The 54,837-nt window shown below is 34.6% G+C and overlaps 1 pseudogene; it reads right to left on the reverse strand.

Annotated features, from left to right (window-relative positions):
- Positions 1-41,818: 41,818 nt before the first annotated feature.
- On the reverse strand, positions 41,819-41,936 carry LOC112475276 (annotated as a pseudogene).
- Between the last annotated feature and the right edge of the window lie 12,901 nt (positions 41,937-54,837).

A 54,837-nucleotide genomic window follows, 5' to 3' on the forward strand; every position in this document is an offset into this window, starting at 1 on the left:
TATATATATATATAGCAGCATGGGTCCTATGCCATCATCATCTATGTGATTGATCATTTGGAGATACTGAGACAATGGTTTAAGGACAAGCGATTTATTTGAGAGGTGACCCCAGTGGGCACTGATAGACAAGGAAAGAAGTGAGACAGAGAAGGGAAGACACATTCTCATGTCAACTAACTGGATCACAGTCCCCACTAGGATGAAGTTGGGGGGTCAGTGTGGCACACATGTCTCAGGGTCATCCCACTGAGGGATCACTGGCTGAATGTTAACTCTCTGGCCCTTCAAGTCTGCAGGGGCCTGGGGAGAGCACATTAGGGCTGCCAGAGAATCCTCATGGAGTAGGAAGTCAGGGCATGACAGTGGTAATGCCTGAGAGGATATGGACCGGAAGCTTAGGTATCTTTCAAATATCTTGACATGTGCTTAAAGGAATGGTTTACTCAAGCATACCTTCTTGTGGTCCAAAGTTTCAAGTCAGTCCTCTCTCTCTACTGCCCTAATTTGGCCACTCTTGAGTGGTGGGGAGCTAGTGAGGACTTCCAGACAGGGCTTGTCTTAAAGGGAAATAAGACCAACTGAAGAGCAGATGAACCTCAGGTACACCATGGGTGTAGTTTTCACTTGTATTTGTCTCTGCAGAAGGTATTGTGCTTCCAGAAATATCCTTAGTTTTTGTTTGGGGATGTTCCTCCCCCATGGACACACTTTTGGTTCACGTGAATCAGGATCATTTAAATAAGGTCAGGTTAGATGGTAGGATCTTTGCTAAGAATACCAGAAAAGACATCACTTCCTTGGTCTGGAGCTGAAGGTGGAAACCTTTTGCCCCTGGTGCCTCTGTCTACCATTATGGGACCACAGGGGGAGACTCTCTGGGAATGGATCAGCACTGCGAAAGCGAGCTATGAGATCAAGATAGAGAGATAGTAAGTTCCGAGCCATCATCAGAAATGCAGCCTCTTTTCTAGCCATGCCTCAAAATTTACCCCGGGTTACTGGAAACTCCTGAATTAAATCAATCGGATAAGATTTTTCGATTTTGAATCCAGAAGGTTCCTAAATGTAACATTAGATTATCAGATTATTATAATATAGAAAGTAATATTAACACCCTATTTACAGGCCTTTATTAACAGGCCTTTTCAGCAATAGGCAAATCTTTAATAATCAGAAACTAGTGTTTGGCTGAGTTTTTAAAATTTTTAATGCCTCAGTACTCAGTAGTAGACTGAAGTAAATCACTGTATTGATGTTATAGAGGAATTGTGAGGGCTAAATTAGCTAGTAAATGTAAAGTGCTTTGTGCAGTTCTAGGCATATTGTATTGTAATTTCCATGAGCACTAGGACCGTGTATAGTACCTACATTTTTTAACTACCATAAATTTAGCACCAATTATACTGCCTGCACATAGTAAACTATCGACAAATAAGTGTTGTACTAATGCATGGATGGAAGAAAGTAGAAGTGATGTTCAAACTATTCAGTAACCATTATGACAACAGCACCATCAACAAAAACTGGACAGCCACAGACAACCAGAACTGCCCTCCCAGTATGGGTGACTACTGAATATGAGCTAGAATAAATGAGAACACAAATATTAAAATGAAAATTATATGTAAATATTTCCTTATATACAGTATAGAGTCCTTCACACTGTTCAAAAGCTTTGTATATATTTTGGTTTAACCGTAAAAAACCATATATGGGGTGATGTTGCCCACTAGTTATTATTTTATGAAAAAAATTTACCAGAATACATTTCCTCGATGACATAATTCTTTTAAATAGACTTCTTTATTCTTGAGAAAAGAATCACAATTCTATATTCCACCAATGTCTTCCCTTACAAGCAGTGCCTGGGTGGTGCTATATTGTGTTGTCAGAAAGGATAGTTTGAGATGACATGCTGAGTACATGCATGTCACTCCCCTAGAATTAATTTCTTAAAAGTCTCCCAGTGTGAGTTGGGGCTGGTTTTACTATTCTTTTTAAGTCATGACCCCTTTGATAAATACCATTTTTAATGTCTCCCTGCATCCATCAGGCCTACAAAAGCATATTACTGAGAATCAGAGAGTTAAAGGTCTGGCCTTGTCACACAGAAAGGTCAGAGTAGAGCCTGAATGAAAATCCAGCACTTCTGACCCTTAGTTCTCTAAAATATATTAAAGGCCTAGGTCTGCCCTAGAATTGAATTCACTAGTAAAATTGAAAACCATGTTTTGATTATGTAATCGATTCAAGAATTCAAGAATATAACCATCAAGCTGCATATTATTTTTTACCTTCCAGTATACCAATGTTACTTTTCCACATTCTCATCTACTCAAGGGGTATCTTTTCCTTCTACCTCTAGCTCTTCTTGATTCATCCTCAGGAAACAGGGACTAATCTTAATAACATTCATTCGTTAATTAAACACATATTTATTTAGAGCCTAAAAGCACCAGCCACTGGGCTAACATTGATTAAAGTAAAACCTAATGAAGATCATAAATCCCTAGCAACAAGAACACCTATAATAAAATGGTTGTAGTCAACTTTCCTATTTGCCAAAATCAATCAACTGGCGACTCAGACTACCAGTCAACTGGTGACTCAGATTATTTATTCCCAGAATAAACATTTGTTTCTATCCACGGTAGGCCCTTGATGGAGCAGAACCGAATAATATTAGATATTCATTGGACTTGGCAACTGCCAGCACTGTTTAATCAGTTCCTCATAAGCATTTTTCATTTGTTCACATTATTTCTAGATTATGCACAAGTCAAATATTAACTATCATTTGATACTTTAGGCTTCAATCAAAATAAACCCAAATGGAGTATATCAATCCCATCCCATCCCCAAATCTTCCATTTTATTGTACTCTCAATGATAATTGCTCCAACATAGCAGATGAGTACCTCTGAGATAATTTTCCATTCTTATTTATCAAAAATTACAAAGACCACATTTCACTGAATATAAACCCTCCATCTTCAATTCGTGATTTTTTCCCCTTCATGTATGAAGGATTTGAGAAGGAATCAGAAAATAAAAGGTAAGCATTCCAGATCAAAGAACAATTACTCTATTAATTTCCTATTTAATCTTATAAAATGCCTTTCTTTTCTAGAACTTCCCTCCTTTTCTTTCAAATATCAACAAGAAGATGACCTCTGCATGATTTCAAATTAAATTACACATTGTGATATTACACTATTGATTTTAAAAGGTCATATAAGCATTTCCAATGTAAAGATTACTGGTCCAGAAGTCAACGTAAATTTTTTAAGTTATACTGTTTAAAATCAATGAATGCTTATATGAATATATATGTTTTACATTATATGTATGTAATTTGTATATGTGTGTATATGTGTGTATGTACACATTTCATATGTTCATACGCAAGATGTTCTTTCTTGCTGAACTATCACCTGCTGTGACTTTGAAATAAGTAAAAAACACTTAACTTCCTTAAGGTATTGTCTGAGTCTTTTATTTTTGTATTCTTTCCAGAGCATATATGTTGGAGACAAGGATTACAAGAGATTATGATTAAAAGTATTATTCAATAATTATTTACTAACTACATATGAAAGAAAATTTAAAAGATTTATTGTCCACAGAACACAAACTACTTAATAGTGACAATACTTACAAGCTTATACTATAATGTTAATTTAAAATAGTGTAATATAATTATACTAAGTAATACTATAAATAAAATAAATATTTATATATAGTATATTATAAAAACTGATACTATGTATGATATAATGTAATATAAAATACAAAGTTCTGAATACTAGGATAATTATATTTTTGTTCATCTATATTAAAATAGTAATATAATTATACTAAGTAATACTATAAATAAAATAAATATTTATATATAGTATATTATAAAAACTGATACTATGTATGATATAATGTAATATAAAATACAAAGTTCTGAATACTAGGATAATTATATTTTTGTTCATCTATATATACAATTCCTTTGTAAATAGTTTAAAAAGCTGTTAAAGATGTAGATACAATTAATTTATTTCTCAGTCAAATCCATAAAATGTCTATTTTCTTAACTAGAGATTATAGAAGGAAGAGCAAAGCATTATTACATCATGATCTTTTAGGGAAATGAAAATATTTCTTAAAGATTCCATGCTAAAAATTCCCTACTACCTACATTAGCCTTTTCAGTAAATAAATTCTTTGAGGTGCAAAAGTAAGTGCTTTGGATCAAACATCTGGGCTTTCCTGGAAAAGACAGGTATGTGAAATACAGCATAGCTGATGGGAGGTCATTCCAACAATTAGAGCATAAGGAATCTATGTGTGTGAGAGATACATTTTAAAATAGTAAAAGTACCTGATTTAGTGTATCAGCTAAGATATGTTTACTGGCAAGCAATAGATACCAACTCCGGCAGTTGCGAGGAAATAGATGGATATTTATTTGAACAATACTATGAGTTCATAGAGCTGATGGGAGTTTGGAGACCCAGGCTTAGAAAACAAAGACACATGTTAGTTAGGGTGGACAGATACTGAAAACACAGAATTTTTCTTTTTAAGAGGAAAAGTGTGGGTACCACTTTTACAGCTGATGCAGTAAATGACTCCTAAAAGTATCCTGCCACATTTTTGCATCATTCGATCAAGATTAAAAATTCTGGATAGGCATATCCAACTAGCAGCTAATTTGCCTTCCTGTGCCCTGGCTCTCTTGGGTTGGAATGAGGGAGGATCTGTTCACTCTAGCTTAAGTTCTAGAACATGTAGTAGTACCACCTCTCATTAAAAGATACTTGAAAAGCAGAATTCCTCCTCTATAGGAAGAAGGGAGTGAATATTATACTGATATTTTTTAAAGGCAATATTCACTATACTTAGACATGGCAATAAGAAAATCTTTCCTCCATTCTAAACATAGATCATTTTATAATTATCTTCTGAAGTTACACTGTTTATTTACTCAACTTGCTTATTGTCATTTTCAATGGCTAAAAAATAGGCCCCATAAGAACCAGAGTTTGCCTCTCTTGTTCAATGCTTTATCTCCACCACCTAGACCACGTACTCACCATCAACACATAGATGATCAATAAATATTTGCTGAATGAATTGATGAATAAGTAAAAGAATACTGTAATGTGTGGAAAATACTATTTTCCCAATTTCTTTGCCCAATTCATTCCTATTGAGCCACTTATGACTCAACTTTATGGCCTATTTGTAACCTGAAATATTTGTTTTCACATAGAAGCCTTGGCTAAAGGAAAGATAGAGAGCTTCCCACTGTGTTTTACAGATTTAGCAGTTTTATCTCTACATCCCCTTGCGGAAAGTGAATCTTCGACCTATTTTCTCTGATGAGCAATGTGTTGGAGTTAACCATGAATTTGTGATAGGATGAATCAAGTGTGAAGCAGCTGCTTCTTCTTGGTTCCTCTGAAATTGTTCCAAGCTTCAAAAAGGCATTTTATAATTACCAGTGGAATATGGAAGATACATGTAAATGGAACTTCTTGGGGAGCTTTTACATTGAGAAGCTCCTAACATCTAATTGAGAAGTGAGATTCAAAGAAAATATTAATAAAGATTTGAAAAGAGTGATGATAATTTTATGACAAAAAAATGTCAGAAAGGTATCTAATGTTTGTTTATTTTTCTGTGGGTGGATGTGGGGGAAGATAACTAGATGTTAAGACTTCGGATCAGGGTCCAACAATTCTGAATGATGCTTCTGAAATACTCTTGTCCTTTCACACCCAGTCCCAGGTTCATGTATAAGAACGCTTCAAGTTGGTGTCCCTACCATGCTTCCATTACACTCTATTTAAAAATTTTCCACATTTTTTAATGTTTAGTTTATTTATCTATATTTCCCTACTCCCATGTTATCATTCTAAATGGAGAAACCCAATTGAATTGATCCTTGTGCCCCTAGAACCTAGCTCAGCATTGTTTAGCACATAGGCAGAGTTTGATATATTTTTCTTGAAATTAATTTTTCTAGGGTGAATGTGATCATGTAAACTTGCTGAAAATCAATGATAATCCTCATTTCTTGGTTATATATGAAAGGCAGTATGTTAAAATAAAACCCTTTCTATCCTTGAATCTGGAATGAAATCTCCTTTTATTTATTAAATAGTACATATTCTGAAGTTTAAAAATAAATCGGTAATATATAATTAACCAGCAAGAACTATTTCCTAAATGTGAGAATAAAATTTAGAGACAATAATATAATTATTACTTCTCTCGTAAAGAGTTAATGGAGCAGGAGAGCCAACATGTAGTCAGGCAACAGAAAATAAAAAAAAGAGACACAGAGAGAGGGAGAGAGGGAGAGTGGGAGGGTGGGAAGGAGAGAGAGAGGGAACTCTAGCTAGCTAGTGGGCAGAGGAAATCAAAAGTACAGAACAAAATAAAGTTTCTTATCTTTCCAGTCTGCCTGGGACAACATAGAAAAAAATGGATAAAGACAGAAAATCCCAGTGGCACCTTGTTTATACTATGGTATTTTTAGGACCATTTTAATGGAGCTTTCACAGTTCCCCAAAAAGTAAACTCTGTCCCTCTCAAAGTTCCTGTGTTTTCCAGATGCCTCTGGACATCTAATAATTTCTGCAAAGACTTGGCCTTCAGTAACTTCCAGACATCATAGCCTTTACTAATAAGAAAGACTGAAAAATAATTCCTTTCATCTTTATGGATATTAGCTTTAGACTTGCTAGGGCCCTATTGCTGATGAGGTGGAGTAGAGGAAAAGTTTTCTAGATGTAACAACAATAAAAATAAGTAGTTTTAAGTTTTAATTTCTTTTTAAGAGACACTTGCTTAAAAACTAAAGCAAGCAATCTTCTTTCCCAAAGACTCAATAAGAGGGCAAAACTCTTATAAAGAAAAAAAAAATAGGCTTCGTAAACTAATCCAATGTACCAAAAACTGTCAGCATAATGCGAAAGCATTAAATGATCCTCTGAAATATTTATTAATTTTAATTGAGAAAATAAATGCAAAGAAAAAAATATTCATAAAATTTAAAATCTTTTCATATGACTTTTATATTTTATCTTTGCTGAATGTTTGGATAAGTAGATATTTTTTAATTACAAAGCAGTTCCTAATCATTGTATGTATACCTTGTCATGTGTCATTAACCTTAACCCTGGCTCCCAATGCTCTGGCTCCTGTAGCGAGGACCACATGATGCAGAGTTAGTTCCCTTTCACTCTTTGATGGACGTGAGGCATGAGGCATTGTTGTTTTAATCTATTGAAATTTTGAGGTTGTTGAGTTTCATAGCATAAGCTAGCCAACTTTTTAGATATAGGAGTTATTTTTTTTTAATTTACATTATTCACAATTATGCTATAAAACTCTAAACTAGCTTCTGTTAGCAATTGAAGATGCATTGAGATGTTTTCTCTCTCGAATCTGCCAATTATTTCAAACCACATGCAAGGAGCTTGTGCATTCTTGTTGAACGAGCTCAGGGTCTAAGACATTTGACCCCACAGGGCAGTTTGTCTATTCTGTCAGCTTTAGACATAACATCAATTCTGTTGCTCACTCTTTGCTTTAGGTATTTTCTAATTAACAAGTTATTTTGTGAGAAAAAATAACTTCTATGTAATTTGAAATTTCAATCCAAACAAATTAGAGAGGATTTTATCATATCATACATTTTAGGAAATAATAATGAGTAACTTTTTTCTTGATCTAGTTGCAAGAAATTTAAATTATTTAAACAGCAATAGATTATCATTATGGAGAAGATTCTTTCATAATAACTATTTGTAATGATTCCATGTTTCATATGTATTTATTAGGTTAAATAATTATTAAAGAATATGTTCACAGCATAACTTCACAGAACCCTGATGAATGCCCAGTGGTTAGTATAACTAACTCTAGAGTAATAGCAACCTAGGTTCAATTCTCAGTTCAGACTCTTCATAGTTGTGTGACCTTGAATAAGGTCTTTGAAATATTCAAATTTTCAAACTAGATGACTTCCCAGTTACATTGAAGCACAATTCTTCTGGATTGAGTTGACCTCAGAATAACAATAATTTTAGTGGTTAATATTTTTTTAACACATGCTATGGGCCCAAAACTCTGCTAAGCACTTTACCTATATTATCGCATTTAATCAACACACATTACTTATAAGGTTGATGTTCTTTGTATCTCTCTTTATAGGTAAGGAAAATAAAGAGTTTTGTGGTTTGCCTATGTCTTAGTCTATTGTGTGTGTGAAATACTCATCAGTAAAGTAGATAAAAGCAGAATTTCTATTATTTAACAAGAAGGAAAGGGGAGCCCCTAATCACAACTCTCTTAGGCTCCTTGTTCCTGTGTGGTGGACCCTGCTTGGCCCAAGAGGAATCTGAAGGACAGATTAAAAGTCTTCATTTAAGCCAACCCTTATCTATTTAAAGCACCCATCTCTAGCCAAATGTGCTATTTAAATTTAATTAAAATTTAAAATAATAAAACATCCAGTTCCTCAGTCACACTGGCCCTATTTCGAGTGTCTAGTGGCCACATATGTCTAGTGATTACTATATCATATAGCACAGATGCAAAACATTTTCATCAACACAGAAATGTCTATTGAATAACAGTGATCTTCCTTACCAGGACATAATCTGGACCTTGCCCACTTCTTTGAATTTATTTCATACCAATCTTTGTCGTCCACTACGTTCCAGACACACTGGCCTTCTTTGTGGTTCTCCCGTTACCAAGCTTTGCTGGGGGCTTTGCTTTTGTTGTTTCCCCTACATGTTAGATTCTTCCTCCAGCTTAACACATGGCTGCCTTTCACTCATCCTTCAGGGATTAGCCACAAAATCACCTTCCCAAAGATCATTTTTCTTATTATTCCATCCAAACTAGCCCTTCCATCCTAAATCTTTTTCTGTTCCATAACTCTATTTTAGTTTCTTACAGTACTTGCCACTTTTGGAGTTTTTGTTTACTTATGTCTATTGCTTTCACTCTTGAATGTAAACTCTAGAGAGTCACAGACCTTGGATGTCTTATTCACAGATTCATACCCAGCTCTAAGCTCAATCACTGCCCATAGTAGTTACTCAATAACTAGCTGAATAAATAAATGAAATAAATTTATAGATGAGAAAATTAAACTCCAGAGACATTAACCTGCCCAATGTAACACAGATAAGTGGCAAAAATACGGGATTTTAATCCAAATAGTTTCTCAGTCTGGAACCGAACTACAATAAAGTAAAGAAGTATTACTAAGAGGAAAAATGAGGAGAAAGACGATGCTCAGGAAACACTTCAGAACCTAGTTGCAAAATGCTAGGAGTTAGCCTGTCCCATGGAGAATGACGGGATCACTGATGCAGCTCATTAGACACAGAGTCAGCAACACCTGGTCTTGAAATTTGGAGGAAGCTGTGAAGTGAGCATTTGAACCTTGCACTAAAATGTTATTACTTGACAAATGTAGCCACCCAGGTAACCCTAGCCTAATGAAAAGGTGCCCGCTACAAGATACCAGAATGGTTCAATTAACAGCAAGAGGATCACATAGGAGACAGAAAGGGAAGATGTCAGCAGGCTGATCAGAGGACCATGGTAGAGGGAGACAACAGTAGATCAGGGAGTTGCTAAGAAAAAAATATTAAGTTGGCCAGCAGCACTAATGGAGGGTCAGAAAGAATTGATAGTGAGTTACCAGCAGGCCATGAGCACAGCTATAAGCAGCAGGAAGAGCTGGCAGGTGAGAGGAAGGAGCAGATAATCAAACTGTCTAATGGGCTGATTAGACGAGCAGTGGGATCAGAGAGCAGGGATAGGAGATTCAACTGCAGGAAGATCAGAAGGACGGGCAAAACAATGACAGAACAAAGTCAGTCAAGGGTCTGGATAAGAGGAGAAGCTGCTTGGGCAGCAGTCTGATCAGCCGGCTGTGACAGCTCATTACACAGTGAGGGATCCAACGGTAGGAGGCGCCAGGAGGGCTGAGAGGATGAAGCAATTCATAGGACTGAGGAATCTCAGAATCATTAAAACTAATCGAAGCTGACAGCAGCCTCAGAGCTGAGGGTGGGGCTACTTGTGAGTTTGCAGCCTATGCCTTTAGCCAAGGGTTTATTTTTCACACCATAAGCTGAGCATGCTGCTCAGCTGGTTTCTCTACTGTCCCAAGGCTCAGGGGACTGTGATTTGAAGTCTCCTTGACAAAGTAGGGCAGAGGCCACCTGTCTCAGCTCCTTAAATATGGCAGCCTGAACCATGAGCTGAGGCCTGCTCTGGAACTCTGGCCAGGCTGACTCACCTAAGCAAATAAATATGCTAATGCTCCTCTTCCTTTTTTTTTTTTTTTAATCATATTTTTCCCTTCTAAATATAATACCTGCATTCTTAGAGAAATTGCACAAAGGATTCTGAATGTAAAAGTTTAGGTCAAAATATATTTTAAATGTGTCAGAAATGTCTGTCCCTTGTTATTTAAACTTCAAGTACAGTCACTCTCCACACTTAAGCGTTAAGTCACTCTCTGCCCGCCCCTAATCAAACCACTATAATTTTTTCAGTTATAATACACATAAAGAGACACACAATTAAATATTTTAAGTTGCATTTTTGTGAATTGATTCTACAGTGGCTTTTTGTAAAAGCAGAAAATACATATAAAGCTTGCAAAGCAAAATGTTACCATATTTTCTTTCAGTTGATTTTTTTTTTCTGACTTTCTCTTTCTAGCGTCATCAAACCCATCTTAAGTGTTTAGGCCAGCTGCTTTCCTCTGACCTATATTTGCCATGTCTGTGACAACATGGGCATTCATATAATAATAACAATACTATTTACCTTTTTTAAGTGCTTACTAAGAAAAATGATGTGAGATAACTATTCATATCCCCACTTTACGGGAAAAAAGGCTAAGACATTTACAGGTTAGGGAGTGGGTTACCTGGAACTCACTGCCACTCCACTCATCTACTATGTTACGCAGTCTGTGTATTTCCAACAAAATTAAACGATATTAGAGTAAACTTGCATAGGCTTTTACTACTCTTCTCACATTTGTTTTCTTCGAAATATAGACTAACAGAAGCTTTTTGCCAAGGCTTAAACTTTCTGTGCATTATGAAAAGTTGTCTTCATGCATTTAGAATATAGCAAGTGGAATTCTTTCAAGAAGTAATATTGCAATGAACAAAAAAGCGACATTGCTATATTTGGAAGGCATTACAGCAGGTGTGAGTTACGCATGTCCTTATCATATCCCTTTCTGACCTCCTGCATCATCTAGATAAAAATATGAACCAAGAAAGCAATTAAAATGTGATTTTAATATATGAAGTAATGTATCAGTATTAACTGGGCTTCAAACTGCAATAATCAAAACAATGTGGTACTAGAACAAGAATTGACAGGTTGATTAATGAACCAAAATAAAAATTTAGGTTCAAGTGAGTATAGGATTTAAATTAGAATAAAAGTGATATTTCAGATTGCTGAGAGAAAGATAAACTACCTAACGGTTCTAGGTTAATTTCCTGACTATTAAAAAGTAGTAAGATTATTGTGTTACAAAAAACACCAAAATGAATTCCAGATACATTAAATCTAAAATTAGTAGAATCTACGTTAGAATATACCTTAGCCAACATGTACAAAAAATTTATTATATGCCTCCCTTTTGACCAAGTACTTTAACTCTCAGTGGATGTCTATCACATCATTGTTTATTCTAACAAAAAGGAAAGATGAACGTTAAAATAAATATCAAACTAGAGAAATCAGATGAATAAAATAGAATGTATACTTATACAAATGGGCTACTACATTATCAATACAAATGATTTGTGCTGCAAGACTCATATATTACTTTTATAACTAGACAATAAACAAAACCAATATTTTAATTAAATGTAAAAAGTATATAAAATACATATTCAAATAAACTACTATAAACTACGGGAAGCCAGAAAGGGTACTTTTGGCAGTAGTGCCCATTTTATTCTAAGTGAAGACTAGAGTGTCCAGTACTGCAATTCATACTTAGTAGGTAGGCACATAAAAACATCCGATGATGTCAACTAACACGCTCCTGAAATTATTCCATAATTTTCCAAAGTTAATTTAAAAACAACTTTGTATCATTGTGATCCTCTTGACAAGGCCTAGGTAAATAGTTAAAAGCTAACACTTTAGTAAAATACTAATTATTATTCAAACCTTAATACATTATATAATTTTTAAAAAATATTATATTATGAACTTCTTCCAGTCCAAATGTAACTCAATAAATCAGAATAATTAAGAAAAAGCAAGATATACTAGTTAATTCTTTCATCTCTCTTCTGTAACAAATGTAGTCCAAGGAGAATTGCTTTCCATGTGAACTTTTTAAGAATCTGTTATTATTCCAAGCTTAGCTTGAAGTGAAAAACCAGACTCAGTATTATTCTATTGCATTATACATGAGTCTTTCAAAGAAATTGTATGTTTTTATCTTCCTGCCCTCTCTCTAAAAGATGGAGAGTTACATGACATGAATCATAATGATTATTTCTGTCAATGCTTCAAAATCCAAGGCAATATATGAGTCATACTTTGGAGATCTTAAACAAAAAAATAAATAAATAAAAAATAAAAGAAAAAGAATCTTGAGCATTGGTCTAAAAAACACATTAATATCACTAATTGGTAATAGTAATTCACAAATAAGCCAAAAGAAACTTGGTGAAACCCATTTAATTATAAGCAATATGCCCATTTCTAAGAAATGTTGATCATTAGGAGTAATAGATATTGGTAATCTACTCTTGGGTATATTTACTCAGGAGAGAGTTCATTTTTAGCAGTAAAATGGCAATACTAAAGAGAGAAGATCACTATCAATATGACAGATTCTTTCAATGTTTGTTGGCATCTTATTTTGTCATTGTTACTCTTCACTATTGAGGACAGAATGATATTCAGGAAGTTATGCATTTATAATACTGATGATTTAGGAACATAATGCAAGGATATGGATCAGAAAATAACTGATTGATTCTGGGATTGAATCCAAATTCTCATTAAACCAAATTGGCTAACTCATTAGATGTATAATATACAAATTCATAGTTGGGTTAATGAAGGAAAATCTAGAGCAGGAGTAGCTGACTCAGATACTTACAGAGGATAGGAAGGTATCATAAATGGGCATACTGAATTGCACTCACCATAAAACGGTAAAAGGTATTAGAACCTACTTAAAACTTTAAAAAACAATTAAAATAATTATGTCAGGAAGTAGAGGAGAATACCAAAAGCCACTTTCAGTCCACAGGTTTTCAGTACTGATCTGGCAAAATGACTCGTGTATGCAAATGTGTCTTTAACACGAGGGATCGAAATACTGGAATCTGTATGTATGTGAAAACCAAGTCTATGGCCAGTTATCTTTTGTGATTCAAAAAAGTTGGTCATTTTTCTGCATGTTGAGAAAAGAGGCATAAGTTATATTCCTAGTTTCCCAGAAGCTAATAGTTTAGGGAGTTTATAAGTTAACATATAAAAATGGCAATTAATTATAAGAAGTGATTATTAAAGTACAAAGAAGCAAGGCATATACTGAAAAAAGAGCTTGTGATATCTATACTGAGTCAATAAGTATAAATAGAAATTATTCAGCAATGAATGTGAGAAGGACCTTTGAGGTGGGAAAAGAGCATATCATTCGCATTAGTGATTACTCTTCCTTATCATTCCCTTTCATTCCTCATTTCACAACCTACAACAGATGATAGATAGATAGATAGATAGATAGATAGATAGATAGATAGATAGATAGATAGATGATAGATAGATAGATAGATAGATAGATAGATAGATAGATAGATAGATGATAGATAGATAGATAGATACTCCTTCAATAAATAGTTATTATTATTATAGCGGGCAGTACAAATTGATGTTTGAACTCAGCTAGACCTGTGTACAAACTCTTTGGAGTCAGCCAGAGCTGAATTCAAGTTCTGCTTTCTGAGTTTATTCTCTGTGTGACCTGGATTATGTCACTTTAACTCACCATGAATGTTTCCTTATCTATGTGGTAAAGATAACAATACTGATCCACATTGCTGCCATATGGATTAAATGAAATAATGCACATAAAACCCAGCTCCTACTACATAAAAAGTATACATATTTTAAATTTTAATTACGCAGGGAATAAAACTCAATATCCAGAGTTTGACCAAAAAAAGAAAACTGAGAGCAAATGAAGTAATACTAACTCATCCACATCCTTACTCAAGGCCACCTTGGATGCTCAGAGGTGATTCACCGGTGCCAGTACTGGGCCCAGGGAGAGGGCGTCAGGAGAGGAACATTGATGAGTTGCTAGCAAGAGCACTGAGTGGGAGGGTTCCTGAGTTTTGGAGAGCTTTGTGTTCAGAAACAGAGCCAGCTGCTTCACTGCTGTGGTTTTTACTTACTAAATGTGGGTTGGGATGATAGGCTTTGGGTTTCCTGTGTTGTCTTTTATCAGAGCACTGATACATTTCCTTATCACCTGCACTGTATCTCCCACGTGGTCATTTTTTTCTGTTGTATCATTTAAAATTACAGCCTTGATTCCGTTCCTTGGATAAATGATTCAGAAGACTAGAGTTGTTTTTTGTTTTGTTTTCATTTCTTATTACAGATTACCTTCCACTAGGCCTGCATGAAATAATGTTAGGGAATTTTAAAACTATAAGATGGAGAAAACTTTGTGGGCAACCAATTTTTGTTTATTTTTCAGGTAGCTTAAGATAGGCATGCCAATCTAAGTCTTCTAGGAAAATGCTTCACTTTCCTAGAGTGAGGCCACATTAAAATTTTAGATTTATGCAGACAGTCAGTATTCAATGAATTATATTCTGCATTCATTACAATGGCATCCAAGGGGTTTCTTTGCTTTCTAACCTCTGCATCCAATGACCCAAACTGTGCCAACCTGGTGATAAAATAAGTGATTCACACATTCCTGATAAGTTTGAACTAGTAATAAAGTATTGTAAGAAAATCATGCTACCCATATAAGCTCATATCTAACTGAGAACTCCAGCATTTTCCTACACATCTAGAAAACATTAGCATCTTTAATTCTTCTGTAAATAGTAGAAAAAAAAATACTGGTAATAATAGTCAGTATAATTGTTTTCCTATGAAGAGATAAAAAACCCAGAGACTACTAAAAATAAGATTTGCACTTGTATCCCAGCTCTGGTAGTTACAGTGAGGCCGTTGGTATGGGCTTGAACTTTGCAGACATTCACTTATCAAATGTTTATTGAATACATATCATGTTCCAGATCCTGAGCTAAGTACTGCCCTCACCTAAGTTACTCCTTTTAAAAATTGGCATAAAAATTACAAGGGCAAGCATGGTTCACAAAGACAACATAAATGTGTGTTTTAAATTGGAAAATTACATAGAGAATGATAAATTCGTCAACACATTCATTATGTCTGCCATTTCCTGAACTGTGCACATTATAGGGAAAGCTAAACAAAACAAAACAAAACAAAACAAAACAAAACAAAACAAAACTGTTTCCTGCCTTAAGAAAGATGAACATGGCAGTTAGTTATTTTCTGAAGGCTCTTTTGTGGCCATGAATCAGGCACAGGAGCTAAACTCCATTAATGGGATGAACTGCCCCTAGAGTTACAGGGCCCACGTGAGATTGTCCTGTTCTACTGGTAAATGTAGGTAGAAGGCATTCAGAGCAATCAGTAATAGCCCTGCTGCTGGCAAAGCAGACTGTGCTGGACCTCAGGTGCCAGCACAACAAACTTCAGGGGCCGAGACTTTATGATCACCATGCTCCCTCAACAAGCTCTGCTCTGGCCCAGGTCACAGTCCCAAACCTTATTCTTCAGCCTTCTCAGTAATTCTCTAAGCTACCCGATATCCTTCCAGGGCATTTGTTTTCTGTGTTGATCAGCTACAGATGGTTTCTACTGATCTGTTCCTGACTGATTTAAAGGGAGTAGTTAAGTCTTAGATGGTTTTAAAATGCCCTTCCACCTATGGAAGGTGTCAAGAAGTTGCCATCCTGGGCCAAAAAGTAAATAATTTAAAAAAAAAAAAGAAAGAGTTTTTCTCTCCCCTCAGAGATTTTCTGACCTCTCTTCAACTACAATGGACAGTATCACTGTGACCTCTGACCCCTTCATGGTCAGGCTCCAGAACAGCAACTCAGGAGACAGAAGAATGAGCTGGGTAGCAAGTCCTAAGGTGTGTATAATTTCCTTGAGATGCCTTCATGAATTAATGGCTCAGTGATCACATAACTTTAGAAGAGGCTGCACACCATGTCTTCTTTTGGAAATATGCAAAACAGATAAACGCGGTGTCTCTGAAGGAAAGTGGTGAAAAGAGATATTTATACCTTGTACCCACACTTATTCTGGGTGCACTGTGAAAAATTATTTTTCCAAAACACCAGTAATACTCTACCATAAGCATTTCGCTGAATATATTTTTAGACATACGTCTGAAAGTCATTTTATCTAGTCATCTTACTTTGGAGGAGATAGTCCTAGAAGTATGCTATGTAGGGTAGCGGGAGAAAGGACATGGGGATGGGATGCATATCACGTACCATGTACTAAGAACATAACTTTAGGGACAACAAGGCATGTCTCTGAGCCTCAATTCACTCCTCTGCAGAATGTGGTTAATAACTCCTTTTTACCAGTATTGGCGTAAGGGGACACTGAAATAATGTATATAAAATTCTCAGCACATTATCTAGCACATAGGGGACAATTTGTATTGTTATTACAAAACTTAAATTGGAAGTATTAAAAATTAAATTTTTTAATGATTGATAATGACCAAGTATAAGTCCTACCATCTCAAAGGTGGTTAATAAACAGTAATAAGTTAGGTTACTTTTCCTTCATTGGTAAAAGCAAATTTGACCTAATAGGATAGAGTCCAATCCCCTTACCAGACTGTGAACTCAGGGAGGATAGGGGCTGTGTCTGCCTCTGATCAGCATATTCCCCCTAGCAGAGCACCTAAAACAATATATACTATGTTTTTCTACATTATTGAGTAAATGTCCCTCCGTTTTTATTACCTTCATAGAGCATAGAATCAAAATTCTCCATTTTTTATTCTATAGAAATATCAACAAAGTAAAATATTTTAAAAGCCCATTTCCTAAAATTTACTGCATTACTCAGCCAGGTCCCAAATTTATTTATCAATCCAAACTTCCAATGAGTAACAAAAGCCAAAGAAATGAGAACATCTTGTTTCTGACTGAGTTAAGTTTACACATATTGGTCTCTCAACAAAGGTGCAGATTGAAATCTGATTCTGAAACATTTGAGGACTTAAGTAATTTCCCACACTTAAATCCATATATACCAAGTTGCTATCTACTATAGGGCAGAATGGTCTAACCAATTTCACAGAATTACTTTTTATATATGGATTACAACCACAGAGAGAACAGCAGATCGATCAAAGATGCTGGCTTCCAGGGCCAGGAGAAAACTGCTGGGACAATAGATTCATGTCAAAATGTAAATAAATGAATGGATGGATGGATAGATGGATGAATAAACTCGTGTAAAATCCAGAATATCTGTTCGATAATTTACAGTTTGCAAAAGGCCAAATTTATTTCTCCACATTTGGTGTCTTAAATATTCTTGTGAAAATGGTAATAGCAGCGATGATTCTTATTTTATAGTTATCAGAACTCTCTTAACTTTGCTTTCCTCATCATTCTTTCAAGTATCTAATTTGGAATGATTTTTGTTTTTTTCAGAGAAAAACATCTAGTAATTTCTGCTTTTTTAAAGATAGTTCAATGCTTTCACAATGGTCTCAAAAAATGCTACAAATTGTTAGTTTGGTCTGTCTGACTCTCGTCTGACACCATCTGTGAAAGTCAGGTTAGGTTATATTGTGTTACAGTAATAAACAATCTCAAAATATCAGTATCCTAACACAGGAAATTTTTATTTTTTATTTCCATGAAGTTTGCCACAGAGCTATTAAACCTCCAGATCAACTGTCCTCCAAACAGTGACCTACATGCAGGATGCTCACTTTGGAGGCTTTGCCAAGACAATTCAAGGTGTCCTCATCTATCTCAGCAGGGGAAGAAGGACTGGGAAATTGTGCATGGACTTTAATTCCCTCAGCCCAAATGCAACATTATTCATAGAGCTTACCTGGCCAAAAAGGAGGTGGGATATGTATGTGAGTAAATGGACATTTGAAGGACACCACTATCCCTTCCTCACCTCCTTACCTGTTCATCCTTACCTCTACCACTCTCCAGCCTGCTCTGAGCTCTGTTTCATAGTTCCTTCAATAAACCATGCTCCCTCCTCCCATAAGGCATTTGCACACTCTTTACCTGGGTACAAAACATTCTTTCCTATCATATTCCCTTTTCCTCTTCTCCAACCCTTTTACATAGTTGATTTTAATTTTCTTGCAATCACAGCTAAGCATCAGTTTCTCATGGAATTCTTCTCCAAATTACTCCCTCCCACAAATATCATTATAGAAACATTCCCTTTGGAAGACTTATTACACTTTGCAGATTTGTGTTCCTCAGCATGACTATTTGACTAAGGTTTGCCTTTCCCCCTAGACTGATGACTGCAAGAGACCATGAACTATATTGACTCTGAGCAGCTTTATATCCCCAGCACATAGAAAAATACTTGGCACATAATATGAATTTAATAAATATTTGTTATATGATTAAATAATGAAGAATTCAATGTTCTGAGAGATTATGCAACGTGACTAAAGGCACAACTAATCAATGACAAAGCCAAGACTCATACCTGGGCATTCCGACTCTAAATCCCATTCCCTTTGCATGGCTCCTCAGTATGCTAAATTTGGAAATGGGCAGATCCTTGGAAGGAGGGCATTAGTGACACTGCACAGAGACACAGAGACTTCACTGTCGGAAAGAAAAAAAAAGAGACATATTTTCGCCATCTGCTTTCAAAGAACCCACAATCCCTTGGGCCTGAAGATCTTTGGGCGTAGAAGTTAATCACAAAGTAATCTGTGTCAACTTATAAAAGGAAGCTACCGTTAATGTCAGCCTAGAGAGCTTTCAAAGTTTGAAGACAAAACAAGGGTTTGCTTTGTGGCTTCTTTCTATTGTCCCTCTATATTTATTTTCAGACTGTGGGGACAAATTGCGTTGTCTTATAATGAGTCATGCTTTCTAAAAACAGAACTCTGTTTGCATGAACAGTAGTTATCGTTCTAGCTTGAGAGTCAGTAAGGCTGAAAACCAGCCTCAAATGAGTGAATAGCTTTTTCCTGCTTCTATGGATCGCCTGAAATGAGATGAAATTTCACTATGAGCTAGTTAGTTAAAAAGCACTATTTTCTAAAAGTAGATGCATACTCATTGGAAAAAGCAGTTAAACATATTTTAAAAGTACAAGGAATCAACTAAATTTCATTTGAAATCCTGCCTCCCAAATACCATAATCACAATTAACATTTGGGCAAACGTCTTCCAGACAGCTGTCTCTCAATAACCTCTATCTTTAAGACACTGGATGTTTTCAGATGCACAACCAAACGTTTAATTGTGCAGGGCTGAAGTCAAGAGCCTTGGGTTTGAATACTAACTCTGCCACTTACCAATCATGTGACCTTGGGCAATTACTTGACCCTTTTAACTTTTAATTTCTTCATTTGTAAAACTGTGCCAGTATTTACTTTGTAGGTTATGAAGATAAAATTAGTTATACAAAGTACCAACAACAATGCTAGGCACACTTAGGCATCTAAAGGGAAAAAAACACAATTCCATTTTCCCAGTGGAATACAGATACTGATTATATGAAACAAAGCTTGGTGCACACAACAAATGGGAAAGTGAACAGTGCAGGTCACAGACATCTCACAGAGCAAATTGCAAGGCCAATGTCTTCAGCTTCTTTTCAGTCAGTAATAATGAGTGGTGAGCCTGAACTGGCTTTTAGATAATTCGGAGAGTTTAGTTTACTGAAATTATCTAAAAAGTGATTCTCTGCAAAAATAAATTTTCTGCATGATGTGAAAACAGAACTATCATTTATTGAGCAAAGCATGAGTCAAGGGATTATACTGGGTCCTTTACATTCATCATTTTATTGACTACTCTCAAGAATATTATGAGGCAGTTGCCGTTACTAGGTGCAATTTGCAGATTGGAAAACTTAACCCTACAATTTTCAGTGATTTGCCCAGAGATTGACATTTAATAATAGAGGGCCTCAGATATGATCCTAGGTCTGACTGACTCCAAATCTGAAGACATAAATCACTGGGCAGTAGTGTCTTGCCAGGCATTGGAACATCTGCACTTATTATTATTATTATTTTTTAATGCTATAAAAATGTGCTTATAAGAGAAAAGTTTCAATTTTAAAGCAAAATATAATGTCTACTGCATAAACAATGAACTTCAGAAAATGGTGACAATCATATTACATATCTAAATTGTATAATATACTCTTTCAAAGGTCACACGATTCTCGCAACAGTTTTGAAATCTGGAGCACAGACAATATAATCCCTGGTTTACTTACAGAAGAGGCTAGATCACAGATTCACTTAGTGTTAGAAGAAAAATCCAGACTTTGCTTACTTGAAATTCAGTGTTCTCTTTATAATACTCCTCTTTCTCCTGGGAAGAACCTTAAAATATTTTAAAACGCTTTGAAATGAATATTCCGGAGCAAAAAATTTACAAAATATTTTTAAAATTTTTACACATTAGCTGAGGAAAGTCTCTGGTTTGAGACAATACCATGTGTGCCTCAAACAGTTCTGCCTGGGCAGTTACAGGGTAAGATCCTAAATGAGATTTATGACATGGCTTCTCTGACTTTGCTGCAGCCTTCCTGGATGAAGAAGAGCTTTTCCTATGAACTCTGTATGATCTATATTTGAGGTTATTAGAGACTATTTTCGTGAGAAATCAAAATGACGGCCTTCATCACAATGAATGATATTTGACTTTAGAAAGAAAATGTAATTAACTGACTCACAGTACAATCACTCTAAATTAATCAAGAGTAGACAGACATTAATTCAGAAGGGGAAAATCCATCAAGAACAAACCAAGTTAAACACTGTAGAATCATTAATATCCATTTCACAAGACTGAATGCCATTAGCTCTAGTCAGCCAACAGCCTGGCACAATCACTTTCTCTTCTCTTTGCCGCTGGTCCATGGAAAAACATGGCTTACTGAATTTGTTTCCAACAACTTAATTTGCTTCTCATTAAGGGGCTATGTGGATGGCATAATGGATTGATGTTTAAATGAGAAGAATTTATTAAAATAAAAAGTTTTTATTAAACATATTTAACCTTACTATAGACTTCTATTTTGATCAGAACTTGTGCTCTTTTTGTTTTCTTAAACCTTTACACCCCATTTGATTTACTGAAAGAAATACCGAGAGTTGACTACAGCATTCCACTAGTGAAGCAGCCTATCCAACCATGCTTTGTGGAGTCACCACAGTGTACTCAAAAAGAAATCCTGGAGCAGAATGCAAATCCTTCCATCTTTCTACATATGTCATGAGAAAGTCACTTTACCCCTCTGAGTCTCGGTTCTTCCATCTGTAACATCTGGTGACTATCTACACACCAGAAAGTTGTGAAGTAAATGGCATAATGTATATAAGTGTTTTGTAAACTGTAAAGTAGTATCCTAAAAAAGTTTGTAGACAGAGAACCATAGATTCAAATCTTGGTTCCTACAGCATATTAGCTGTGTGGTGTTGGGTAAACTACATAACTCTCAGAGTTGAAGATATGTGAACTATAAAAAAATAAGAATAATTCCTTATAAGATTGTTATGTAAAATAGCAATAAAGAACCAAATGTAATATATAGTTGGCACTCAATAAAAAATAAGCATTATTCTTGTTGTTGGTATTATTATTATTAAGTTATTATGATATTTACTAAGTTGATACACTTTCCTAAGCCCAACATTATGATACTCTTAGACAGCAATGGGATAATCATAATGGAAAGTATAAACTATAATACAAGAAATCCTGGACAGAAACCAAAAAAAAAAAAAAAACAAGGCTAGGTTGAGAGAGATGAACATTCTCTGTTAAATATGTGATTATTTGCAACACATATATTCATATATCAGAAAATTTTTATGGAGTATTCACTATTAGACATGCAAAAAAATGTTAGACATAATCTTTGCTGTCAAGGAGCTCAATACCTAGAATGATAGACAGGCAGATAGACAGACAGACAGAAATTTATATTTATATATGCATATATATCTGGATACTCATGATACCTATATATAATATACATACATGTAGTTAGTATATTTATGTTTATATTCACACTACATTACATTTTCATCTAAAAATTAAGCAATAACATGTCATAAGATAGTATATAGTGAAATGAAACAACTATGACAGACAAGAAGTGTTTAAGTACAGGCACAATGCTTATTTTTCACTGTATCGAGTGAATTTTTTCACCCACAGTGTTTTCTCAAATATATTTATTACATAAATAAATTTATCTATGCAAGTTTCATTCCAAAAACGGGGTTCTGAGGACTGAAGTTCAGCTTTATGCTTTTGTTTCTGTTTTCTCTGCTTACCTGGAATAAAAAATAAGAGAGCATTATCTACAAAAGCCTATTGATAAACATCAGCAAATCTGATATCACTCTTAAGCTTAGAGTCCTTCAATGTCACCCCCTTGGTATATGAAATGGCACAAGGGCTTCTTCTCCTGCTGTTCTCTGGTACACGAACATAATCTATTGACAGCATTATATTGAATGACTTACAATTCCCCTACATTCCACTATGTCATGCTATCAGCTCCTTACACAAGTTGTTCTCTCTGCTTAAGATGTCTTTCCTCAGTCACCTAGGGTGCCCTTATTCATCCTTCAATCTCTCATGTAAATTCTTCTTCCGCTTTGAAGTTTTCTCAGACCCACTCTAGTGAAATGAATCACTGGTTCCTTTATTCTACTTGGACATCATGACATCATATAGCAGTGATCTGGTTACCCATCTATCTTTTCTACTAGACTGTGAATTTTTCAAAGGCAGGAACTGTTTTTCTTTTTCTTTCTTTCTTTCTTTCTTTCTTTCTTTCTTTCTTTCTTTCTTTCTTTCTTTCTTTCTTTCTTTCTTTCTTTCTTTCTTTCTTTCTTCTTTCTTTCATCTCTAGGGCTGGCAAGTAGTAAATATTTTACAAATAAATTGGTAGCTGATTATTTCAAATAATCTTCATCTTAACTATGTCATAACTTATAAGAATTTATAATGAACGTGTTCCATAATGTCAGCTAATATTACTAACTACTTATTTTACGACAGGTGTGATACTGTTATTAACCCCATTTTATAAATAAAAAAAAAAATTAAACTTAGAGAGATAACAAGATTGGCCCAAGGTTATTCTAGCTGCCTGTGTGGGACAGAGCTGGGATTCAATCACTGGTCAACTCTGAACCCTTAGACCAGGTGAGAACTAATGATTTAGGGTGGTCTATTCCACTGTCATTATGCTCAGAAAAGGGCACTAGTGTGATGATTCAGAACTGTGGAAGCTACAAAGCTTAACACAAGTTGAGAAAAAAATAAAGGTGGACAGAACCACCCACATTGCCTATTTATTAATAAAAATGCAAATGAGTTTGCTCTATTTGGCAAGGTTAAGACAATCTGGTTCACAGAAATTAAGATGCTGTTCTGCTGGTTTCATAGAAAAGAGCTAAAATAGAACCTTCTACTGCTAACACAATTGGGTAAGGGAGATAATTATTTTGGTTAAATGTCAGTAATAACTAATAGGGAAAATTCCATTTTTGCTAAACATGGAAAAATATGTGACTAATAGCTGAGTGACAAAGGCACTTAATCATCGCTTATTAACTGATGATTTTTTAAGCCACAGATATATCACGTTTATTCTTTATTTTAAAAAGAAACACATATTTGAAAATAAAGGCAGAGTCCTATCAGAAAGAACAATGAAGGGACCTATAGCCTTGACTGTTTTTTGTCAGTAAACAGAAAAAGGACAGCAGGCTCCCAAAGAGCCCTGAAGATGCCATTGGTAATTCTCTCCTTTCTTTCCTTGATTCTCCTTACATTTCCACTTGGAGAGATTGTTATCTCACCCTCAGAATTTCTGCTGGACAATCTCAGGCATGGTGAAGCATAAAGAAGGTCATTGATGACTCTGAAATGCTGTAGCTAACGGCTTTAGCCTATGGCTATTGGACAACTATGAAAAGCATATCTGTTTGTTTATTTTGAAACTGAGCTTCCCTTTTAGGAATAACAACATTGTAGAAGTGGCTAGTGACAAAATCTAAGTGGCAAATTGCTAAGGACTTAAATGTCCACAATATCTACTCAAATGCATGAATGCCTATATATGTATACGTGTATGCACTCATACATGTGCACACATGGTTTGCTTGTTCTAGAATTTCTATTCAGTATACTATCATTAGATAGTATTAGTTGGTTGAACTGATTTATTGAGAATAATCTTTCTTTTTATTAAAAAAAAACCTAGCTAGAGGCTCACCAGTCCCATTTTGTCTTCATGGAAACATAGAAAGACTACATTTCCCAGTTTCTTTTGTAGTTAAGATTACATGGCTAGGTTGAGACCAAGAGAATATGGATGAAAGTGATGTATGTATGCTGCTTCCAGGACCAGAACATCTTGTCCAATTCACCTCCCAACCACATTACTCCCCCAAGCCTTCCTGCCCAATCTGCCTATAAATGACACTAGCCTTACCTTGAAGCCTCAACGTGATAGAGACATAAGATGTAAACAGCCACCATGACCACATGAAAGGCAGACATCTGACCTGCCTCAGATTTCAATGTGAGTGACAAACAAACTTTTCTAAAAAGACACTGAGCCTTTAGAATTTGTCTAACTCTATTGTAGATTGCCTTCTCCACAGGAAATTTGATACACATGATGTGGTATTGCTTTCAGAAAGCCTAAGGGCAGTGTAGCTCCTGGAAAATAGTAGATACTTAATAAATGTTGTTTGTTAAATTATCAATATCCTTTGCCATACTTCCCAGTTTATACATGTTATATAATAAGTATAACAGCTCCCAAATGATTGAAACATAATGTGATCTCATAGTGATAGAATCTCCCATGAATGTTTCTACTATTTAGAACAAGGCATGATCCTGTCTTCCATACTGAAGGGCACAGTGACATCATGTGCTAACTGTGGGAAAGATAAATCTGTATAGGAATGGAATAGTTGTTCTTTGGTGTGGACAAAACATTTTATATCAGATTTTTTTTTTGTAGTATTTTATGGAGAAAAAAAGTAAAATAATTATTTTGCTTAATAATTGCATCTAATTAGTCTTTAGGCCCAAACTGGAATGATTTTTCTACTAATAGCTACAAAGAAACTATCAACTGTGATAGAATACCTTTTAGGACTTTTTAAAAGATGTGCTTATAAGGTTACTTTTAAAATTAAAGAACTCATATTCAAATAAAGTATTGAACGCTTCTATTTAAAAAATTTAAAAATGTATTAAAGTCTTTAATATGTTAATGTGTCTTAAGTATCTCCAAGAGGGATCTGTTTTACGGTGCATTAACTAAGTGTATTTGACCTTTTAACTCTTCCCATCCCTCTCACCCCTCCTCCACCACAAACAAATGCAGAATTAGTATTCTAAGAAATGTACCTTGTAAAGAAATGATTTAGAATTATCGCAAACTTATACAATTATAATGAAAATTGGACAATATTCTGATGGGAAGATACCAGTCTAATCTTAATTACCTAATAATAATTAGGTAATTGGAATGGTCAAACTCCTGAAATTATTTCCAACTTTATGTTTAGAATAGGAAGCACTATAGACTTCATTTAAACACATGGTTGTAAAATGTAATATATGTTTAGTAGAACTTTCTGGTTAACATGTTTATTCGGTGAAACTTTTCTATGGCATGGTTGTTCCTGCTGGAATAAAGGACATTTTCTCTGAAACTCTGTTTCACTGTGTACGCTTGTGCTAGCTGAGCTCCCCAGTATACAATTTTAAAATTCCAGAACTTTATCTACCACAAATATTCAAAGTCACTATCTACACCAGTGGCAGCTACGTATGTCAACACAAATTGTAGGAGACATTATAAAAAGGCAAAGTTGCTTTGAATTAATACTTCTAAAGCAGAATAAAAGTAGAAGAAAAATATTTTCTTTCACATCTATAGGCTTTAAAAGGCAATTGCAGGTGTTTCAAAACTAATCTTTAATTAGTGATGTAAGAAGACAATGGTGGTTCTAACAGCTGGGTAATTAAAGTACTTATCAACTAAATTGATAATTAAAATGTAAAATTTAAGTACCTTATATTAGCAAGCAAGATAAATCTCCAATGAATCTAGACTAGATCAAAATGTTTTCTTTCTCCTTTCTTATTAAAACCGTAGAGTCACAATAGAGAAAATTCCACAAATTCTAAGGAAATATGACACTGTCTTAATCTGAAATGTGACTGACATTGGAATGGAGCAATTCTCTCCAGCCCCTGAACCTTGTGAGAGTTTCACTTTCTATGGTTCTAGAAAGAATGTGGTTAAGGGGATATGGGGGAAAAAGCTATGGGTCCTCTAAGGTGCGTAGGAAAAAAAATCAAAAACACAACACAAAACACTCACGTAAATATAACGACATTCAAACTCCAAACAGACTCTCTAAGATCAACACTTTTCATAACGTTGTATCCACCATTTCCATCACCACTACCAACCACCACCACCACCAAGACCATTACTAACAGTCAATGAGCAAGTTCCCCTAGAAAGCTGCTCTTTTATATAGTGGTTGTCAAAGCTGAGCATACACCAAGATCACCTGAAGGACATATTAAAACACAGACATGTTGGTCCTACTCCTAGAGTTTCTGATTCAGTAGGTCTGGGATGGGCCACAAGAAATTTTATTTCTAACAAGTCCCCAGGTGATGCTGATGTGGCTGGTCTAGAAACACACACTTTGAGAGAATCACTTAAAATATTTTAATATGATTTCATTCAGTGAAACTTAATGCCGATCCTATTATGGTGCAAATATAGTTGTTCTAAGTAGTCTTATTTTTTCAAAATTCAAAATAGGAAAGTATACCAGTTAAATGTGATAAGAGTGAAGTAACTGCAACATCAGGATGCTACATAACCACAATATACATGGGTACATTATGACTTATCTCTTACAGTAGAGTTGGTGTTTGGCTTGGCATCCTGCTAGGCAAGCTCAGTTAATTAAATGAAATAACTCCCTATCTCCTATTTGTACTTTTCATCATATTCCTTCTTGCCCCTCTTCCAGATAATTGTATGCTTCTTCCTTTGTCTGAAATACACTTAGTCAACCTATCACATGGCTAACTCCTACTGTACTTTAGAGCTCATCTTTAAAGTCACCTTTTACAGGAGGTCTGTCTTAAAGTATTCTTTTACTCCTTTTTCCAATGAGAGAACACTGTGTACATCTCTACCATAGCACTTAGCAGAGCTTATTTTAACTTTCTGTTTATGTACCTGTCTCTTGCTTGAGACTATGAGCTCTTGAAGAGCAAACATTTGGTGTTTGTACCTCTAACCACCAGATAAGCCTTTGATGATATATTTAAATATGTAAAAAAAAATTTTTTAGTGTTGTCAAACTAAACCTGGAGATTTTGTTTTATTTGTGACTTCGATTAAGTAGCTTTGGAATATAAATTTATTTGTTCTTTCATTCAAACTTCAATTGACTGATCTGTGTGTGTCAAATGAAATAGATGTGTTGGTGAAAAAGCCCATAACATTTCTATGCTTATGTGTCTCAACACTTGGTGGGGATGCAGATCGATAGAAAGACAGCAAGTAGTGTGAAAAAAGGCTTTGATGAGGGTAAAGTAGACACTGTCAGAATTATAAATGAGGACCAATTAATCCAGACTTGGGTTAGAAAATGATTCCTGAAAAAAGTAATTTCTAAACTAGAGATTATTGTGATAATCTGTTTTCCTTGGCTGTTTTATGTATTAGCTTTCTGTGCTCATATTGAGCATACCAATCATCTATGAATCCATTGTTTAGGCTTCCAGAAAGTTTAAGTTGATACAAAATGAGAATCAGAAAGAAGAAATGCCTAAGTTAATTATGTGATATCAGATATTTGACTCATTTTATGTAAGTAATTTTGGTCTTTGTATTTGGAATCTTAAAATATTTATCCTTTCCCCAACCTAGATTTTTATTCACTGATTTTGCATGTAAATATGCAGATTTGAGAAGTTGATTACCTTCATTATAACGTAGTTATTTCTCCTATCACATTTAACTGTCAAACCATGCTATTTTAAATCTTGAAGAATAAGACTACTCAGAACAACTATATTTGCATTATAATAGGGTACACATTATAATAAGGTGATTCGTTACTCTTTCAGTATCACCTTTACCTTTGAATTGTCACCTTAAAGCTTAGGTATCGCAGTGTGGTCTTCTGTGCCCAAGGTATTGGCATTTAAGAGATTTATCAGACACCTAAAACGAAGCAGTGGCCAGAGGCATAAAAAAGAGTAAAGATCATAAACTCAAAGAATAAAATGAAAATTTTCAATCCAAGGTGTATGAATAATTCACAAACACTGAATTGGTATTTGAAGGTTCTCCCATCAGCACACATTTTCCTTACTTATGAACTTTTTTCTCAGTTCATCTTATATCTTATATATCTAACGGGAACCCAGTAATAACATATTAGAGAGGAGATTTTATTTCCTCAGGCAAAAAGAAAGATACATAGATCATTAAAGTGAGGAATATCTGATAAGGGTAAAAGGTTAAATCTACCTCCTGGCTAATGGTTCCAGATCATTTTTATTTCTCTCTGGTCTGATTTAGGTGACAAAACTCTCTTTTGGTTTCCATCCCTGGCTGAATATTAGAATCACACTGTGTAGTAGGCATAATAATGGCCTCTGAAGATGTCTGTGTCCTAATCTGTGTAGCCTGAATCTGATAGGTAGCCCAAGAAAGAAAAATTAAGGCTGCAAATGGAATTAAGATTGCTCAATAGTTAACATTAAAATAGGTAGATTATCCTGGAATATGTGGCTGGACCCAATATAATTACAAGAGGTCTTAAAAAGCAAAAGAATGATTCTGAAAAAGAGTACAGAGAGATGGCAGCATAAGGAAGACGTGGCCCGATTTACTGGCTCTGAAGTGGGCCATCAGTCAGAAAAAGCAAGCAGCCTCTAGAAACTAGAAATAGTAAGGAAATAGATTTCCCTTAGAGGTTCTAGAAAAAAAATGCATCCTTCTGACACCTTAATCTTGGCCCAGTAAATTCCCTGTCAGATTTATATTCTATAGAACTGTAAGATAATATATTTGTAAATTTGTGTTTTTAAGCGACTAAGCTTATGGTAATTTGTCACAGAAGCAACAGAAACTTAAACTTGATAAACCTGGGGACCTTTTAAAACTCCTGAAGCTCAGATCACATCCCATATCAATTACATTAAAATCTCTGGTGGGAGAGTGGGAGAAAAATGAGATCCTACAGCAATAATTTTTTTAAGCTCTATAAAAGATTCCATATTTCAAAACTGCTGCTCTCAATATATTCACTGGTCTCCACAAGTAACTAAATTGCCTCAGAATGAACTCTTCATTGGCGGTGAAGCTGGGTCCACACGACATCATGTTACTCCAAGTTAATGCCAGGAGCAGAGCATCAACATCATCTTGGAACTTGTTAGAAATACATGAAATAATTCTGAGGCAGAATTTGCATTCGAATACTAAATTCTTGGGGATTTTTGTATGCACATTAAATTTTAAGAAACAAATCATATGCACTGGAAGTTCCCTTCCTGATCTATGTCTTTGCAACTTGAAATAATTTTTAAATTAGTATCTAAATAAAAAAAAAATTAAAGCAGTCCCTCAAGTCTATGAGTTCCTTGAAGAAAAAACTCTATTTCCCTCCTTTCTTTCTTCTTCTTCTTTCTCTTTTCCTTTCTCATTCTCTCTCCCTCCCTCCTCCTTTGCTTATGCTCAGACCCAAGACACATCATTTCTAACTTGCTGCCTGAATTAATAATTGTAACTGCAGCAATGATAAAAATAACTCACAAAATGCATACTACTATGAAATAAAAATATCACTTAAAATGCCAGAAAAAACTTACATATTAATTTAGACTCAATAGTTTATTTCTTTTTATCCCAGGTAATTTCACTTAGACTCTAGAGATGTACATCAATATTTATTAGCTTACTCTTAAAATTCCTAAATTATTTCAAACATCTCTTGGGATTTTATTTCCATGAGCTAATAGATTCAACTACTAGAAATCTTTTGCTTACATCAAATTTAAATTTATTTACCATAAATTTAGAATTTTTTAAATCTAGACTTTGTGGGGAAAAACATCCTGTATTGGTAGAACTATAGTTTCTTCAGTTTGTTTTTCTCCAATCTGGGTTTGTAAAAACCAATGACAATGACTAAGATTTGAAGATGCAAAGCATGCTGCCATCTCCCAACTGATGTCCATGGAAACATTGCCAATCCACCAGGATTCTCCTATGCTGAGCCCAAGCCTCATTTTTAAAAGCTTCTCAACACAGCACTTTAGACAGCACCTAAATGTTAAGCTAAAAAAAAAAAAAAACTTGTTTTATTTTACTTTTCTAACCTTAATCATCTCGCTTAACTCCTACAACAAAGGAGCTAGATGTTATTATTCTCATTTTACACATGAGGACACTGAAGTCTAGAGGGCATTAGTAACTCACCCAAGGTCATGCTGTTAGTCACAGGTGGAGACAGGATTTGAGTTAGGGTTTGTCTGGTGCCAGGACCCATGCTGATCAAACTGTTGCCTGCAGTGGTGTGCCATAATTTGTTGGCCCTGGGAATGACAGGAAGCCACATATTAAAGGACTTTCCTTTGAGAGTTCTTAGAGGGAACCCTTAGTGGATCAAACTGACCATATTGTTCTTTCCAAGTACCCAAATGTCTATAACATTGTGCCATATAAGTTCTACAAAGAAGATCAGTTATACAACACATCCCTGCTCTAAAATCTGTCACTGCAGAGCATGGTGATGCACTGCTTATGTGATTGCCCATACTAAGAAACAAACCACACTGGTTTTAAACCAGTGGCCTATTAGGCTCAATTCCAGTTGTTTGCTGAAAGCAAACAAGTAATTTTTAATCACACAGGGAATCTTTATAACGTGTTTACATATACTTTGCTATCAGCATAACACTGCTTTTTTCATAGCATCCGCTACGAAAGATGCTGAAATAAATAAAAGGAGGCATTTTCCAAATAGTTGCCATCTATCTGTTATTCTGGAGAGAGGGAAGGGGGAAATTTTTGAGGACGACCTGCTCTACTTAATATGCAAGTTTGGATAAATGTTTTCTGCTTTGAGATCTTAGCCAATACTGTTCCTCAAAGATAGGTCTGCCTATTATGTGGTTGGCAATGACCTCTGTCTCCCACTAGGGAGATATCTGAAAAGCTGTTTCTTCAAGAAATGCCAGGCAGGCTTGCTGATCTTACTTACAGTCATTGGGTGTTAGAAGCCACACCCCTGACTGTGTTTATACATATGTGACAGTATCTGATGAGACAGAAAGATACAGTTAGTCCAATATGCCATTGATTTTTAAGATGCCCCCAAACAGTGAAAACAGAAGTTAAAGATCACTGCTAGTTATGCAATAATTAATTTAAAATAGTTTTGTTACAAGAACTGAAATTAAAATTCAAGAATGCCAAGCTTTGGATCAGGCCTGGATTTGAGCTCCAGCTCCACCAAGCTACTGGTTTTGTGATACCAGGCAAGTCATTTAACAGCTCTCTACCTCAAACTCTCCTTCCATAAAACAGAATAATATCTAAATTTCAGAAAAGGAAGTTAATGCATATCAAGCATCTAGCATGCTGCTTGGAGGAGGGTAGACTTTCAGGAAACATCAGCCTCCTTCGTACTCCCTTTTCTGCGAGTCAGACCTTCAGATGATTTCTTTCACATCCTCAAAGGATATACGTTGTGCCCTGTAAGTCAAAACATTCAAAGTAATAATGCATTTTCATTGGGTACCTCACGGAGTACCTATTCCTATTTACACTCAATATTTAATGTATATAGCTACTGCCTTAAACGAGATTTCTGCTGCCACATATGGTGAAATATATTTCATCAAAGAGTGAATAAGTTCTACTGAGTTTCTAGTATGTGTAAAATAATTGGGTGGGGGATCAGAAAATCTCTGCTCTTGAGACATTTAAAATCTAGCAGTAAAAACCATGCTAATTGAACTATACATCCCACAAAGTTATATGGAAAAGGAATGGGAATGGCAAAGGTGTGATCAGGAAGTGAATCATGAGGAAATAGTATTTCAGCCAAGCCTCGAATAATAAACAGGATTTTAACAGGAAGATAGGAGAGTAAGGGGCATATCAGGCAAAAACTTAGAGGCAGACTATGAAGAATCCAGAATGCCAACATTTACATATTTAATATTTTGACTGGCAGAAACTTAATAAGGTGTATAAAGTGGGAGAGTGACAGAAGTAGATCAATAAAAATGACTGATAAGGTAAAAATTAAAGTCTGCACTTTGCCAGTCTTACCCAATTTTCTTTTCTGCTGATAGTGTGTGGAGGCTGTCAGATATTTTCCTATTCATTTGCAAGTGCATGTGGGTGGATGTACATTATAAATGCATTTCTATGCATGATGACTTGCATATGCAAACACATATATAAGAGGCAGGACTACTGCAATGGCAACATAAGGAGCTCTGAAGACACTCTTCCCAGTAAAACAAAAATTTTATTGTTAGAAATTATAGAAGATACAATCATTTGAAGTCTATGGAAATTGTCTTAAGACCATATAGCAAATGAAGAAAACTTCACAGGAAAAATCTACTAAATCTCTCAGTATGAATGGTGAGAGTCTGTAGTATTTGAATCATGACCTACTACCTTTCTTCCCTATCCAGCCCAGCTAGATGAAAATTCCATTGCAGACTAATGCAACTAAGAGCACAGGGCTTGCCATGTCTCTCCCTGTGCCCCAGCTCTCATCCACGGAGCTCTGCAGCTCTGTCTGAATCGATTTTATTATTATTATCATTATTTATTACTACTACTACTACTACTACTACTACTACTACTACTACTGCTGCTGCTGCTGCTGCTGCTGCTGCTGCTGCTACTACTGCTACTAGAACAGAACATGGAGAACTCCATGCCTAAAAGAATTATCAAAAACAATAAACATCTTAGCAAAGAGTCATTAAGGAAGGATGGAAGCTCCATGATACAAAGCATGAGACAAAACAGCAGAATAGCCGGAACTTTAAGGGAGGGAATCAGGGAAAAGGATACACAAGAAGAGTACTCTTGGAATCACAGTCAACCCTGAAGTTCAGGAAGGTTATGTATGTGCACTGGGCTGTAGCCATTCAGGAGTAATAAGATCAGAACGTGGGCCACATACAACCCATCAACACAGAGTACATACCCCATTGGCACGAAGGCTTAAATTCAACTCTGACCGGACCCTGGCTAACAAATGAGCTTCTCAGACCCAAGTGTCACTCCTAGGAAGCCAGGTTTAAAAATAAATCATAATCACTACTGGCAGTCTAAACAAGTATGCATGACCAATGCTCTCTGCACTCAGGACCAATTAAAGAGGTATCCACCCAGTTACTAAGACCAGGATGAATGCGGATCGAAAAACTGTAAATACCCTGAACAGTGGTGGTAGCCTGCAAACTATATGCATATTCAATAGTATAGGGTAAAAACCTTACCGGCTAAGGGGCTTAAGAATAATCTGTGACTAATAAATGACTTATGCGGATCATGGCCGACCTCTAAGAAGTCTAACCAAAAGATTGAAGCAAAGGAAAAAATATCTGAGCAGGAACATCAGACGCTGCACATTGCAGAGTAAATAGACTTCACAGAATTTGTCACTAGACAAATTTAAAATATAACCAATCAAAGACTAACAATAATACTCCCTCCTGTAGAGGATGTATGTCCAGAGTTGCCACAATACATTGTCTACAAGGTACAGTTTTCAGTAAAAAAGCTAAGAGACATGAAAAGAACATGTACATGACACAAACACAGGGGAAAAGCAATAGTAACTAACTTTAAAGGTGTCCATGTTATAAACATGTTCCAAGAACTAAAGGACACTACGTGTAAAGAATTAAAGTAAATATAGATGCAAACATCTTTTAAAAATAAGCAAAATAAATCCAGTAACATATAAAAAAGGTTATCCATCAAGACTAAGTAGGATTTATTCCTAGAGTGTGTTAGTTTAACATCCAGAGTCTATTAATATACTATATCAATTGAATAAAGGACAAAAACTGTATGATCATCTCAGTATATGTAGAAAACTTATTTGAAAAAAATTCAGTATCCCTTCGTGATAAACAAACAAACAAAAAACACTTAAACTAGAAATAGAAGCCTCAAACTATTACAAGATATCTACAAAAAGTCTATAACCACCATCAAACCTAATGGTGAAAGACTGAATCCTTTCTACCAAGATCATGAAAAAGATAAGGATGTTCACTCTGCCATTTCTATTTAACATTGTACTGGGAGTTCTAGTCAGAACAATTGAGGGGGCAGGGGAAGTATCCAGATTAGAAAGAAAGAAGTAAAACTATTTATATTTTCAGATTACATGATTTTGGATACAGAAAATTCTAAGGAATACCCAGAAATGAAAATTAGAATAATAAGCAACTAATAATAAGCAAAGAGTAATCAAGGGAAGATAAAAGTGCCATGATACAAAGGGTTGCAGGATACAAGGTTGATATGCAAAAATTAATTGTATTTATATACACTAGCAATGAAAATTTCAAAAATAAAATTTAGAAAACAGTTCTATTTATAATAGATCAAAAAGAACAAAAAAGTTAAACATTTATAAAATAAGCATAAGACTTGTATACTGAAAGCTATGAAATGTTTAAAGGAATGAAAGAAGATATAAATAAATTGAAAGACTTCTCATGTTCATGGATCAGAAGACTCAATATCTTAAGATGGCAATGGTATTCAAATTAATATACAGATTCAATATAGTCACTATCAAAATCCCAGCTGGCTTTTTTTGCAGACATTGAATAGTTTATCCTAAAATTCATATGGAAATGAAAAGGACAGAGAATAGCCCAAACATCCTTGAAAAAGAACAAAGTTGGAAGACACAATTCTCAATTTTAAAACTTACTACAAATCTAAATAAAAACAATGCAGTATAGACATAGATAGACTTGTATATTAATGGAATGGACTCAAGAGTTTAAAAATAAACTAATACACCTATAGCTAGTTGATTTCAGACAAGAGTACCAAGACAATTAAATGGGGAAAGAATAGTCTTTTCAGAAATTATGCCAAACAATGAAGCTGAATCCCTATCTTACAACGTATGCAAAATTTTAAACTTAAATGTACCATAGACTAAAATGTAAGAGTTTAAAATATGTAACTCTCAGAGGAAAACAGAATAAATTTCTCTTTTTTACATTAGGTTAAGTAATGTTTTCTTAGATACAGCACCAAAAATACAAGTGGCAAAAAGAATAGATATATTGGATTATGTCAAAATTAAAAACTTTTGTGCTGAAACTATACCTGATAAGGATCTTATATCTTACAACTCAATGACAAACAGAAAAATAATAAAATTTTAAAATGGTAAGAGGATCTAAATAGACATTTTCCCAAATACAATAAACAGATGCCAATAAACACATGAAACAATGCTCAACAATGATTAATCATTAGGGAAATGAAACCAAAACCATGATGAGATACATTTTTACACAAATTAGGATGGCCACACTTAAAAAGACATAAAGCATCAAGTATTGATAAGAATGTGGAGAAATGACACTTAACACATTGCTGGTTGAAAGGCAAAGTGGCACAGCCACTTTGGAAAACAGTTTGATAGTTTCTCAAATTATTAAATATAGAGTTACCATATGATCAAGCAATTCCACTCTAACATATATAACCAAGAGGAATTAATTGCTAGTCCAAACAAAACCTGTATACATATTTTCATAGGAGCTTTATTTCTAATAGCCAAAACATCCCATATGGTGAATGGATAAATAGTTGCATATCTATGCAATTTAAAATTAATTATCAATAAAACAAATGTAGAACTTACTATTCTATGACATGAATGAACGCTAAAACTATGGTAAATGAAAAAAAAACAGTCACAAAAGGCTTATATGACTTATATAACTATATTTACATGAACTGTCTGGGAAGAGCAAATCTGTAGAAACAGAAAGCAGATTAGTAGATGCCTTGGGATGGATGGGTGTGTGATATGAAGAAGGTAGTTATGAGGATGATTGCTAATGGGTACAGTATTTTTTGGGGGGAGGACAAAATGTTAGGCTATGGTGATGGTTGCCTAATCCTGGGACTATACTAAAAATAAAATTATACACTTTGGGTGTATTTTATGTTATTTTAATATCTCAATAATCTGTTTATAAGATAACATATAATGCTAGGTATACACCTCTAAATTTATATTTTGATGCATTTTACTTATCCATATTTTATATATATGCAAATAAATGATAATTTATACCTGTATATGTCACGCTTATAAATACAAGTATATATTCATGTAACTTCTATTTATTTGATAAATTTAACACATCTAAAGGTTATTTTAACATAAATAGCATGAAGGTGTAGCATATTATTGTGAAACTTATTTTAAAACATAATAATCTTATTCCACTTTTCTATCTGGAACATATGACTCTATTTCATTTTCTTTTCTGGCATTGTAGTATTACATATTACTGATTTACCATAACTTAATGAACTATTCTCTTATTGATGAACATTCAGTTGCTACTCAATTTTTAGCAAAAAAAAATTATGAACATTTTTGTTTTTATCTATGCAAATCTATTAAAAAATAGTACTCATAGTGGAATTGCTGGATGAAAGATTATGCATATATTAAATTTAGATAAGTGCTGTCAAAATACTTTCCCAAAACACTATAGACAATCTATATTCTCAACAATATTATTTTTTTATAAAGGAATTTGTGATTAAACTACTTGGGTTCATATCTAAGTTCCATCACTGCTAAGCGGGATGACTATGAGAGGTTTTGACCTGAGTTTCATGAAGATGATGTTAGAGTTAATAATGTGATGTCCAATTCATTGTAAATGTTCAATTTAAGTTATATATTATTTTTTAATTGATCATGATGAAATTTCCTATTTCCTCACATTTTACCAATGGGAGAGAACGTGATTTTTTCCCCCCATTTCATTAATAAACAATAAAAACCAATTATTTTTTAGATACTGGGTTCCGGAGTCAGAATACCTGAATATCCATCACTATCAAGTTGCGTGTACTTGTTCAGCCAATTTTTTTGTGTGTCAATGTCCTTATCTTAAAAATGATATGATTTTTGGAGTTTTAGGAGGAGCATATGAGTTAATTATGTTAAGTGCTTTATACAGTGCTCCTAACACAGAATTAATAATTAATTAATATATGTATATTTATTTTATTAATATTTCCTTGATCACTTTCACCACTAGAGAGACTAAATATTTTATTGGCTAATTTGCTTTTTCAGTGATATGCTTATTCATAAGTATGTCCACAAGTTCTTGTGTTTGCTATTTTCCTTTTACGAACATCAATATTCTTCTTATTATTGTTACAATTATTTTCTACTGACAATTCACTTGTTTCTTCACTTTGTTTAATTTTATTCCGTTTCTTCCTCTCTCTCCCATACCTGCTTTGTTTCAAATACCTGGCCTCCTACATGATCTTTGAACATACGGATTTTGTACTGACTGTTCCCTTTGCCAGGAATGCTTTTCCTCAGCTGCTCATCCTTTACCTTCATGTCTGCCCAGCTGCGCATATGTTGCCTGGTACTGAGGCCTACACTAACCACTCTACATAGTTTCCACACACTTCCACTCCTACCACAGCCAAGCCAGATCACCCTTCCTCTACTCTTTTTTAAATTTTTTCATAGCACTTGGAAACACCAAACAGACCATATTTTTCCTTCTTGTTTATTTTCTGTCTTTTCCACTAAAATTTAAAATTTACAAGATCAGGTATTTTTGTCTAGTTTCTTCCCTAGCTATCCCCAGAATCTAGAACAGTTTTTTGTACATTAGGGGTCTAAAACTATTTGCCAAATTGAATCATTTATGATTACTTCTTCGAAATAAGTTTTAATGTTTTGTGTTATCAAATACAAAAAGAGGTACCTTTATAAATACAAAAATCTTTATCTTATTTTGGCAAGCCATGCCTACCCTGAGATTGAGCAAATATCAAATATTCGTCTTTATTTTCTCATTACACTTTCATAGTAATTATCTATTAATTTACACTTATATTCTGGTTTCATCTAGAGCAGCAGTCCCCAACCTTTTTGGTATGAGTGACCGGTGCTCCTGTGAAAGTCTACTGCCTGATGATGTGAGGTGGAGCTAAGGCAGTGATGCTAACGCTGGGGAGCGGCTGCAAATACAGATGAAGCTTCGCTGGCTTGCCCACCACTCACCTCCTGCTGTGCGGCCCAGTTCCTAATAGGCCATGGACTGGTACTAGTTTGTGGCCTGGGTGTTGGGATGATCTAGAGTATAGTTTAGGCAAAGCAGAACATCTATAAGATTTTTCGTTTGGAAAACCAGTTGTCCTAACACTAATTATCAAATGATGCACTCTTTACCCTGTGATAATCAGTACGACCTTCATGTGCAATCTTATCTGTATTGATTTCTGAACTCTATTTTCTTTTATGCTATAATAAGTTTATTTAACTTAGTTTTACATGTAAAATTATAATAAATTTATAGATCTACTTGGAGATAATTGCTCAACTTTTATTAGTTGAGTCTTTTTTGATTTCTAAGATAATCAGTCCCCTAAACTTTGTCAGTTTGCACCTTCTAGAACTTCTATTAGCTGATATTGAATCTCCTGGATCTATTATAACTTTTCTCTTATTTATTTGATATTCTGTGAGATTGCTTCTATTTAATCTTTCATGTTTATCTTCTGTTTGGTTCTAATCATTACACAAAACTCTTACTGATTTTTTTATCAGTTCATATTTCTTACATATTGAGGGGTCCATAAGCATACATGCGGAACTTAAAAATCCTTATGAAATGAATACCTGTGATAAGTCAATCCAGAAGAGAAAATGGAACATTTCTTCATGCATTTTGAAAATTTGAAATTTTTCCAAAATATTTCTCTGAAATAATTTTACTAACTTATTTTCTGATGTGTGCTGTTAAATTCATCTATTTTTAAATATTTCACTTATTTGATTTCATTTTTAGAAGCCCCAGTTGACACCTCTTAATATGTGCTTTTTAAGGTTTCTTGTACAAAACACACACTTTCCAGTCTTTCTTCTATTTCTTTAAACATAAAAAAGCATAATTTTATAATAGCTGTTTTGATAATTCCAACATCTGAATTCTGAGAGTCTGTTATCTCCATGTGTTACTGTGGGAGGTAGGTAATGGACTCCCCAAAATATCCACATCCCCCTCCCTAAAACCTGTGAATAGGCATCCTACATACATGACAAAAGGAATTTTACAGATGTGGTTAAATTAAGGGTTTTGAGATGGGAGATTATCCTGGGGAGGCTCAATATGACAAGGGGAAACTTACATCACGAAGGCAGGATGGTCAGAGACAAAGGAGAAGGTCTGATGAAGAGAGCGGAGGTCGAAGTGACATGAACTAGTGAACGCAGGCGGCCTCTAGTAGCTGGAAAAGACAAAGAAACAGATTTTCCACTAGAGGACTCTGAAGAAATACAGCCCTGTTGACGCCTTTATTTTTAAGATTCTTGATCTCCAGAACTATAAGATAATAAATATAGTAGTAGTTTTATAGTAGTTTTAAGTCACTGGGCTTGTAGTAATTAGCAACAATAGGATATTAATATAGACATATTAATATAGACAATTTCTTACTTATGGTACAATTTTCCAATGTGTTTCGTTATTTTTCATTGTGTTTTCCCTAGAAATATATTTTTTTTCCCTAGAAATTATTTGTGAAACTTCTTCATGGCCTAGGTTGAAGGCATTTGCTTCTATCAGAGTCTGGATATGCCACCAAGTCTAGGCTATTGTACAGCATTTTCATGTTGTGAGTGTATTTTTGGACCACCAAGTAAATTGCCCTGCTTATACTTTTGTACCAACCCTGTTTTATACGATCATAATTTTTCTCCCATATCTTGTTTTATATCCTCATATCTTTGGTTGTTTGAAAGATAAAGCATCAGTACAGCATTATAGATACATTAAGTTCCACATGTATGCTTATGGACCCCTTTATATGTAAGAAATATAGTACGGCATTATAGATACATGAAATGGTTTCTCCAATAGGAGGCCATCATCTACAACACCAGAAAACTGTTAGTAAGTGCGAAGGCTTCCGTTAGGTTGCCTGAGAGAAGAGCAGAAAAGGTGTCTAGGCATTTATGCAGCTCCCTTTTATTATTCTTATTTTTATCCTGCTCCTGCATTATGCTCACCATGTTTTCTCCTCTTTTGTCGTTGTTTGTTGTTGCTGTTATTGCAATGCCATCTGTTTTTCATCTTCCCTAGACTGATTATGAAACCTAAAGGTTTGAAGACAGTATTTTGAAGTCATAATCAATAAACGGTAGCTATGTATTATATAGGTTTTACAGATACCTGAGAATATTGCATTATCATTAAACAAATGCCATGGAATGGCAATATTTTGCTTTCTGGAAAATAAAGTTAAAGATGTTGTGTAATGGATTCCATATTCATAACTTTTCTAAAAGCAGATGCTGGCATGACTTGGAGTTTTTCCAGGTTGAATGACTATAAACTTTATCAAGAATCCTCAACCAAAGACAGTTGCTTCCTCTCTACCATCTGTGCAGCAGCAAGATATAAAGAAATCAAGCCAGGATATGATAATTATGCTATGGATATATTGGTACCCTAAAGGACATTAGTTAGAATTATGAAATATAATTCTTTACTGTTAGTAAACAGGTGTATCATCCTATAAAATAAGCACTTCTATATTATTGATATTTTAGAGGAAGAGAAATGTCATTTACAAAACTATTTGATTCTCTGACATAGGATAATTGAGTATAATTAATTTCATATATATGTACCCTACTTATTTAATAACATTTTTTAACTCTATATAATTAAATGTCTGAAGTTATGCACCTGGGAACTAGAGTAGTCGATGCTCAAAGCAGTGGTTTGACACTATGTGTAAGACTTCAAAAAGATAACTGCCTATCCCTTTGATTGGTCCATCCAAAATGCACATATGTTGTATGTGCATTTTGGATGGACCAATCAAAGGGATAGGCAGTTTTAATATGACTCATGTTATAAGTCAAGCCATTTTTAAATAAGTTGGTTAGGATCTATCAAGACCTTTTCTTTTCTTTTCTTTCTTTTTTTTAGGTGAGGCAACCATTGGTTGACCTCACAGATTGCAAGGACCTTGTCAGCTTACAATCTGTTATTTTTTTTTTTTTTATTTATTTTTTTTTTTACGCCTACAGCACCTGGTCTTTCTAGGTGGTCTCCATCCAAGTACTAACCAGGCCTGACCCTGCTTAGCTTCCAAGATCAGACAGGATCGGGCTTGATCAGGGTAGCATGGCTGTAGACAAAACTTTTCTTATTACTTAATCCAGTCAACAAATACTGAGTATTAGGCACTTACCCAAGTGCTCAGTATATATCGATAGATACAGATGATTAAGATCTTTTACTTCTTGGAACTTATAGTCTAACAAGTAAATTATTATAGTACATGATATATAAAAGGTGGTAAGTGTCATGGCAGAAAAAATAGAGTATGATGTGGAAGATCAAGTGATGGGGTGTTGCAATTTTAAACAGGGTAGTTAAGATGGGCCTTCTGAGAAGGTGTTATCTGAAAAGAAACTTTGAGAGTCATGGGCTTAGCCACGTGGATATCTCAGGGAAGAGCATTCCATGCAGAGGGAGCAGACAATGCAAACACCCTGAGGCAGAAACAGGTCTGGCATAATGGAAGAATAGTGCAGAAGTTAGGTTTCTTGGAGTAGAGGAGAAGGAGAAAATGTAAAAGTTAAGATTGGAAAGGGATTAGGACAGATCATGAAGGACCTTGTGGGCCATTGTGTGGATGTAAACTATTCCATGAATGAAACGGGGATCCAAAAGATAATTTGAGTTGATCCGTGGCTTTAATCTGACTTGTATTTTTAAAATAATCAATCTGACTGCTGAGTAGAGAAGTAATAGTTAGGAAAGGGTACAGGCAGGCAACTGTATTACTCAGGCAAGAAATGATGATGGCTTGGATTCGCTTGGAAGCAGACCCAGTGACAGATAAACAGACCAGAATGAGATTCATTTCTTAGAAAGCAAATGCTTTGAGATTGCAGGATATTGTGATATGAAACAGAACTCTGTCAAGTCATTTGTGTGTGAAACCCCTCTGCCTGTGTAAGATCAATTCCATAACATTGATGATGCTGTTGGAGCAACAGCTGTGGCCTTAATACGCAGAGCAATTCTAAATGTGGCATATTAAATCATCAAGGGCATCAATTCATTCTAATTCCAGATTATAAAGCTGACCTTCTGACCTCCCAAATAAATACTTTCAGTTGAATACAAAAGCTATTCTCTTCAATTTTAATACCAAAAATAGATAACTGAACTTTTAATATACTTCTAGTTGAGTTAAAATAAATGGGACAATATTTGCTTTGGTTTCCATAGTAGCTATGATAATGTGCTAAAGGTGTGGGAAGAAGGGAGAAAGCAAAGCAAGGTTAATGATTTTCAGAAATAATAGTCCTATTTTCTAGACCTGATTCAATGTGGATATATAGAGGAGAGTGATTGAGCACAGTGACTTCAACATGACTTAAAGTTTAGAAAGCAAGAGAAGTATTGATCTTTTCTCCTTCTATCAAAAACTAGAGAGGGAGTTTTTATTGTTCTGCCTGTTGAGTAAATACCATAGTAGAAAAGCAAGAAAAGAGGGTTTCACTGACGCAAAGCAAGGAAAGGCCGTTTAGCCGCAGTAAAGGCTCATTTATACCTCTGAAAACTGGTCATGGACTTTGGTATCCATCAAACATGGAGTCAAATACAGACTTTACTCTTTGTTTAGCCAAGGGTATCACCTGAGGAAAGTTAAGTAATCTCAACCTCTTTCAGGTTCCTTATATTTGAATAATGACTGAACCTAATTCAAATGATTCTATGAATGTCATCTGAAATTATATAAAAGTCTCACAGTCATGATTATCATTTCAATTTCCTTTAATAGCTATTATTTGGTCTTATTTTGTTTATCTATTGAAATAGTACATGAAATTGGATCTCACTGTCCTCTACACTCATCGAAAAAAAAAAAAACGTAATTAAGACAACCCACAGTATACATTGTATATATTTTTTGGAACAGTAAAGACAATTCTTAACGTGGGAAACTGAACAGTTGGTATCCTGTTAGGAGAGGCTTTTTTCCAGTTGCAACAATAACTTGAGGTTGCTATTACTTTCCACTTCAACTTGTGTTTGTTAAAATTATTTTAAAAGGCAATGTAGTGGAATGTGTTGGCAATAAGGCCAAGTGGTTACATATTTTAATTCTCTGATAGAAAGAGAAAGCAGTGAGAAAGGCTCTTTTTTTGGTACATGTAAAAGTAGACACACTCAAAATGGAATTCTGAAAAAGCCACCTCTACATTTAACTAAACTCTCTTCCTTCCCCCACGTAGCTGCTCAACAGTGAGCTGGACACTGTGAAGGCAGAGGAAGCACCTTTGTCATATTAGTGGTATAAGAATGGCACACAGGAATAACAGCAACAAATTAGAAAAACAAGAATGGCATGATAGTATTCACTGTGCCAAGTGCAAGTTCTATGTAAGTCACAGGACTAACACCATCTCAAAATGTCAGGGAAGTCTTTATGGATAGATGTGACACTCAGTTTGTCTTGAAAGACCGGAGAGATATGGACATGTGGAAGAGAAAGAGAAGCTGGGCTTGGAGTGAGAAAAACCTGTGTTTAACACTTTGCTCCATTAATTACACGATGCATGATGCTTGGAAAATTAATAACCACTAGGTTACTTCATTGTATATTGGAATTATACTAGAATCTCTCATGCAAGTTTACTGTCAGGTTCTAAGGCAATGATGCATCAAGAGCTTCACACAGGACCTGTTCCATACCAAGTTTCAGTAAATGGTGGAAATTGTTTGTTTCTTTAATCTAAACGATTACTATCAGTTAAATTGGGAAGACAGCACTGACCTCAGAAGATTTTTGTGCTGAAAAAACTTCTAATATAGTAACTAGTTATTAGAAATTTAATATGAAATTTTTGCATATGCATTTGGAGATGAGATTAAGGCAGGTGTGTTTACGAAACAGTAGACACAAAACCTTATGAAAGCAAAGCATAAAATGTTTAGTACTGGATGATGTTGGTAAAATACTTTGAGATAGGAGACCTAGAGGCCTTTTGCTCAGTATTAGATTAGTAATGTGTTTAAACATTTGTAGCAATTATACTACAATGATACAATGGGCCCTGCAGGAGGTATAGATGAAGATTCTGGATACACGAGACCACGTGTCCAAGTGTAATGGGGGAATTATTTCCTCTGTATAAGACTCATTTCTCTTGCATGAAAACACCCAGTGCTTTTGGTTTCTGAATTCGACATTTCTAGTGGAAATAATTTATGGTAATAGAGGCAGATAGCACAGAGCACGTAAGGAACTGAAATAAATTTGAGTCTCAAATGAGATGTGTTGGAGTGTTGACAATAGCAAGATTTTTCTTTGGAAACGAAACAGGTCTCATTATTTTTCCACACTGATCAACGAGGGACTTGGCTAAAAGGGGTGGTTAAGAGGCCGGAGTTCTAGTTTTGACTTCTTCCACCTCCACTGGACAATTATTGCCAGGGTCAATTAGTCTTCCCAAATCCATAAATAAAATTCCATGCAGTTTATTGCATAAGGTATTGTTATAGCAAGTCTCAAATACCACAAGTCTGTCAACTCTATAAGGGCATTAAAATAGTCCGAGGCAATATTATCTTGTGGCTTTAGTTTCAACTTCTCTTTTTCACTTTCCTGGGTTTAAAATCATGTGGAATTAAAATAAAGAATATGGAAACACTTTTGCAAATTACATATTTTGAGATACATGTTATTAATAAGGTTTGAACTCTATGAATTGAATTAAAATAATGTAAGTATTATTTAAATAAAAATAAATCTTGACATTCAAGCTCAGTTTTTACTGATAGAATCAATTTGTATTCCTTTACCATATTCAGTATGTAAAAACGATTGATTTCAATGAATTACAATGATTGAAAAATGCAATTCTAAAATTATGTCGAATATATAATATAATCTTTCTTCAAACCAAGAGATTTAATTTCAAATAGAGAAAAAAACATTTCTGTAGACATTTCTGATTATTCTGATTCTGACTTAAGCAGGAGTTGGTTCTAACAAGAGTGGCTACGATTAGGCACACATACCACAGGTATCATTACTCCACTCAAAGCAAACATCACTAGTTGATCACGGTACATTTAATCCTGTTGAGTCTAGATCCAGCCACAGACTCTGTTTCAACCTAGCACTCAAGTCAGTCCCAAAAATTCATCCCTTAACACCTATTGCCATTCCCTACCTTTACAAAAACACTTTTAATCAGAGTAGAAGCAAACACAAATGGTCCCATAAGAGTGTAGTTTAAGTCCTCAAAATTCTGAACAAAATGACATAATAAAATTGAACACCACACATTTCCTCATACCAGGTTTCGGCTTTTGGTTTTATGAAGATCATCTTCCGAAATGCTCGTCATGATTAAGCAAGCACTATCACTGCTCTGTAAAGAGAGAATGATGAGACTCCATAATGTTTTATGATATTCATTACCAACAACTCAGTTAGTGTTCACTTAAATAGTCTCTGAATTAAAATGAATGACATGCTCAATTGCTGTTTCTGTAACAAATAAATGCAGTGCTAAAACTGCTGTGTGCCTTTGAGGGGAACATCTGAAATGCTCCATATGTCTAATAGCAAATGCTTCTGGATGAACCTTCTTCCTGCACCTCTCAGAGCATCCTGTCAGCACTGAGACACAAACTCAAAGAAAATTCAGAGGGAGCTGCCCATGCTTAGGAACAACTGAAAACCACTATCTTTTACATAAGCTGATGTTTTTAAAGGCATTACTTTTTTTTCAAAGCAGTTTTAGGTTCACAGAAAACAGAGAGGAAGGTACAGAGATTTCCCATATGCCTCCTGCCCCAACACATGCACAGACACTCCCCCATTATCAACATCCCTCACCAGAGTGGTATCTTTGTTACAACTGATGAACCTACATTGACACGCCATAATAACCCAAGTCCTCAGTTTACATTAGGGTTCACTTTTGGTGTTGTACATTGTATGGGTTTGGACGCATGTATAATGGCATGAATCATTATTACAGTATCTTACAGAGTATTATCACTGCCTATATAGATTCATTTAGTAGAGGGCTATAAAAGATGGTTATTAGAATAGATAAGGAATAAAAACAACATCAGCGATTTTTCTCTGCCAAAGAATTATTCTCTATCCTTGAAAAATACCATGAGAATATGGTGAACTCAATAGAGATGCTGGTGATGAGCTATAGGAAGAAGCAGAATCCCTTTGCCCTTATTCTACTTTCCTATGCAGCAGGAGGCCCTCAGAATTTCTTTATATTACAAGATAAATAAAAATGAGGACAACATGACAGAACCTGGGAAATGAGAATTGATTGTAAAGAAGTGTTATATTCATATAAGAGAATACTTTTTAGCAATTACAGAGAACAAACTATTGATAAATGCTGGGTTGAGTTCTACAGATAGCCAATGGGTTGAGATTTTCAAATGATCAGATCTATCTCTGCATTTTTTAAATTTGCTTGGCCTATAAGTAATTGAAAATGATGTAGTAAAACAGCTTTTCACAATTCTCAAATTTTCAACCGTTTTTATAGTTTTATTCACTATTTTCCCTGTTTCTGAAGTCATTTATTAGTTTTAAACAAGATAAAATTGTTATAGTTCCCTTCAGAATTGTGCCATTATCATGTTATGACTGCTTGTATTTTTAGAGATTTTTTTCTTGATAAATTTTCTTCTTTTTAATATTAATACAGCTATTCAAACTTTATTTTGTTCATCATTTTCCTGTGATATTTCTTCTCCACCCTTATATATCCTTATGTTTAAGTCTTTATGTTTAAGTCAATCTCTTATAAGCAACGTAGTTTGATTTTAATTCAGTATGATAATTTTTATCATTTAGCCAATAAATTTATTCTCCTAACAACGGTCACAATCATGGGTGATCTGATTTGTTTCTAATATAGTTTGTGGAATTTTTGTTGTTCTTCGACTTTCTGTACATTTTCCCCGTGTTCTTGCTTTCTTTTCAATAGATTAAGATTTTTATTTGGTTCCAATTTTTTATTCTCAATTAACTTAGAAATTTTAAAACATAATTTTTTAATTTTTAACTTCAAAAATTTTACAAGTATATTGCAGAAATTATGAAGTTAATCAGTATCTTTATCCCCCCATATGAGTGAAACATATTTTAAATATTTTAACTCTGTTTGTTCCTATGCCAACTTTTATGGTATTTTTGCCCAATATTTTAATTTCTTTATTGTAGATCACCACAAATTAACCATTATAAGTATTGTTTTACTAAAAGACTATTTGTTCCTATTTCTTCCATGTTCATTAATGGCGTTAAATATTAATAACTTTGTATGTTATAGACTTCTTTCCTCCTTCCAATTCTGACTTTCATTCTTAGTACTATTCTCTTTCTGCCTGAAGGTTTCTCTAGCAAGGATCTGTGGTTAAATATTTTCAATTTTTCTTCTTCTAATGCTGTCTTTAGTTTATCCTAATTCCTAAAAAGATTAACTTAACTAGTTACACAATTCTAAACTGACTAATTCTTTCAAGAATTTGATTATGTTTAGTTGTTTCCATTATTTTCAGCTGGAGATTGAGCCTGATGTGATGTCAGAAACAGTATTTCACATTATAATTTGCTTTGGCCCAGTGTTTTCTAGAATAAGTTTAATAATTATGGTTAAGTAAAGGTTAAATAATTTGTTTCAGGTTTTCTTTAAATGTTTACAGGTTTAGTATTATTAAATACATATCTCCTGACTTGCAGTACCTAATTTAAAATGCTTATAATTTGATCTATTTGTTAAAGAATGTTTAGAGATCCAAATTATCGTAAAAACTTAGAACATGTGTCATTCCACACAGGGTAGAGGCAGATTAAATGTGAAAAAAAAAGAGATGGAAAACAAATATTTATTGAATTATTTTTCGAGCTAGATAGAATATGACATGCTTTATACACAAAACCTCACTCATAACAAATATGTGAGGTTGGTATTATCCTTCCTATTTCACAGATTCTAAAATTGAGATTTATTCTATTTTACCTCCATATTATAAGACTCTGCAAGTCCTTTGAAGGAAGGTGCACTGTCTTGTTCATCTTTCTACCTCCAGGACCCAATGTTGAGGACAAGTGTTCTGATGCTTCCTTCCTGGTCAAGGGAATTCACTTGGTGGAACACTTATGGATTCTTCCTGCACTTTTTCTCATCCCCTTGGAAGAGGAAGTGAAATGACTTTTCTGGTTGGCCAATGGGGAAAGTATAAGCTAGACATGCTCAAATTCATCTCCCCTACTCTTTTTCTTACATGGACATGAGATGCTGCCCAGAGATCAGGAGCTCTTCCCCTTGGTCAGTCTTTGAACATATTGGGGCCAGTCCCAGTCTAACACTATGATGACATGATGGGCAAGTCTACTTAATTTGGGGGTTTGATTAAAAGGCCTTTGTTTTTACACAAAGTTACAATATTTAACTTAGTCTATAGTAATAAAATAGTGATATTTCCATCTCCCACCCATCTAAAATTTTGTCTTATTTTTCATTTTATTCAAAACCTGGCCAGAGACAAGGAATCCACAATGTATGATATAGAAGCTTGTACATAATGCATTCTCAATAAATACTAAGGCACTAAATAAATTAATAGATAAATGTGTTCTTCCCTTTCCTTTCTGCAGTTTCTTTCCTTTGGAATTCTGTTGTCATGTAAAAATAAACTAATCCTAACCCCACATAGCTTTATAATAAATGTACATTGAATATTAATAACTTTGTATATTATTTATCCATTTAGAAGTCTCATTTTGAGAGATTAAAAAGAGTAAAAGATAATCATGCCTCTTTAAAGATGAAACTTTAGGCAGCAGGTAAAGGGCAGTGGGTAGAATATTTCAGGAGATTCTTTGTTCTGCCCAAATCACACCACGCAGTTCACCATGTAATCTGCCTAAGCATTAGGTTAGCTCTCTACTTCAAAATGTGTGTCTGCCATCAATAATCAGCGACCTTTACAGAATGCCTGGGACTTGGAGGAAAAAAGAACCTAATTAAATCAACACAGCAGCCAGGTGGAAAGAACCATTGTTTATTCCATGATTACCAAGTATTAATTGGCACGGAGTATGTTTTCGATAAATATTTTGAATAATGAATGAATGACTGAATACATAAATGAAACAAATGGATAAAAATCCTATCTCACAAAACCAAGTAATTTTCCGACATGTCAGATAAAATCATAAAATCTAGCTTTCAAGCATTGTTTTAGGAATGGAATTCTCAAGTGGAAGCTTAATTTGCAAAATAGATCAATATAATGCCCCATTCTCCTAGGTCATCCCTAAGCCTTTAATCCTCTATTTTTGGACATAAAGAATCTGAGACTCTGAGAGAAGGTGCTGCCTATGGCCTAAAACAATGACTATTAAGCACTTAGTTGGAATCCTGCTCTTCTCACCCTGGTCCAGTGTTTTTCCTCTTTCACCTTAGTGCCTCCATAGTGCTGCTGGCAAAGCCCTCCAGTGCATTTATTCTGAATGGCTCTTTACGTATACTATTAAAATAGCATTGTAAGTGACTTCAAGAAACTTTAAAGCCTCCCAGGGATGTTGGCTTCTCTTTGTTCTTTCATTGTCAGAATAAAAAACTAAAATACCTTTAAAAACTAAATCTCCAAAATCTCCAGACCTAAGACACAGCAAAAGCCCTTTATAAACAAAGATATGAAGAGAGGTAAAAAAAAAAAAAAAAAAGACTTTTTTTCCTCTTTTTTTTCTGTATAAACTCTAGGATTAGAGCTATTTGCTGTTTATATTAGAACATTCGAATAGTCTGAGCTTGACCTATTTTGAAATATTAAGAAAAAGGCAAGTTCTTTCAGAAAAGTACACACAAATTGCAGTAAAGAGCATACTTTCTTTAATAAGTTGTCTTCCCTTAAACCATAATTTCCCCACCCTCATTTCAAGGATATGGGTTTTTATGGGGTTGTGTTTAGAGAAATGAAATAGATTTGAGGGGACTTGGAACATAACTGTAATTTTAGAGTTACAAAATATTGCAAACATGTTTCTTTTGAATTAAACAAAGACCTGGATTTCACTTGGTTTCAATGACATAGAGCACATCATATGAGCAATAAAAACCTCCTAAGATTCTGTCAAGACAAATAATATTTGTCTTTAAGTATGTTCCTTTGGAACTTAAGGGTCACAGCCACAGAAGAAATGGCTTCTAGATAGTTGTAACAATGTCCAAAGCAATAACTCCTGATGGGAAAATCATTCTATATCTAGTGAAATCTGAAGTCCTCTGGAAACATAAGAAGATAGTACCAGTCTCATTTTCTTCTGAGATTAAATTGATACCATGATTCTTGTCACATTTGAGGAGCTATGCTATAGATACTCTCATCCTAGGTCAAAAGGATATTTTTGACCCTCACAGTCTTTCACAATTCTTTCCTAACTTTAGCTCCCAACTTGTTTTATTAAAAGAAACAAGGCATAAATTGAGGGTGGCTTCAGCTGGAAAAAGATAGATTTTTCTGGACATTTTCTCTCAAGGAAGAGGGATCTAAAGATGCCAAATTTGACTAATAACTCTTTGTCTTGTATCTCGAGGGTTAGGCACTAAATATGTGACCCTCTAGCATCCTGAATGAATCTGACAATCTTTTCCTACCCATGTCACCATTAAAAAATGCATCCCATAATAAGCAGCATGGGCATTTTCAGGAATGATTCAGAAGTGAGATCAGTGGGGACTTGGTCTCCAATTAAAAATGTTTCCCCTTGGTGTTCCCAAATTACATTTTTTATGTTGTCTATGCACTTTCTGTATCTGCCCTGCTATATGGATCTTGGTTTTTACTCAATCACTTGGCACAAAGAGTGATACTTGGGTTCTCCCCTATCAATAGATGAGATGAATAACATATTATACAAATTTTGTATTTCAACTAGAAGATAAAAAAAAAGATAAGTATTCTAAGAAAAAAGAGTATAAATTATTACTGTGATTAATAAATATGTGGAGGATGATAGATGCCATATTAATACATGCCTGACCCTACTTATAAAAGGAGAAGAATTATTAATCACATTTGACTTGCCCTCATGATCCCTACCCTTTGAATGGTATTATCGAGAATATCTAATTCTAGTTGAAGCAATTTTTATATCTGCCTTTTCTCCTTAGCTATTTTACCACATAACATCTATAAAGAATATTCTCATTTTTTTCTAAATGCTTTTATCTATGATCTGAGTCACATACAATAATGTTTTATATAATGAATTTCTTATGTGTAGTAAACAATGGCTGTGCAAACTCTATTCTGAACCTTGCTTACTCTCTAAATGAGGCAACATTTTGCAAACCCACATGAGTATATAAAATCATTCACTTATTTGTGGACTTTCAATGTTGGGAAAAGTTTATTTAAAAATACCAAACCAAGAGATGGTAATTTTAATTATAACAGTATTGAATTTAACATAGTAAAATAGAGAAAAAAAACTTTTTTATTATTATTATTTTTTTGGATGATATGTGGACAGACTGCTGCTTGTGTATTCAAATAAATGTAGCTCTTGGTGGAAGGCAGAATAATGACTCCCATTCCCCCAGGAATGTCCATGTCTGAATTCCTAAAACCTTGAAATATGTTCTGTTTCCTGGCAAAGGGGACTAAAGGTTGCAGACGAAATTAAGTTTCCTAATTAGCTGACCTTAAAATACGATTATCTAGGTGGGTACTATTTAATCCAAGGAGTATGAAAAGATAAAAAGAAAAGACTGAAGAGTCAGTGTGAAAGTGATAAAGTATGAGAAAGAGATAAAGTATGATAAAATGATAAAGTTACTGACCATGGTGGCTTTGAAGATGAAAAGCAGCGATGAGCAAAGGAATGCAGGCAACCTTTTAAAATGCTGCAAAAGTTAGAAAACAGATGGTTCCCTAGAGTCTCCAGAAGGAACATAGCCCGCCACATCTTGATTTCAGTCCACTGAGAACCATTTCAGACTTATCTACAGAACTATATGATAAGTCAGTATTGTTTTGAGCCACCAAGTTTGTTACAGCAGAATAAGAAACTAACACACTCATAGATAACTTTCTTTAGGAAGCAATAATCTTTCTACCTTTCCTTAAGGCTTCCAGATACTTGCTTAATTGGGAAATTTTGATTGCTTGTATAAAACCTAGTGCTTTATTGCTTCGATTGTTGTTTGTTTTTTAGTATCCTTTAACACCATGTGAAATGATTTGTATTTGTTTATTACTGTTGTTTCTGATAAAATGTAAGTTGTCAGAGGTCTTTAATGTGTTTTCTTTATTGGGTTCAGCACTTAGAGCAGTTCCTAGAGCATATTGGGTATTCCGTACATACTTGCTAAGTGAATGGATGAATAAATGAATGAATGATAGGTGTTTAATCGTAATGAGTATGTAAATAAATCAATAGCACAGAGCATTCTAAATAGTTTAGGTACAAGTTTTGAAGAGGCTAATGAAACAAGTTTTAGACTGAGCTTTCAGAAGCAGCACCAGGAACAACAAAACAGACCTCATCTACTTAGAAGGCTGCTGCTTCTGCCTGAAGAGTGAATTTGGTTTTCTATTGATTTGAATATTTAGTATTCATGTGTACTAACCCATGCCTACATAGTCACTATGTAGATCTGGGCTGGTCATATTTCTGTTGTTACTCCCAACAAATCCTTTAGGGAATTTTTAATGTCAACACAGCAGGAAATCAGTTTCATGCCGAAGAAAATAGTGAATACCCGATGAATGAGGATTTTCTACAGCTTATTTTCTCTTGTGGAATGTCTATCCTAGCACATTCTGCAACTTCCCACTTCCCTTTACCCATTAGCATTTCCTGGGAGATAATCTCTGAAATATGCTGCCTGATAAGAATGTCTTGGTGGGTCTGAGGCTTTAGACCATGCTGTACTAATCTGGCCAGATCCCTTTGCGGGTTCTAATCTACTTCCTTTCTCTCTAACAAATCATAACAATTAGAAGAGCAGCTTTTCTGAGTCCTGTGAGTTCTTCCAGTGATCATGAGCCTGAGGACAAGCCTGTAAACCTCTGATTCAATTCATGAACTTATTTATCTCTAATGACAACCTTGTGAATGTGGTATAATAGTTTATCCTTATTTTAAAGATGAGGAAACTGAGGCTTAGAGAGAAATTATTTGGCTCGAGTAAGACTAACCTAAAGAAAACAAAAATATAAGAAATAAAATGTGTTTATTTTGAACATTTAAATCTTCCTGCCTTCAAGATAACTGCCAAATATATAGAGTTGAACACGAAATGGAAGAGGACTAAAAAGAAATTTCTCTTGACCAGATTTCAGTTGTTCCAATCAATTTCATTTTTAAACTGCTATCAACCTAAGATACAGTAAATCAATTAGTTTATATTATTATTATGTATAAAAGAGATATTTGCTATAACATTCAGCTTGCAGCTCAATAGATCCTTAACAAAATCCACATACAGACTATATATTTAACAATTATGTTATAAACTAATTAGTCATCTGCTTTCTCCCTTTCCATATTGCCAGTTCTCACTGTGGCTCATATTGATCAGTGTTTGATTGTATATAGCACAGAGCATTCTAAATAGTTTAGGTACAAGTTTTGAAGAGGCTAATGAAACAAGTTTTAGACTGAGCTTTCAGAAGCAGCACCAGGAACAACACAACAGACCTCATCTACTTAGAAGGCTGCTGCTTCTGCCTGAAGAGAGAGTCAGAAAATAAAGAAGCCACTGCCACCTCTGAAAGCTGCACCATATCAATTTATTTTGATTTGGGAATCAGGAGGCTGTCACCAGCAAAATTAATTCCCATGTCCTAAATCTCAGCAGTCACAGTTGGAGACTTGGTACAAGAAATCTTCCACTGCTTCTTAAGAAAAAAAAAAAAAAAAAAATGTTTTCAAGACCGTTTGACAGGAAAAAACTAATAGAATTTCCAGAAGTATTTCCTCTAACTCATAGTCTTTGAGGTCACCTTTCCAAGT

Source organism: Pteropus alecto, unplaced genomic scaffold (genome assembly GCF_000325575.1).
Source record: "Pteropus alecto unplaced genomic scaffold, ASM32557v1 scaffold40, whole genome shotgun sequence".
Classification (NCBI taxonomy): Eukaryota; Metazoa; Chordata; class Mammalia; order Chiroptera; family Pteropodidae; genus Pteropus; species Pteropus alecto.